The sequence below is a fragment of the Brienomyrus brachyistius genome, chromosome 17 (assembly GCF_023856365.1).
Source record: "Brienomyrus brachyistius isolate T26 chromosome 17, BBRACH_0.4, whole genome shotgun sequence".
NCBI lineage: Eukaryota > Metazoa > Chordata > Actinopteri > Osteoglossiformes > Mormyridae > Brienomyrus > Brienomyrus brachyistius.
This window is the reverse complement of record NC_064549.1, coordinates 7,765,838-7,836,858: the sequence shown is the minus strand read 5'-3', so window position 1 is coordinate 7,836,858 and position 71,021 is coordinate 7,765,838. Positions and strand designations below refer to the sequence as shown.

General features: G+C 40.1%; 5 protein-coding genes, 1 long non-coding RNA gene and 1 pseudogene across 10 annotated transcripts in view; 2 read left to right on the top strand and 5 right to left on the bottom strand.

The window, feature by feature from the left end:
• timm50 (translocase of inner mitochondrial membrane 50 homolog (S. cerevisiae)) overlaps positions 1-21,720 on the bottom strand; it is a 25,003-nt gene extending 3,283 nt beyond the window's left edge. Inside the window, exons 1-8 of the mRNA XM_048981242.1 lie at positions 21,443-21,720; positions 19,850-20,018; positions 18,260-18,291; positions 11,532-11,553; positions 7,772-7,830; positions 6,029-6,148; positions 4,769-4,873; positions 3,733-3,831 (exon numbers count right to left, since the gene is read on the bottom strand). Coding sequence (XP_048837199.1) covers positions 3,733-3,831; positions 4,769-4,873; positions 6,029-6,148; positions 7,772-7,830; positions 11,532-11,553; positions 18,260-18,291; positions 19,850-20,018; positions 21,443-21,655 — 819 coding nt within the window. The 5' untranslated portion in view covers positions 21,656-21,720. The remainder of the gene's footprint in view (positions 1-3,732; positions 3,832-4,768; positions 4,874-6,028; positions 6,149-7,771; positions 7,831-11,531; positions 11,554-18,259; positions 18,292-19,849; positions 20,019-21,442) is intronic.
• On the top strand, positions 14,304-14,403 carry LOC125712437 (U6 spliceosomal RNA; annotated as a pseudogene).
• An 11,393-nt stretch (positions 21,721-33,113) lies between the features above and the next one.
• Positions 33,114-37,004, bottom strand: LOC125711871 (ras-related protein ORAB-1-like). The gene is made up of 7 exons (XM_048981280.1): positions 36,885-37,004; positions 35,620-35,652; positions 35,188-35,260; positions 34,290-34,385; positions 34,017-34,112; positions 33,737-33,868; positions 33,114-33,646 (listed from the first exon to the last, which is right to left on the bottom strand). Exons 2-7 carry the CDS (start codon positions 35,631-35,633, stop codon positions 33,425-33,427), a joined length of 633 nt encoding a protein of 210 aa, XP_048837237.1. The 5' UTR covers positions 35,634-35,652; positions 36,885-37,004; the 3' UTR covers positions 33,114-33,424.
• On the bottom strand, positions 35,882-40,678 carry zgc:113149 (uncharacterized protein LOC541363 homolog). 4 transcript variants are annotated; one of them, XM_048981277.1, is made up of 5 exons: positions 40,547-40,678; positions 39,161-39,381; positions 38,245-38,799; positions 37,848-37,901; positions 35,882-37,373 (listed from the first exon to the last, which is right to left on the bottom strand). In XM_048981277.1, the coding sequence occupies exons 2-5, from the start codon at positions 39,294-39,296 to the stop codon at positions 36,868-36,870; spliced, it is 1,251 nt and encodes a 416-aa protein (XP_048837234.1). In that variant the 5' UTR covers positions 39,297-39,381; positions 40,547-40,678; the 3' UTR covers positions 35,882-36,867. The 4 variants fall into 4 exon arrangements, with proteins under 4 accessions (XP_048837234.1, XP_048837236.1, XP_048837235.1 ...); XM_048981279.1 differs by lacking the exon at positions 40,547-40,678 and adding an exon at positions 40,356-40,470; XM_048981278.1 differs by lacking the exon at positions 40,547-40,678 and adding an exon at positions 40,110-40,464.
• A 1,017-nt stretch (positions 40,679-41,695) lies between these two features.
• On the bottom strand, positions 41,696-56,382 carry zgc:101731 (SNARE_SNAP25N and SNARE_SNAP23C domain-containing protein). 2 transcript variants are annotated; one of them, XM_048982295.1, is made up of 8 exons: positions 55,774-56,382; positions 52,012-52,098; positions 51,275-51,316; positions 50,381-50,429; positions 47,992-48,109; positions 45,341-45,478; positions 44,467-44,611; positions 41,696-43,625 (listed from the first exon to the last, which is right to left on the bottom strand). In XM_048982295.1, the coding sequence occupies exons 2-8, from the start codon at positions 52,081-52,083 to the stop codon at positions 43,560-43,562; spliced, it is 630 nt and encodes a 209-aa protein (XP_048838252.1). In that variant the 5' UTR covers positions 52,084-52,098; positions 55,774-56,382; the 3' UTR covers positions 41,696-43,559. The 2 variants fall into 2 exon arrangements, with proteins under 2 accessions (XP_048838252.1, XP_048838253.1); XM_048982296.1 differs by having other exon boundaries at positions 52,012-52,095.
• On the top strand, positions 49,267-49,882 carry LOC125712351 (uncharacterized). The gene is made up of 3 exons (XR_007383281.1): positions 49,267-49,355; positions 49,496-49,635; positions 49,776-49,882. It is a non-coding gene; the product is annotated as an uncharacterized LOC125712351 (long non-coding RNA).
• Positions 56,383-56,505: 123 nt separating the features above from the next.
• Positions 56,506-65,829, bottom strand: LOC125712348 (calpain small subunit 1-like). Its single transcript, XM_048982292.1, has 11 exons — positions 65,685-65,829; positions 64,823-64,898; positions 64,552-64,588; positions 63,669-63,761; positions 62,591-62,648; positions 62,095-62,159; positions 61,239-61,307; positions 60,084-60,162; positions 57,332-57,448; positions 57,184-57,242; positions 56,506-56,952 (listed from the first exon to the last, which is right to left on the bottom strand). Exons 2-11 carry the CDS (start codon positions 64,873-64,875, stop codon positions 56,926-56,928), a joined length of 657 nt encoding a protein of 218 aa, XP_048838249.1. The 5' UTR covers positions 64,876-64,898; positions 65,685-65,829; the 3' UTR covers positions 56,506-56,925.
• Between the last annotated feature and the right edge of the window lie 5,192 nt (positions 65,830-71,021).

Genomic DNA, 71,021 nt, shown 5'->3' with positions numbered 1-71,021 from the left:
ATATATATATATATATATATATATATATATATATATATATATATATATATATATATATATATATATATATATATATTTATAAAAAAACACTTATTTGTACATTTTCTAGAGGAAATTAATAGCTTAAACTGGAATTTGGGAGAAAAATCACCCTAAAGTACCTTTAAGGAAATGTTTAGCGATGACATCACTGATCGATAAACAAAAGTACATTCACTTTTTTTTTGGTCTGAAAACGTATATTTGTCTTAATCTGACACCATCGAAATTCAGCCTAGAAAGACGGTCCCTTAAGGGACCACCTTTTCAGACTCTTTTCTCTTGCACCCCTCCCATTCTTCCCCCTCAAGCCCCCCTGTTGCTTCAGAAGGCCAGATGGGAGGTGAATGTGGGGGGCGGGGGGGTGAGGGTTTTCATGCAAGGAGGAGGAAAGAAAGGGCTGAGCAGAAGGTCAGCGGGAAGAGTGGGGATGTAGACACACTCGCGCTCTTGTAATTGGGACGGGACTGAGCGCGCACACAGCAGAAGGACGGCAGGGGCCGTGCAGAGGCTCTGGGTGATGGCGTCAACTCTTACAATGGATTATAACTGCGAAAGGGGATTTTTATTAGAGAAACCATCAGCGGACAACAGGAAAGCAAACAAGAAATGCAGACTGCGTGAAAGATTCCTGTACCCATCAAATGCTTTACAGTTTTAGAAAGGACCATGCTCAACAGATGTTCATTTGACTGTTGATGAACCTCATTTTATCAATTATTTCATCTGGATGACCAGCGAGCCTCTGAATGCCATTAAGTATGCTATGAACATTGATATAACTAGATAACAGTAAGAAACTGATTATTTTAAAATGATGAAGAATATACTGAATAGCCAAAAAAACAGCACAGAATTTAAATGAAAAATTCAATAATAAGAACAAATTATTCTATGTACACAATATAATAATGTCATAGAAGGGAAGTTCTTACTTTTTAATTTGGTTAATTTGTTACATTTTAAAAATGTTTCCTACTTCTTCTCTATAGTCTATCCATCATTCAACCGGAGCCCAGAGTCGAGTCGAGTCGAGTCAGGACAGAGGGCACTAGGCTAGGGTACATTCTGGACAGGATGCTAGTTCATCACAGAGAACATGCACACACACTTACACATGAACACTAATTAGATGAACGGTACAGGCATTCGGCAGGTTAAGAACATCTGACTTAGAGGACGACTCGTACTTACGAACAGACTGCCGCAAAGTCTGTCACAGTAGTCCCTCCCCATATCTACGGGTGATACGTTCCAAGACCTACCGCGGAGAGCCAAAACCACGCATAATCGAGAACAACCTGCAGACCCCATCCAACCTCTAATGCGCAGCAAAATATTACCAACATTAAATACACTAATAATAAAGTCCAGTATTATACCCTACTGTTATGTATTCTACTCTCTCAAATGAAAGGGATTCAAATGTTTTAGCCTAACTCCCAAGAAATGACAGAGCAGTGGAAACGATATTTATGAAGGGATGACTCGGCAATGAAAATCATGCTTTTTACACCCCTCAAAGGACGGAAGAACAATGAAAAAACACAGTTACACATTTATAAATACTGTTTACTAAGCCGAACATCTGAGTGATGCTAAATACGACCTGTATGTACCTGTTCGGATTCACCTACAAATTCGACATAAATGACAAACATAGGGAGCGGCTCTTGCTTGTAACTGGGGGACTGCCTGTATGTCTCTGGGTTACAGGAGCAAACTGCAGGACAAGCCCATGTAATATGTGGAGAGTAATTGGGCTTTATCTTTGCTATCATATCCTTTGCAACACTAAACCGACACACAACCATTTCCTAGGTTTGCCTCAATGCATGGCTGCAGGGTGACGCAATCAAGTTGCGCAAGACGAAAAGAAAACAATTCAAATCCAGGAAGTCGTGAGAAACTGTACGGCTCGCTCTCTAAGAAGGCCTCCTTTCAGAGCACTCCCCAAATTGGTGACAATGTACATTTTTTTCAACATTCCTAATCGCTCATCAGTCTGCTGAGTTTTTCGTCTGACACAGATACCAACCAAAACAAGGCATCTATGATGAAATCCTGAAGATTATTCCTACAGCATCCAGTGACAACACATTCCAGAAAGCAGCTAATGTTCATGCCTTGTTTTCATTGGCCAAGCCCCCACCTTCCTGCTCTTCCTCCACATGTTACTTACGAAGGGTCAAACCAAAGTCACAGTACTGGCGTTAGCATGAAGGGATTCTCAGGCAGAACTGCATCTTAGTACTAAACATACATCCTAGTAAATCTTATCACCTGACCATCATATTTTAAGAATCTCTTCCTTATCAAAAAAGCTGAAAAATCTGCTTTGACGTGCGCAAAAACTGGAGACTCGAGTTCTGTCACATTAACGCCACCCTATTAAAAAGACATTTTTGTTTATATCTCTCTCCACCTGAACAACTACTTGGTACAAGCTCTTGCAAACCCAAACCAAATTCCCAATATCAGTTTAGTGGTGTCAAATGTCTCCAATTTCCGTTTCTTTCAATCTGGAACTTTAATTTGAATCAAATCAGATTGATGAAACGTGTGGCAGCAGGGTTGGGGCATTCCGGAATGCATCCATCAATTCCAACCCAAGTCAAGAAATGGAACTGGAGTTGGGATTGGAAAAGAAAAACTACGTGGAACAGAATTAGAATTGAATTTGAATGTTGCGTGCCGTAAGGTTCAGGGGAGGGTTTGCCCTGCAGATCCTGCTCGTCGTCACTCCCGAAGTTTGTTGCACCTCGTGTTTGTAAACGTGTCTGTGAATAAATATTAAAAAAATACAAAAAGAAGATCCCTTTGTTTCCCGTGTTCCTTTTTCCCGGGGGCGTGGCCAAGTCCGGGAGGCGGAGTCAAAGGGAGCAACATGCGAGTGACGACGAGCAGGATCTGCAGGGCAACCCCTCCTCCCCTGAACCTTATGGCACGTAACATCGAATTTTAGGGAGATTTAAATTCCAACTCCAGCTCCATTTCCTGATTTGGACTGGAATTGATGAATGCATTTCGGAATGCCCAAACCATGTGTGCCACATCATATATTTTTTGACATTCTATTCAGCTCTTATCACTAAATAAATCGATTTTCTAAGCCCCATAATTCATATACCTATCCGATTTTTTTGATTTTTAAATGTTTTTTTTTTTTTTTTTTTTTTTTACATAAACTGGTAGCACATATAAATTAAACATTTTGCCATCCAACAGGTTGTAAGATCAAGTATTTTCTTTTAGAAAGTTATATACATACAAGACAGAAGATGACAAAATCATGGAAAATGATAAATGTACAAAACACTGCCAAGTCGGATTTCAGTTCCACTCTCCGTGAAAGACCATTTCTCTGCAGATAACAAGTAAAATCTCTTCTTTTTATTTTCTGAATGCCCCACACAGGTGATATAAATCACTTTTCACTTGTTTATCCAGACAACCAGTTATAGGATATTTTAAGGTCTTCCTTATAAATGTTAATTAAAAAAAAAAAAAAAAGTTCGTAGGTAGATTTTTTATTATCGTAAGCTCAGCCGGTCTATAAACACTCTGACCCGCTGAATTAATGAAAATCCAACTTGGAACAATACTAGCCAAAAAAAAAAATGCAAAAATAAACAGAGTTCTCCCTATAGCAGCTGGGTTCCCTCATGCCAGTGTGAGAATGCCGTTTGGTACCTTAACATGGTGACCGTCCATGTATCGCGTGGCATCTCTGAAGAGGCGATACATCACAAATCCCTGGGGGTCTATGCTGTCGATCAGGGGGTAGGCAGTCTGTAAACACAGGACAGAGAACCTCTGTGGACTTCAAATACATAAGAGAGCACCAAACATATGGACGGCATAAATCCCTCAGCCTCATTATCATACCGTTAAGCTCGCTATTAAAACATTTTGTGACGTCCTTCCTGGAATTAAATTTTCCAACATCTCGTGAAATTCGGGCAGGTCATTCAACAGCTATGCATATGCATCAGAAGACTTCCGACGAATTTCACGCTTAGGCATACCAATCTAAATAAGGAATGCGATCTTAAAATAGCTCCACTACAATAACATGCATTAGAAATGCAAAGGACACATGCCCTTCAACACTGATAGGCCAAGCAATATGCATGTGAATGCATAACAGAGTACTTTACTGTACCCATTATACAAGATGTTAGAAAACAGATGCAGGCCCAATAAATATAAGGCAATAAAGCTTAAGCAGATGCCTGTTTATCTATCAAGCATTTAAGAAAATTATGCTTAGAAAAGCACGGGTCAGACTATTTCATTATATCCACTTGGCTATTTAGGTTTTTTTTTTTGGTCTTTTAAAACTTGTAGAGACAGGATATGAGCTTAAATAAAATGATAAAGCTTCACATTTTACTATAGTTAGAGATATATTAAATTAATAAAATATGCCTAAATAGCTGATATCTGTATCATCATTATTCGGTATAGCTTTACGCTATAGAGGGACAGAAACAAACATTTAATTTAGACTGAAAAATTTCAATGATAAACGCTAATCCTTCTTTGACGAATTACTACACATTACAGAAATTCAGTTAGAAATGCAACAGGAAGTTTCATACCATTCTGTGACATTTCAAAATTGAGCATCAGGGTGCAAGAGAGTTAACGAATCGGCAATTAATACAGAAGTGCAGGAGCGACGTCCGTTACGGCGCTGATGTACCGCGGCTCGTGTGCAACTCACCATGCCGGTCTCAGTTGTGAAAATGACGATCTCATACAAAGGCGACAGCTGCTGAAGCAGGTAGTCGATGCCTGGCCTCTTCTTGAAACGCCAACCTGTTTCCAGCTACAGAGATGAAGAAAAAGAATAGCCATTAAAACGTACATGCTCAGGAAAAAAAACAGAAGCGCGATTGATTGGGAGGGAAAAGAAAGAGGGGATCAAATTTGTTAAGCTGTTATCGATCTGTTGGAGGTTCCAAGCAGTATGATGGAAGACTGGTTCAAGTCCTAGAAGACGATTGATAGGAAGAAAGATCGTTCACCTTGAGCTGGGTACGTAATCAAAATTGCTCCAGTAAAATACACAGTCTGATCCATGTGTTGAAAAAAAAGAGAAAAATGAGGGCCGAAACAGGAAGTGCCTCACATCTCATGCAAGTGTGATTAAACATTTGCATTCATTTCCCAGTTCAGAGGCTTTTCCACAATGAAAGTTAAATAAGCTGTCAAAAGTAGCAAATAGTGGTTTTCTCTTTTTGAAGTGAGTGCAGGGTAACCAGACGCGGAAACTCCCTGCACTTGGAAAAAAAAATCAAAGCTCAGACCCACGCAGAGGAGCCGCAGCTCGTCCTGACAGCAGGTGTCCAGTTACAGCCACAGCCCACCTGTTACCTACGGCTGCATTCACAGTGGGCCTGCACAGCTGGCCAGGTGCGGAAAGGGGCCAGGGGGGGGGCACAGGTGGTTGTGCTCGCCAGCAGTTGTGTCCACCAGATGGCTACTGGACGCATGTGGGAAACGGGATGCGAGGAGGAGGAGGAGGAGGAGGGAGTTATAGGAGAATAGGCTTAGTGACCTTCTGAATGAAACCCTCCCGGAATACTTTAGTACCACCAGTATTGTAAGTAGTCAGGGCTAAAAAGTGAGCAGTAGTCACTACATAAAAAATGCATGTATGTACGAGGCCTTTTGAAAATGAGAGCATCTGATTTCAGTGTAATCAAATACTAATTACAATGCAGGTAAATAAATACAGCAGATTAAAAAATCTAAAACCAATGCAAACCTAACCAGAAAAAAACAGTTACTATTTTTTATCAATGTGGTTTTGCTCCAAATAAAAAACTTACCAGTTGTATTCAAGTATATGTACATTGTCAAGTAGGATGCAGTACAAGCTGTTTATGTAGAGTATTCTGCATTAACACACTCATTCGGAGTCCAGGGCAATTGGCCAGTGGTAGGATATGTTTTCAGACAGAGGACGGGCGGCACATACCGACCACTCTGGGTGCAGCAGGACGTCCGTCAGCTCCAGCACCAGGGTGTACGGTGCCTGGTAGTAGGGCTCCTTCAGGGGGTCAGGCAGGAGTTTGGGGCTCGTGGGCTCAATGATCATCTGAAGAATCAGCGCAAAAGGTGAAACGGGACGAATCTAATAAAACACAACTGAATGTTTCCTAAAATACAGTCATGCGTTGCTTAATGACAGGGATATGTTTGGAGAAATGTGGCTTTAGACAATAGCGTTATTGTGTGAACATCGTAGAGAATGCTTACACAAACCTAGACGGTACAGCTTACTACACGGCTAGGCTACAGTAAACTATTTTTACAAGTAAAAAGAGTACACTAACAACAAACGTACAGTATAGCAAATGCATAAGCCAGTAACAATTGTATATCGTCAAGTACTACGAACAGACGCTGCCCGGGTTACGACGGTCCATGTTACGATATATTGACTTTACGATGTGTAGATGTCTTTCACTTTCAATACATTATTCAGTAAATTACATGAGATATTCAACACTTTATTATAAAATAGGCTTTGTGTTAATGATTTTGCTCAATTGTAGGCTAATGTAAGTGTCCTGAGCATGTTTAAAGGTGGCTAGGCTATAATGTTTGTTAGGGGTACTGTATTAAAATGCATTTTTGTCTCACGATATTTCCGTCTTACGATAAGTTTATCGGTTTGTAACCCCAACGCAACCTAGATAGTGGCTATACTTTATATAATTGTATGTGCTATACTATAAGTGCGGTAGGTTTATTTACATGAGCATCACCACAAACACGTATAATGTGTTGCACTATGACATCACGAGGGATCACCGTGGTATATATGGCCCATCATTGACCGAAATATTTCGATACATCACTGTAGTGTTAAAATAGACTGCTTGTCTCAAGAGGCCAATTTTTGAAATTAGTTTGAAATTGTTTAAACAGAATGAGAGGGTAGTGAGGAGTTTGAGCAGGGTGGGGTACTTCAGCTAAACGGCAGCTGGTCTAATCTGAAGTGGGAGGCTGTGACGCACGTCTCACACCTGCCTAAAACCTCGTTTGCCTGGACAAGTCTGCTTCAGAATGTCAACCGAAATTTATTATAGAAAGATTCAGCAATAAGAAAGAAATGGAAAAAAAAACACACACACACTAAACGGATGTCTACACCTATGGAAAAAATTGAGGCCACAGCAAAATTTCACCTCATTTATGAATTTATGAGTAATGCTTCTGTGTAAAATACACATATTTTTTGCAAACTGCAGCTGGGTTCTTCTCAGTTTCTCATTAGTGAAGGGCTTTTTCCATGCTTTACGAGACTTCAGTCCTGCTTCGAGGAGCCTGTTACAAACTGTCCCCATCACTTCACACCACTAAATGTTTCCATTGAAGGTCACTTAATGTCATCCTCCCATTCAAGAGGCATTGTTGACGGTCACTTCTGGCATTAGGAAGTCGCTTCTGCCCTCTACCTGGCTGGTGTCTGGTTGCTCACAGGGCCTCCTGCTTCACCTTGTTTTTGTGTATTTCCATCTTAGAAATGTTTACCCTGTAAACAACCTGCTGCCCAGTGTAGCCTTCAGCCAGCGAAACAGGCATTAAACCAGGATTCAAAAATGCAGATTTTTAAAAAAATATGTAGTGGTCTCAATTTTTTCCAGAGTTTTTATATGGTATCTCTCATAGCATGTGTGCAAGCTGATCATCCCCTACATTTAAGATCACTAACCTGTCTGTAATCTTTAAAATACTTGAAGGTCCTTTTCAGTTGTTGAATTACTGCAGCATCTACAGAAAAGCAAGAAAGTATTATGAAACGAAAGGTTTAACACAGACAACTATTATAATAGCATTTCCATCCACACAGCACCAAGCAATGATGATTTCATAAAACACACAAAACTATTTAATAAAGCCGACAACAGCTAATCAACTTAATTTAAAATGGTTAAATTTACTGTGAAAACATCAAATGATAAAACCCAGGCAACTCCCATCGATGGGCAGCTACACGCAAGCCTGCTTCAGTTCACGTTGTTTGAACCTGGCAGCCAGCTCTGCAGTCTGCAGAACAATGTGCACTGGTTAAACTCCCCAGAGACTCCCCCGTCCTAGAGTTTGATTATTTTTAATCTATTTCATTCACGGCTAAGCGTGCTAGGGAGCGTGTGACTGTGACCAGGGAGGTAAATACGGCTCCCACGAGATTAGGAAGCGCGGCATCCAGGCCGGCTGCAGCTATTGATGCCTTCAGCTGAAAGGACGATGTCGGGAGACTCGGGGAAAGGTCAAGCTGGGACAGTCTGCGGCAGGCTTTCCCCTTGTTTGTTATGGTAATAGAAGAGAGCCGAGAGCACGAGGAAGGGAGGCAGGCAGCACGAGCGCAGCTGCGGGTCAGGTCGACAAGTAGCCCCCTGTATGTAGGGATCCTTCTTGGGGGGGGGGGGTGCAGGATGATACCCACGGAGACAAAACGTCAATTGGGACGCAAGGAAACTTTCAGGTGCAAAACGTTTTGTTTAAGTTTTCAATATTTTTTTTCCCCCAAGAACATCCGGTCTACATGCTTTATCTGTAACAAACGGACTGCATGTTACCAGATAATTCAGAATAAGGGTTTCTGATATGGGACCTAGCTCATCAGGACCTGGAACTTGCACTGTAAACTCTCGGCCTCTGACTAAGTCAGTGAAAAGTAAACATAAGGTTGAGTGCTTGGTTTTAGAGAAACAGACGAAATGGTTTTTAAAAGTGCAGTACAGGAAGTCGTTCTGCAGTATTCTATTGGAGTAAACATGAAGAAGGAATGGAAAAATCAGGGGCAGAGAGATTTCGTCATAACCTTGTCTGGTCAGTGTACAGAAAATGCCAACCTCTGTTGATTAATTTATGCTGTACTTTGTAATGTCCATCCAGTGCGATAAAATTTTGAGTGCGCATATTTGGACATGGGGGCGGGGCAAGCAGATCGATAGGCAGGGCCTCTGGACACAACAAAGGCACCCCTTTCATCCTCTGCTGGGGTGACATATGCTTGCCTCGTTTGCCAAAGGCCATTATTACTTGCTTGCCTTTCATTCTCCGTTCTTTTAGATTCTTGTCTTTTTGCACCTTGTGAGCCTGTCTCTTCGTAGTAAAACGAGCAATCACCTCCTCAGTCGGTGGACTCTCATCCTTCCGTTATAGTACCGCTTAGGGACAATAGGCAATTTACAGTGCTCGCTTGCCCTGAGGTGCATCAGGGTGGTCCGATTCCCATCTTCACAGAATAAGTCAATGGAAAAAGTGGCTAATTATTTACAACCTGTGCGCGAGATGAACTGTTTAGGTCTTTAAGTATACAAGTGTTGGATCAGTCAGTGATCCAAATGGATTTCAGTAACTAAATGATCCACACACACACAATCCAATTGATTATACCAGAACCAAAAAGTCGGACCCGCAGGACACACGGCTCTGAAACAACTGCAGGGGTAGCGGAACGTACTCTAGGGGTCAAACGACAGAAGGGACGTGGTGGAGCATCTGCCATCTACGCTCAAGCCAGTGCTGGTGCCCTAAATCACTTTAAATGCCATTACTTGGTGTGGGAACACGACAATCTCCTGTTTGCATACTGCGCTCATTAATGGGGCTCCCTAAGGGGATCCACAAACCCCAATCACGCTCGGACGGCCGTCTCACCAGCCGTCTGCTAGCAAATGTGAAAGACAGGAAGGACAGCCCTAAACCGGTCCTCCTTTTCCCACGAGGACTGCAAATTTCAACCCGGTTCCTAAGGTCATTCATATCCTTTATTACAATATTAAACATTGTTAGTCCATTAGTGCTGGACAGCATTACTCTGGCCCCTAAGGTAATAAATCTGAGAGCATCAGGGAAGGGTGGAATTAATTATGATTATCATACAACAGCCAGACTGCTCAGTATTTAGAGGTGACTGCTCCTCCATCTCATTTTAAATAAACTGTAATTAATTGATACAGCTGTCTCTCGCCCGTGCTTTCAAAAGGGGAAGGGGATTAACACTGGTAACCCGCCCCCACCACCATTATTCCCATTGCCCTCCCATTTCACCACTCTTCCTGCTCTCATCAGCTCCACTCACAAAATGCAGCTATAAGTGCTTAAGAACATTCCACAATCTGGCTCATATTTAATAAAAGGCCCGGTGGCCATCTTCATACGGGAAACATGCCCCCCCCCCGAAACACACACACACACACAAAGGGAATTAAAAAAAGTAAAAAGTGACTGTAAGAGGCCTTCAAGAGGAGGTTCCTACTTGTCTTGCAGTGCAACTCCATCCATTATACAGAGCTGGCACTTCTGCAGCCTGTCGCTCATCCTTGGTCGTCCATGATACCTACCGCTGAGGCACCTGCATCCTATCATTAACGTACAGGAATACAGGCTTGTCTGGCTGAGCAGATTATATGCGGAGCTGATAACACGATCTAAAGTAGGAAGGTGCCAGCACTTGCTTTCGTCACCCGACAGCAATGTGCTGTAGGTACGGGAAGACAGAAAGACGGCACATTACCGATACTCACTAAAACGACCTAGAATGTCCTGACCCATGACCTGGAAGCAGACTCAAGGAAGGCGGAGTGGTTCAACCGCGAGTATGATTTGGGGTGCAAGCACGTAAAAAAAAATGTGCGTGATATTATGTATGCTGTTCATGTAATACTTCCACACATAGATACGCAAAACAACCTACTTAAAGTTTATTTTATGTAAGTGGAATATAGCATATTCTTTAACTTCTATGGTTAAACTTCTTTCATCCACATTTTTAGTCACCCAAGATTCTATCATAGAATACCGTCTTCCACCTGTAGACAAAACACCAGTGTTGTCCAAAAATAACATAATCTCATCTGCCTCCATCCACCTTATCTATTCCCCCCCCACCCCCCCAAAAAAAAAAAAAAAAAAAAGAAGAAAACAGACAGGTGACAGTGGAGTTTAGATACACTTGAGGGCAGGGTGAGATTTGGCCATTGATGCAGTAGTTCGCATCTTGTTGGTACGGGCAGAGGATAGGGTACAGGGTGGCAACTCAACAGCTCGATGCATCTTCAGCACCACTGACAAGGCCACAATCACACAGGAAGGACAGAAGGTGGCTCATCTGTGGCCCAGGGGGTGCATATCGGGGTACTATAGACATGGTAATGGGGCGGGTGCACTGGTCAAACACTGCCAGAGCATATTAACATACAGGCGCTGAGTACGAGGCAGAAGTTGCATTATGTAGGTTTTTTTTTTTTTTTAATGTTCTGAATGCCCGCACTGTCAAGCCATGACAAATGAGCAGAGGCATACACAGAAAGTGCTTCCAAACATCAACATGACATCTACTTCACAGATCATCTGATCTGTGCAGCATGGAAATTTAACACGGATGCACAACAGGTAAATCATGCAAAAAAAAAAAAAAATATGTATAAACCATTTAAATCACGTGTAAAAATTGTACTCACCATTGTCAAATTCATCTGGAATCTGCACAAAAAAAAAGAATGTGAGAAATGAACATATTATTTTAATATTCCCAAGTTTGCAAACTGTACTTTTGCACTATAAATTAAGATTTAGCTCAAACACAGTTTTAACTGGCCACTGAAGGAAAATACCTACATCCATTTATGCCAAAACCTTAATGCAAACTGGTGACAGAGAAATGGCATCATAGTTCTAACAATTCTTTTGTAAATGGCAGGCAAAGATCTATTTACAAATGCCGCTGTGTGGAATTTAGACTAGAAAAGGAAGCTGGGATACATAACCCAATTCAGACCACTGCACCAGAGGAACTCTGCAAGAATCCTCTTCAAATAAAGTTAAGCAGTCAAGATATTTTATGGCCGAGACTCTGGCACGCAGTGCTCCTGGGCCCGGTTTTTCATTGCTGGAGTGCATGATGGTTATAGGGCAGAGAGTATTGCCTGGATGGCTGGGGGCGGGGACCGGCCATACGGTGCGCCTTTATGTTCTCATACATTCACGTGCAGACTTCTGCAGCTCCGCCTCCAGTCTGCGCATTCACACGTCTCCATCATCCACAGCATTCTCCCACCAATTACCAGTCAAATTAATCTCTCAGCTGATGAATATTCAGCTACATCTGCCAGCAGGTCTCAAGCCCACCTGGGGATCTGCTGGAAAGATGGGAGGGGGGGGGGGGAGGGGGGGTCAGTGATCCCCCCCCCCACTGAATGCCACATGCTGGAGGGGGGACATTTTTTTGTATGTATGATCAGGACCCCCCCCGCCCCCCAGACACACACTCACTAAACTTATAAAAAATGTATTTCCATCTACAAATGAATAAGTAAAATCAGCAAAACAGGAAAGCATGTTTAAGATACTAAATGATTTTAAATGTCTTGAAAACATGATTTGACTTTCAGATGAGTGAAACAGATGCTGTAATGCCGGTTCAGGTCGCTCATCTTTAAAGACAAAAAAAACTGCCACTCTCCTGGAGTCCCCACAGTCTAAACCATGGTCACACACGCAAGGGGAGAACTGGCTCTATAATAAATGTACTTAAAACTGAAAAACTTATTCTATTTTTCCACTATTAGGTAACTAAGAGGCCCAAACACAATACTGAAATAGGAAATTAAACAAAAAAAATTTAACTACTAGTTATTTCATTCAAAAGTACTTTAATTACTTTGCCAATTACTGCATATATAACTAATCAGTTACAATTACCAAGTAACATTTGATTTAAATTCTCTTATTAATGCATATATACCCAGACAGCACACATATATTGATGGGACATTAGTTTAAAATCAGAACGTCGATCGCATTACATTTAAGTCTATTAATAATATTTAAATTATAACATAAGTTTTAAACTTTAAATTAAAATGACTGAAAACAATCAGTTAAGCATAACTGTTAGGCCTATTGTAACCATTTTTGCCATGTTGCCAATATTTAAAAAAAAAATTAACTTTTAATCAGCTATATTGTTTGTGTGGTAAGCTATATGGTTTTAAACAGTATGCCTACATGCAGGGTATAGTATATAAATATATATAGTATACCCCTATTATGGGCTATATACCCTAATGGGAAAATAACAGTGGGCTAAACGACACATAGTGATGTCATTTACACGGTGTTGCTGATGAAATAGATTGAGCAAACATTGGGGGAATGTTGAATCAATATTTGGTAGCAATGTGCCGGTGATGTTATGCCAGTGAGTAAATGACCTCATGGAATTGCGCTGCTGATGGATTTTAAAGCATCGCGGAGACTCCACGCCTATGCACGTACGCTGTCTGGGTAGCTATATTATTTCAGCGTTGCTGTAGCAGTGTGAAACGATAAAAAAAAAACTGCCAAGTTTTATCCAACGCTGTGCCTAATATCACGCATTCAATGCGTGCCCCCATATAGTCGGATGACGTTAGATCATAAAGAGGAAAATAGGCTGCATTTGTGCACTAACATTTTCACGCAAAGCAAATTTAAATGGGATCGTTACTATAAAGTACTTTTAATCACTTTATTTAAATTTGAAAAGATTAGTTACATTACTCCTTACTGCCAAAAGTAGTGGAATTTCAGTGACACGTTAATACCAACACTGGAAATGAATGATAAGTATACAAACTATGTTTGATCTGTAAGACACTACATGTGTACACTGTCAGTATATAGTTTTACACAGTGTCTGTGTGTGTGTGTGTCTGTACATGAATATACAACTTCTGATCTTGAATGATTAGACCAAAACATACATTATACACAGAACTCCTTGCACAATCCAAAAAAAAAAAAATTCTACAAAGAAGAGCATTTGTGCCAAGTTAAACATCACTCCTACTTAGTAATGGGTTTCTGTAAACAAATTTTTTTAAAGGGAACATATAGAGCTTGGTGCTCCTAAATAAAGGAATCAAAATTGGTCCTTAAAATTTGCGTTCCCATGCAGGAAATTCCATCTGTAATAACATATCAAGAGTTTAAGTCAGATATTTCTCAGCTTTCCTTAAGTAAGTGCACCCAGTCAAGTTTTATCACAATTATATTTTGCAAAGTCACACGTCTACAGGTATGTGCATTTATGTAAGGTACTTGATAAAGGGTGAAACAGCCTACCGCCACTAACTGCTGGCAGATCGGCGGCTAGCCTAGTTCTCCAAATATGGAAATGGAGAGTTTGGAAGCAATTTGGAAGAGAAAAAATAAAAACATATGGAATGCAGATGAAATTACGGGAAACAAAGCAGATGTCGAACAACTTTGCCTCAATTGAAACGGTAAAGAGAGGATAAGTATTGCCCCTACAGAGATGACATACAAATTTGTGAAGCACTGCATGTTTAGGAATTTTTCCCGATATCAACGTAATTCATCTAATCAAACATAAACACGACCTTCTGTCTATTCTCCTTCCCTTAACGTTCATTAAGCAAGCGGAGAATTTTTGGGAAACAATCAGTTTCTGAAGAATATCAGTACAACCGCATTTAAAAATAAACCGTTCATTTACTGAACTGAAAATCTAACATCAGCGCACATCTCAGCAAAACAATAAAGACAAACCTCTTGCATAAAACAAATGCATGCAGATATTAACTCGAAGTCTTTTTCTGGTCTAAGCAAAATGTCCTCTGTAAAAATCCTCTAATATTTGACCATTAATTCCATCCCATGTACGTGATCCAATTATTCATGGCAAACATGGAAGGAAAAAAAAAAAAACATGGGGAGGGCATAGATGTGATTACATCTGCTCATAGTCACATACTTACTAATGTCGCAACAGTATTATAAGAATTAGTTTGTTTCTGGTTCAAAACCCAGGAGTTAAGCAATTCTGATTCAGAGAACCTTGCAATGTTTCAGCAGAATATTAGCTTGCCAACACGAGTGTAGGAGATCCTTTCACAGTTCACTGCAAAAACAGCTCATTACTGTAAACCGAACATGACTGACTTCACTGTTTAAAGCCAACAGGACTACGTAAACAACAGAAGTCACAGGTATTTCCAGGTGGAGCGTCATAAGCACACAAAGCAGAATCCCTACTTAAAATCCATGCCGTTTGCAGGCAGTTTACAGTTTTGCACCAATTCAAAACAGGCTGGAAGCAGAAACCGGATCCTGAACTAAATAAATGGCGCCAGGATTCCTCACGTCACACACAAAAAAAAAGCAAACTACAAGATCCAGCCAAACTAGGAGCAGATACCTGCTAACGTCAATGAAATAACCCCAGCAGAGGTACTACATCTGGACATACACCACCAGATTGCCACTTATATTTTTAAAATTAAATATGCAATGTTTGTATTAGCTTGTTTTTTTATAAAAAAAAATGCAAGAGGAAGGAAGAGTATTACTGTGAAGTTCAAAGCAGAAAACTGGAGGGCAGAATATAAAGATCTGATGGGGAACGGGTCAGTGTGCGCAACATGAACTTATGGAACTGGGAGAATCTTCCCGCCACCTACAAAATGCTAAACTTAGATCAGAATATAGATTTTGTAATGGCTGTGTTGAAATCACATGAATCATGAGGATTCTAAAGCCAATCTTTCAGAAAAGTTAGCACTAGTCTACATTCCCAGTTTTTTTGTTTTTCACGCCATCTACTGGGGAGGATTTGTAACTACATCTGCCCCATAAATTTAAGGGGGAAAAAAAAACAGATTATTACTAAAAACCAAATAGAGCAGCAAATATCATACCAAAGGAAATTAATTTATGCCAGCATCCAAAGGCAGGTTTGGGCGCCACTTACATATAAATTCACTATACAGTCAAATATAAGAAATATATAGCTATAATCATACAACATAAATTAACCCAATAAATCCTACTCATAAAATTTTTTCTTTTTGCTTCATCATCTGCCATGTCAGCACTCAATGGAAAAACAATGCATCCCAGAAATTAATGCTAAGAGGAGGATAGAGTGGGCATTTCTGGTTCCTGTGTGATGCCCCAACAAATCTGTAACAAAGTTTCTGGATCTCAGCTACCAAAGCATCAGGTATCTGATGATGATTAAAATTAGAATTTGGTGATCAGTGGTCATTGTTCACACACCACAGCACACAACGAAATGTGTCCTCTGCATTTAACCAATGTCTGACATGGTGACATAGCAGGGGTGCAGCTAATTCAACTTGGGGGTGGACCCTTGCTCATTCTACCTCAGAAGTGGTCGACGATTCAAACCAGCAATCTTTCAATTACAATTGCGCTTCCCTACCCATTAGGCCACCACTATCACGCACCTACAGTAGTAGTAATAAAACTCAGACATTGTCAGAATCTGATTGACGGATTAATACAAGGTTTCTTATCTCAGATCAAGTTAAATCTACCACAGCACTTTGAGAACCTACCTTAAACCATCATATTTGATACCTTGAGTACCCACCTTAAACCATCATATTTGAATGCATGGAATGAATCACCAAAATAATCGACAAAATTACGATTAAAAAATCCCCTGCAAACCTAGGGTGAAGACCACAGAATATAGCAATTTGTTAGGTATAATAAAAATAACAGGATTTTTGCATGGGCTTTGGCTGGGCCATCATACCAACCTTGTGTTTTAAGTTATTCCTTTTTGGTTGTTGCCATTTAAACCAATGTCTTGCTGGAGCACTGTGCTTAATGCACAACTCCTGCTGACGAGACAGATTCTCTTCCAAAAATTGTCCAGAATGTTCACCTGAACTTCATGTGCATCCAGTTCTTGACAGCAAGAAGCTTCTCAGTCTCTCCTGCTGACAAACACTAAGCTAGCACGACAAGCTTTCAGGATAAGGAGGGTGAAGTTGTACTGGATTTAGCGCTTCACTTCTGCACAAGAGGTTCTTAAAGGTTTCTCATGGCTTTTGGCAATCCCAAGATCTCCTTTAAATGCTGGCTTTTCTCAAAACTGGTTGTATCCAGCCACTTTTCAAGTGTCTAGATGAATATAGTTGCTGACCTCTGGGCAAGTACTCCCCATTCCAGTGGCATCTTTCCATCTCACCCAGTTACTCTGTTCGGGAGCATGCCAGTATCATGCTCGTATCATTTTTCCTTATTTTGCAGAAACTAAGTTGTGCTTCAGGGAACTTCGCCAGTCCTTTTATAATCCTCCACAAATTCTGCCTAAGTTCCACAGGCAGTTCATTAACCCCGACAATGTGACTGACATGATGTCCTGGATCAGTGAGACTTCGCAAAGCCAATATTATTTATTTCTCCACTGCTACTCAAAACAGGTGAATTTCAAATCAAAACAGATAGACCTTGTTTATATTTCTTGATCTCCCAAAAAAAATAAAAAATAAAAAATGGAACAGGCCCAGCCAAAATTTAGTCTTAGACAATACAGAACAGCGATACTTCATTTACCCCCATGGGAAAATTGTCTTTTTGCCGACCCAATCTTGCTCCCCATGAGACACCCAGTTGCATATACAGGTGAGAGCAAGCATTCAAAAGGAGCCGAAGAGCTTTCATTTCTAATAAAATTCGAAAAACGTAAAATACTTTCATTTAGAAACTAGTTACATAAATTCAATTTACATATTTTAAATCTTTCCTTGCAAGGCTGGTAAAAACTCTTCCAAAGTCACTGTATGGATAAACTTTTCATGCATAGCTTGTCTCTTTCCTTTCCCATTGAACTTTCAGAGCAAAGCCGTAACGCAGCAAAGAGCAAAAACGAGAGCGGCACTCCGTGTGTTCTCACAATGACACCTACTGACATCCAATTAGGCTGCATCCTCAATCCAAAGGATGAGCTGTGTGCCTCCACACCACTGACCGGCACATTCCGCACTCGCCGCTCACGCTCTCGCCAGGGCCTGCGGACTCCGTCTTTTGATGTCTCGGCCCATCCACACTACAAAGTGGCTCGGGTAATAAAGTGAGCAAAGTGGCAGCGTGGAAGTATTCAGCGAGGGGACGTGAAGTGTGGAGTGTTCCGCACCTAGGTTACAAAATACCTAGCATGAATGTGTAAAGTGTGGTGAAAATCAGAACGAGAACCCCAGAAGTGTGCCGGCCGTAAAATTGGGGGGGGGACGGGAAAATGAGGATTAGGCTGTACCCATGTTATACGGGGGACTATGTATATTTTACTCTTAGTCTCAAATTAATGATATGTGGATTGAACTGCCAAATACAAGGATCCTACTATATCTGAAACATTTCCTGATAAAGGTACCTTGTTTCCTTGTTCGTCGACTGAATTGCTGCCTGTAAAAAAAAAAAAAAAAAGATGGAAAAGAAAGTCAAAGTGGCAAAAATTCTAGAGATGAAACTTTAAATAACTTTAACTTTAAATTAGCTACATACACTACCAGTCAAAAGTTTTTGCGCACCACATAACCGCTCTGACGAATTAAAAACATGACGTTTTCTTGCTAATGAAGGTACTAAAACGGTGAACATACTATAAATTTGTTAGCAAAGAATATCGAGTCTATTTTTAGTAAATGTTAAGTAACAAATTAAACATGTGTGCAAAAATGTTTGACTAGTAGTAAGTTCTAAATCCATATTAAGCAAGAAAATCGCTTCAATATATATTGAAGCTTTAAGCATTTAACAGTCTATTTTCTGCACCTTCGATGGCCTGTGCCAGGTGGAGAGGATCTGGAACCTGCCCCATAGCCAATGGGAACAAAGATTTGGTCCCTGGACTCCAGAGGTGTAAGGCTACAGTGCTGAACAACGCAGCATCATGCCGTTCCACTATATACATTCATAAAATGGATACATTTACAACTTTAAGCTGCAAAATTTCAGTCATAAATAGTACGTCTAATGCATATTACGGTCTAAATTCAAATTTATGTAGATTTTTACTTCGAGGTGAGAAAACTAACAAATTATAGCTTACAATAACCAAATTTGTGTCACATGTGGAGGTATCTGCCTTCAGTCATAATGCTCGCTGTACATGCGTTTGCGGTCGTCTACACTGCCTGGACCACTTTTAGCTTCGATTACGCCGCACAGTCGTCAATGCATTGTTTACAGGAGCTTATGCAGCATTTTTTTTCCATCCAGATTTGCATTCGTTTCTTATTGAGATCTTGTACTGACGATGGGCGAGTTGAACCACTCTGTAAAGTCTCCTTTGGACTTTCAGTGGGGTTAGGGTCAGGACGCTTTGGTGGCCAAATCATGAGTGAAAATGATTCCTCGTGCTCCCTGAACAACTCTTTGACAAGTCAAGCCGGATTAAACTTGGCTTTTACGTCCTGGAAAATGCCATCAGGAAAGAAAAATCCACTGATGATGGATGGAGGTGTAACCTGGTCATTCAGTAGATTCACGTACTCAGCTGACTTCACTTCATCGCTGCATAACATTGCTGAGCTGTAATAATGATCCAATCATTGGGTCTTAAGTATTTGCTGATTTAAATTCAAATGGTGACTTTATTTTAGCCAGACAGTGTATGCCGAGTGTTTCTTATCATCCTTGTAACTATTACACAGCTTAATTTTCGGTTCTTTTAAATGCTCAGTATAATATTCGCTGCTCCCAACCCGTCCTGAATTCGTGTCCAACCCAAACACACAGCCTAACCTCCATCTGAAAATGAGCCTTTAAATCTCCCACGGCTTCTCCAGAAATTACACAGATGAAACACGGCTTTGAATTCACTTCTCTTTACACCAGGATCAAACACGCAGAATGTATATTCTACGGCATCGAGAAATCAAGAACCGAAGTCACAATTGAATATATAACGTAAATTTACAATATTGTATATTTGAGGAGAAAGAAGAACTGAGATACTTACCGAATATGTACACTACAGTCACCGTGCCACCCAGTCCCATAATACCAGCCAGTCTCAGCAAAATCTTTTTCGTATAAGCTGCCTGTTCCTTTTGCTTCTTTTCGTTGCCTTGGTCCTGTTGGTTCTGGTTGAAGTTCTTGTCTCCATCTGCCTCCTTCAAAGCCTGACCCTGCAGTCCATTCAGATACAAAACTGTTGCGGTAAGACCTTTACATCTATATTACTTCAGATGCAATAACAAGTTCATGTTAATATTATAATATGATCCAGGGAACCGTATGTTTTCCGATTTCTGCCTGCAGTCCTAAGACATGCAGTTATGCTACCTGACATCCCTGCACCACCCATTTTACGCAATTGTGCAGGCATGAGCCCTATGATGGGCCTGACGTTCGGCCAAGTTGTACCCCTGCCTTGTGTCCTGTAGACTACATGGCTCCCGCCCACCAACACAAGATCCTGCTTTAGAAGACTGTTGGATGTACTCTAAATAAGGGCTGGTCAATTATGGGAGAAGAAAAAAAAAATCATAATCACGATTATTTTGGTCAACACTGAGATCATGATTATTTAACACAATTATTCACTGACTTTGGAAAAATCATACACTTGTCTTTTAAACAGGGTATTTAAGTTGAGAAACAACTGAGAAACAAACAAACAGGTACTGGAAAGGGGTGGTATAACACCAGACAAAATGGGAGCATCATTATGAAACGGAATGCGGAATAATAGTCATTTGTCTTGATTATTTTGTTCTGATAATCATTTAATAATTCGATAATCTTATTTGAAATTAAAATCTGATTGCCCAGCCCGACTGTAAATCATTTTTTTTCTGTACTTCCTGCCACAGAGCTACATTCACCTATTAATGCAGTAGTGTTTGTCTAGTGTCATGAAATAAACACAGACTGTAGGCACAGATATTAAAGTTTTTAGATATTCTTAATCAGGTATCACGACAAAAACAAAAACAGAACGTCAAGAATATCTGAAAACTTTAACATCTGTATTTATTAATTAACATATACAGTATGCCATAGGACTGAGCAAGAAATAATTGCAAATTAAACTGTTAAGTAACAATTTCAACCCACGTTATTCAAATAAGCAATAATGTCAAACAGTCCCACATGTGTCTTAAATAATAAAATTCTTTGCTATGCAACTGTTAAAGAAAAACTACAAGAAATATATTTAGCATGTATTACTGTTTAAGGAATCATTATTCTCCCTGATTTTGAGTTATAATGAAAATACACATTTACACGCATATCATTCCATAAAACATTGCCGTTATAAATAAAGTATATTTTGATATTCGACACTGCAACTCCTAAGCCAGCCGATAGATAACGCGCAAATCAATGTACAGAACAGCCGTACCAGCGAATTTTATCAGTTATGTCAGTCATGTTATGTCAGTGGATAGTTACTGCCAACAGCACGCAACATCCTGATATGATACATTGTTACTATTTGTAACAAAATGACCACTTACTGTTATTAAAGTTTCCCCTAGATAATAGAAACAGACAAAACGATTGCATATGAAACAGAAGGTTCGATAGCTGTTAGCTAGGCATTTACCAGACTTTTCTGCTGTTGCAGAAGCCTATCCTGTAATATGGCTTGCGTCAGTCCTTCAGCAGCATTGTTCTGTTCTCCAGTCGAACGGTCCGAGGATAAGGCTCTTGTCAGGACTGACACCGCAAGACTACGGCCGGCTCTAATGTCGGTCCTCAACCTGAGGAGGCCCCGAGTCGCTCGCACACACATGGGAAACACTGACACCGCCGACATCTTGAACCTACTGGAGCCGGAACCAGCAATGCGAGTGAAAAGGACAAACGGTGCTGATTGGATAGCGCCGCTTTGACAGACTGTTCACGTGAGGAATGAGCGTACTATGGTGAAGCAATTACGCCATTTGGGGCGGGCTTCACATAATTCTCTCCAATGACGTCTAAGATACCGTCGACCTTCGAAAGCAAGCTGAAGATGCCGTAGCATGTAAGGTCAATTGCCTAAAATATTTAAAGATACAACCCCTATTTAAAATAACCAGATAGAAACCTACAGGTATACTACATTGTTTATAATTTGATATGTGCTGCGGCTAGATACTGGGATCCTATTACAATCTACAATTTAATTGAATCCTAATTCGTTACAATTTAAAGATCTTTCACAAATAAAAACTTTTTCCACATTGAAACTCATTTTGCTAGGGTGATTCAGGTGCTCTTGATGTAGGCCTTCTCAGTAGGCCTACATTATTTTTACATTCCATCCATCTTCCAAACCGCTTATCCTACTGGGTCGCGGGGAGTCTGGAGCCCATCCCGGAAGCAATGGGCACGAGGAAGGGAACAACCCAGGATGGGGTGCCAGCCCATCGCAGGGCACATTCACACAACATTCACGCACACATGCGGGCAATTTAGTAACTACAATTAGCCTCAGCATGTTTTTTGGACTGTGGGGGGAAACCGGAGGAAACCCCACGACGACATGGGGAGAACATGCAAACTCCACACACATGTGACCCAGGCGGAGACTCGAACCCGGGTCCCAGAGGTGTGAGGCAACAGTGCTAACCACTGCACCACCATGCCACCCCCTGAAACATAACCAAAAGTGTTAATTCTTTAGTAATTTGATGAAAGTGAAATATTCATATTAAAGTAAAATTTTACAATAAAATATTTTCTATTGATAAGCTTTTTGCAAAATGGCAAAGCAGTTTATATTAAAAGCGAAGTGTCAAAAGTCAGGGGCAAATAAACAGAACCAAACTTACGTGAGTATTTGCCTGAGTAATTTTATAAACTCAGTTTTCCGTAGCCTCCATTTCAGTAAAGCGTGATGGAGAGCCTGGAGCAGGTCCCAGGACGCACAAGGCCGGGACATCCTGGGTGGAATGCCATGGCAGACACCAATCTACCCAGGCACGGACTGGCCATCTGGAAGTTTGTAAGTTTTCCCGGTGGGCCAGTCTTATGAGAGCCAGTCTTTCTTCCCCAGTCCCGGCATTATTCTAGTCTGCCCCTCAATTGACCAAAACATATATTTTTCGCACTGTGGGAAGAATTAAGAGTCATTGGAGAAAAGAGGGAGAAGAGGGAGAAGATCCCAACTCCACACATACCAAGGTGGGACTCAAAGGACAAAGTGTGGGCTACCTGTCATTCCTTAATTTAATAAATTCCGCAAGTATAAAACTATTAGCCTGAACATGAAGGAATTATTGTCAGTTGCAACCCAATATGTTGACAAAGCATTCACATTTGCAGACTTAAATGTACATCCTTACATTTAACATGTCGTGTAGCTGCTGAAGATGCTGACCATGCATGCAACATACGATGATTTCTAGGTAAGAAAGGTATTCAGTCAGCTGACACAAGAAACAGGTTCATATAAATTTCTGATAGACACTTGAATTCACCATCATCGTGGAAGGAAACTGAATTATCAAGCAAAACTCATAGGAACACATATGTGCACAGCGCTGTTTAAATCATGCCTCTGTCTCTCTCCATCAATATCTCTGTTTGTCTCTTTATCTCTCTCCAGAATAATCACATCCTAAGGTAGCTTTCCATCATGAAGAATTGGATATCAAACAGAGGTCACAGGGAACCCCAATATTATACATACAGGCATCCACCTATCCACCTATTGTCTGTACTACTTGTCCGATGCAGGATCACAGGGGCCCAGAGCCTGTCCTGGAAAGTATAGATGCAAGGCAGCCCCCACTCCCCAGCTCCAGCCCCCCAGCAACCTTCAAACCCAGATAATACAAGGCCTTGGTGAACTTCTCATATCGCTGTAAGGAAAAAATAATAATTTCAAGACTATACTAATATGCTAATAAGTACCCCCAAGATCAACAGGCCACAAAGTTATATACTCGGGGGTGATGTGTGGGTAAGCAGTCATTGGTTCAAGCCCCAACCTCGAATTGGTTCGAACCCAAAATAGTTACACGTCTGGGGGGCCTTGAGGGAGGCCCTTAAGCTGCGTCGAAGGTTCAGACCGCTCGGCCATGGGGCAGTTTCCAGTTGAACCCTAAGGAGTAGGTTAAGTCCAGCCTTGGCTTCCAAGCTGACGTTTTTCTACATATGTGCTCGTGTATCATGGACAGTAAGAGGGGGCAGGCAAGGAGAGAATTTCTCTCTCTTTGGGGATCAATAGAGTGTTGTTATTATAACGTCTAAAACGTATGATGGTCTGTCGATAAATCAATAACAATATCAATGAAGTCAATGTTTATCTAAAGAAACCAGAATTCAGGAAAAGCCAGGGGCCGGACCGAGTGTAGGGGGCGTGGCCAGAGACAGCCTGCTGACTGTTCCAAATCATGGGTGCATGTTACAAGTCCGGAACATATTTTAACTTAGTACTTAATTAGCATCATATTTGATCTGATTCGACTGAATATCCCAGGTTTCCATCTCTCATGCATCTGGTGTGACGTGTTTTCAGACTCTCAGGCTGGCGCAAAGAAATCTTACGGGAATTGAACGTCTCACTCCGGTCAGCTGAGCAAAGTTGGTAACCTTGGTATTGTGTGTAGGAGATTCGGTATAACTATAATTTCGTTCTCCTTTTACATGCCGGAAGTGTCTTTAAGTGTTATGTAGTTTTGCCTGAAACGCAAAAATAAAACAAAGCAATTAAAGCCAAGCAGTTGCTCAAATTCTGCTGTAGCGATTGAAGAACTTTTGTCGGAAGTTGGATTCGAACCCACGCCTTACTTCGGAGAACAGAATACACCTTACTTTGAAATGCCATTTACGCTGCGTGGGAGGCTTGAGACCGCTCGGCCATGGGGCAGTTTCCAGTTGAGCCCTAAGTAGTAGGTTAAGTCCAGCCTTGGCTTCCAAGCTGACGTTTTTCTACATATGTGCTTGTGTATCATGGACAGTAAGAGGGGGCAGGCAAGGAGAGAATTTCTCTCTTTGGGGATCAATAGAGTGTTGTTATTATAACGTCTAAAACGTATGATGGTCTGTCGATAAATCAATAACAATATCAATGAAGTCAATGTTTATCTAAAGAAATCAGAATTCAGGAAAAGCCAGGGGCCGGACCGAGTGTAGGGGGCGTGGCCAGAGACAGCCTGCTGTCTGTTCCAAATCATGGGTGCATGTTACAAGTCCGGAACATATTTTAACTTAGTACTAACTTAGCATCATATTTGCTCTGATTCGACTGAATATCCCAGGTTTCCATCTCTCATGCATCTGGTGTGACGTGTTTTCAGACTCTCAGGCTGGCGCAAAGAAATCTTACGGGAATTGAACGTCTCACTCCGGTCAGCTGAGCAAAGTTGGTAACCTTGGTATTGTGTGTAGGAGATTCGGTATAACTATAATTTCGTTCTCCATTTACATGCCGGAAGTGTCTTTAAGTGTTATGTAGTTTTGCCTGAAACGCAAAAATAAAACAAAGCAATTAAAGCCAGATAGTTGCTCAAATTCTGCTGTAGCGATTGAAGAACATTTGTCGGAAGTTGGATTCGAACCCACGCCTTACTTCGGAGAACAGAATACCCCTTACTTTGAAAGGCCATTTTCGCTGCGCAGGAGGCTTTAGACCGCTCGGCCATGGGGCAGTTTCTAGTTGAACCCTAAGGAGTAGGTTAAGTCCAGCCTTGGCTTCCAAGCTGACGTTTTTCTACATATGTGCTTGTGTATCATGGACAGTAAGAGGGGGCAGGCAAGGAGAGAATTTCTCTCTCTTTGGGGATCAATAGAGTGTTGTTGTTATAACGTCTAAAACGTATGATGGTCTGTCGATAAATCAATAACAATATCAATGAAGTCAATGTTTATCTAAAGAAATCAGAATTCAGGAAAAGCCAGGGGCCGGACCGAGTGTAGGGGGCGTGGCCAGAGACAGCCTGCTGTCTGTTCCAAATCATGGGTGCATGTTACAAGTCCGGAACATATTTTAACTTAGTACTAACTTAGCATCATATCCGGTCAGCTGAGCAAAGTTGGTAACCTTGGTATTGTGTGTAGGAGATTCGGTATAACTATAATTTCGTTCTCCATTTACATGCCGGAAGTGTCTTTAAGTGTTATGTAGTTTTGCCTGAAACGCAAAAATAAAACAAAGCAATTAAAGCCAAGGAGTTGCTCAAATTCTGCTGTTATGATTGAAGAACTTTTGTCGGAAGTTGGATTCGAACCCACGCCTTACTTCGGAGAACAGAATACCCCTTACGTTGAAAGGCCATTTTCGCTGCGCAGGAGGCTTTAGACCGCTCGGCCATGGGGCAGTTCCCAGTTGAACCCTAAGGAGTAGGTTAAGTCCAGCCTTGGCTTCCAAGCTGACGTTTTTCTACATATGTGCTTGTGTATCATGGACAGTAAGAGGGGGCAGGCAAGGAGAGAATTTCTCTCTTTGGGGATCAATAGAGTGTTGTTATTATAACGTCTAAAACGTATGATGGTCTGTCGATAAATCAATAACAATATCAATGAAGTCAATGTTTATCTAAAGAAATCAGAATTCAGGAAAAGCCAGGGGCCGGACCGAGTGTAGGGGGCGTGGCCAGAGACAGCCTGCTGTCTGTTCCAAATCATGGGTGCATGTTACAAGTCCGGAACATATTTTAACTTAGTACTAACTTAGCATCATATCCGGTCAGCTGAGCAAAGTTGGTAACCTTGGTATTGTGTGTAGGAGATTCGGTATAACTATAATTTCGTTCTCCATTTACATGCCGGAAGTGTCTTTAAGTGTTATGTAGTTTTGCCTGAAACGCAAAAATAAAACAAAGCAATTAAAGCCAAGGAGTTGCTCAAATTCTGCTGTTATGATTGAAGAACTTTTGTCGGAAGTTGGATTCGAACCCACGCCTTACTTCGGAGAACAGAATACCCCTTACTTTGAAAGGCCATTTTCGCTGCGCAGGAGGCTTTAGACCGCTCGGCCATGGGGCAGTTCCCAGTTGAACCCTAAGGAGTAGGTTAAGTCCAGCCTTGGCTTCCAAGCTGACGTTTTTCTACATATGTGCTTGTGTATCATGGACAGTAAGAGGGGGCAGGCAAGGAGAGAATTTCTCTCTCTTTGGGGATCAATAGAGTGTTGTTGTTATAACGTCTAAAACGTATGATGGTCTGTCGATAAATCAATAACAATATCAATGAAGTCAATGTTTATCTAAAGAAATCAGAATTCAGGAAAAGCCAGGGGCCGGACCGAGTGTAGGGGGCGTGGCCAGAGACAGCCTGCTGTCTGTTCCAAATCATGGGTGCATGTTACAAGTCCGGAACATATTTTAACTTAGTACTAACTTAGCATCATATCCGGTCAGCTGAGCAAAGTTGGTAACCTTCGTATTGTGTGTAGGAGATTCGGTATAACTATAATTTCGTTCTCCATTTACATGCCGGAAGTGTCTTTAAGTGTTATGTAGTTTTGCCTGAAACGCAAAAATAAAACAAAGCAATTAAAGCCAAGGAGTTGCTCAAATTCTGCTGTTATGATTGAAGAACTTTTGTCGGAAGTTGGATTCGAACCCACGCCTTACTTCGGAGAACAGAATACCCCTTACGTTGAAAGGCCATTTTCGCTGCGCAGGAGGCTTTAGACCGCTCGGCCATGGGGCAGTTCCCAGTTGAACCCTAAGGAGTAGGTTAAGTCCAGCCTTGGCTTCCAAGCTGACGTTTTTCTACATATGTGCTTGTGTATCATGGACAGTAAGAGGGGGCAGGCAAGGAGAGAATTTCTCTCTTTGGGGATCAATAGAGTGTTGTTGTTATAACGTCTAAAACGTATGATGGTCTGTCGATAAATCAATAACAATATCAATGAAGTCAATGTTTATCTAAAGAAATCAGAATTCAGGAAAAGCCAGGGGCCGGACCGAGTGTAGGGGGCGTGGCCAGAGACAGCCTGCTGTCTGTTCCAAATCATGGGTGCATGTTACAAGTCCGGAACATATTTTAACTTAGTACTAACTTAGCATCATATTTGCTCTGATTCGACTGAATATCCCAGGTTTCCATCTCTCATGCATCTGGTGTGACGTGTTTTCAGACTCTCAGGCTGGCGCAAAGAAATCTTACGGGAATTGAACGTCTCACTCCGGTCAGCTGAGCAAAGTTGGTAACCTTGGTATTGTGTGTAGGAGATTCGGTATAACTATAATTTCGTTCTCCATTTACATGCCGGAAGTGTCTTTAAGTGTTATGTAGTTTTGCCTGAAACGCAAAAATAAAACAAAGCAATTAAAGCCAGATAGTTGCTCAAATTCTGCTGTAGCGATTGAAGAACTTTTGTCGGAAGTTGGATTCGAACCCACGCCTTACTTCGGAGAACAGAATACCCCTTACTTTGAAAGGCCATTTTCGCTGCGCAGGAGGCTTTAGACCGCTCGGCCATGGGGCAGTTCCCAGTTGAACCCTAAGGAGTAGGTTAAGTCCAGCCTTGGCTTCCAAGCTGACGTTTTTCTACATATGTGCTTGTGTATCATGGACAGTAAGAGGGGGCAGGCAAGGAGAGAATTTCTCTCTTTGGGGATCAATAGAGTGTTGTTATTATAACGTCTAAAACGTATGATGGTCTGTCGATAAATCAATAACAATATCAATGAAGTCAATGTTTATCTAAAGAAATCAGAATTCAGGAAAAGCCAGGGGCCGGACCGAGTGTAGGGGGCGTGGCCAGAGACAGCCTGCTGTCTGTTCCAAATCATGGGTGCATGTTACAAGTCCGGAACATATTTTAACTTAGTACTAACTTAGCATCATATTTGCTCTGATTCGACTGAATATCCCAGGTTTCCATCTCTCATGCATCTGGTGTGACGTGTTTTCAGACTCTCAGGCTGGCGCAAAGAAATCTTAAGGGAATTGAACGTCTCACTCCGGTCAGCTGAGCAAAGTTGGTAACCTTGGTATTGTGTGTAGGAGATTCGGTATAACTATAATTTCGTTCTCCATTTACATGCCCGTAGTGTCTTTAAGTGTTATGTAGTTTTGCCTGAAACGCAAAAATAAAACAAAGCAATTGCTCAAATTCTGCTGTAGCGATTGAAGAACTTTTGTCGGAAGTTGGATTCGAACCCACGCCTTACTTCGGAGAACAGAATACCCCTTACTTTGAAAGGCCATTTTCGCTGCGCAGGAGGCTTTAGACCGCTCGGCCATGGGGCAGTTTCTAGTTGAACCCTAAGGAGTAGGTTAAGTCCAGCCTTGGCTTCCAAGCTGACGTTTTTCTACATATGTGCTTGTGTATCATGGACAGTAAGAGGGGGCAGGCAAGGAGAGAATTTCTCTCTCTTTGGGGATCAATAGAGTGTTGTTGTTATAACGTCTAAAACGTATGATGGTCTGTCGATAAATCAATAACAATATCAATGAAGTCAATGTTTATCTAAAGAAATCAGAATTCAGGAAAAGCCAGGGGCCGGACCGAGTGTAGGGGGCGTGGCCAGAGACAGCCTGCTGTCTGTTCCAAATCATGGGTGCATGTTACAAGTCCGGAACATATTTTAACTTAGTACTAACTTAGCATCATATTTGCTCTGATTCGACTGAATATCCCAGGTTTCCATCTCTCATGCATCTGGTGTGACGTGTTTTCAGACTCTCAGGCTGGCGCAAAGAAATCTTACGGGAATTGAACGTCTCACTCCGGTCAGCTGAGCAAAGTTGGTAACCTTGGTATTGTGTGTAGGAGATTCGGTATAACTATAATTTCGTTCTCCATTTACATGCCGGAAGTGTCTTTAAGTGTTATGTAGTTTTGCCTGAAACGCAAAAATAAAACAAAGCAATTAAAGCCAGATAGTTGCTCAAATTCTGCTGTAGCGATTGAAGAACTTTTGTCGGAAGTTGGATTCGAACCTACGCCTTACTTCGGAGAACAGAATACCCCTTACTTTGAAAGGCCATTTTCGCTGCGCAGGAGGCTTTAGACCGCTCGGCCATGGGGCAGTTCCCAGTTGAACCCTAAGGAGTAGGTTAAGTCCAGCCTTGGCTTCCAAGCTGACGTTTTTCTACATATGTGCTTGTGTATCATGGACAGTAAGAGGGGGCAGGCAAGGAGAGAATTTCTCTCTTTGGGGATCAATAGAGTGTTGTTATTATAACGTCTAAAACGTATGATGGTCTGTCGATAAATCAATAACAATATCAATGAAGTCAATGTTTATCTAAAGAAATCAGAATTCAGGAAAAGCCAGGGGCCGGACCGAGTGTAGGGGGCGTGGCCAGAGACAGCCTGCTGTCTGTTCCAAATCATGGGTGCATGTTACAAGTCCGGAACATATTTTAACTTAGTACTAACTTAGCATCATATTTGATCTGATTCGACTGAATATCCCAGGTTTCCATCTCTCATGCATCTGGTGTGACGTGTTTTCAGACTCTCAGGCTGGCGCAAAGAAATCTTAAGGGAATTGAACGTCTCACTCCGGTCAGCTGAGCAAAGTTGGTAACCTTGGTATTGTGTGTAGGAGATTCGGTATAACTATAATTTCGTTCTCCATTTACATGCCCGTAGTGTCTTTAAGTGTTATGTAGTTTTGCCTGAAACGCAAAAATAAAACAAAGCAATTAAAGCCAAGCAGTTGCTCAAATTCTGCTGTAGCGATTGAAGAACTTTTGTCGGAAGTTGGATTCGAACCCACGCCTTACTTCGGAGAACAGAATACCCCTTACTTTGAAAGGCCATTTTCGCTGCGCAGGAGGCTTTAGACCGCTCGGCCATGGGGCAGTTTCTAGTTGAACCCTAAGGAGTAGGTTAAGTCCAGCCTTGGCTTCCAAGCTGACGTTTTTCTACATATGTGCTTGTGTATCATGGACAGTAAGAGGGGGCAGGCAAGGAGAGAATTTCTCTCTCTTTGGGGATCAATAGAGTGTTGTTGTTATAACGTCTAAAACGTATGATGGTCTGTCGATAAATCAATAACAATATCAATGAAGTCAATGTTTATCTAAAGAAATCAGAATTCAGGAAAAGCCAGGGGCCGGACCGAGTGTAGGGGGCGTGGCCAGAGACAGCCTGCTGTCTGTTCCAAATCATGGGTGCATGTTACAAGTCCGGAACATATTTTAACTTAGTACTAACTTAGCATCATATCCGGTCAGCTGAGCAAAGTTGGTAACCTTGGTATTGTGTGTAGGAGATTCGGTATAACTATAATTTCGTTCTCCATTTACATGCCGGAAGTGTCTTTAAGTGTTATGTAGTTTTGCCTGAAACGCAAAAATAAAACAAAGCAATTAAAGCCAAGGAGTTGCTCAAATTCTGCTGTTATGATTGAAGAACTTTTGTCGGAAGTTGGATTCGAACCCACGCCTTACTTCGGAGAACAGAATACCCCTTACGTTGAAAGGCCATTTTCGCTGCGCAGGAGGCTTTAGACCGCTCGGCCATGGGGCAGTTCCCAGTTGAACCCTAAGGAGTAGGTTAAGTCCAGCCTTGGCTTCCAAGCTGACGTTTTTCTACATATGTGCTTGTGTATCATGGACAGTAAGAGGGGGCAGGCAAGGAGAGAATTTCTCTCTTTGGGGATCAATAGAGTGTTGTTATTATAACGTCTAAAACGTATGATGGTCTGTCGATAAATCAATAACAATATCAATGAAGTCAATGTTTATCTAAAGAAATCAGAATTCAGGAAAAGCCAGGGGCCGGACCGAGTGTAGGGGGCGTGGCCAGAGACAGCCTGCTGTCTGTTCCAAATCATGGGTGCATGTTACAAGTCCGGAACATATTTTAACTTAGTACTAACTTAGCATCATATTTGCTCTGATTCGACTGAATATCCCAGGTTTCCATCTCTCATGCATCTGGTGTGACGTGTTTTCAGACTCTCAGGCTGGCGCAAAGAAATCTTACGGGAATTGAACGTCTCACTCCGGTCAGCTGAGCAAAGTTGGTAACCTTGGTATTGTGTGTAGGAGATTCGGTATAACTATAATTTCGTTCTCCATTTACATGCCGGAAGTGTCTTTAAGTGTTATGTAGTTTTGCCTGAAACGCAAAAATAAAACAAAGCAATTAAAGCCAGATAGTTGCTCAAATTCTGCTGTAGCGATTGAAGAACATTTGTCGGAAGTTGGATTCGAACCCACGCCTTACTTCGGAGAACAGAATACCCCTTACTTTGAAAGGCCATTTTCGCTGCGCAGGAGGCTTTAGACCGCTCGGCCATGGGGCAGTTTCTAGTTGAACCCTAAGGAGTAGGTTAAGTCCAGCCTTGGCTTCCAAGCTGACGTTTTTCTACATATGTGCTTGTGTATCATGGACAGTAAGAGGGGGCAGGCAAGGAGAGAATTTCTCTCTCTTTGGGGATCAATAGAGTGTTGTTGTTATAACGTCTAAAACGTATGATGGTCTGTCGATAAATCAATAACAATATCAATGAAGTCAATGTTTATCTAAAGAAATCAGAATTCAGGAAAAGCCAGGGGCCGGACCGAGTGTAGGGGGCGTGGCCAGAGACAGCCTGCTGTCTGTTCCAAATCATGGGTGCATGTTACAAGTCCGGAACATATTTTAACTTAGTACTAACTTAGCATCATATCCGGTCAGCTGAGCAAAGTTGGTAACCTTGGTATTGTGTGTAGGAGATTCGGTATAACTATAATTTCGTTCTCCATTTACATGCCGGAAGTGTCTTTAAGTGTTATGTAGTTTTGCCTGAAACGCAAAAATAAAACAAAGCAATTAAAGCCAAGCAGTTGCTGAAATTCTGCTGTAGCGATTGAAGAACTTTTGTCGGAAGTTGGATTCGAACCCACGCCTTACTTCGGAGAACAGAATACACCTTACTTTGAACGGCCATTTAACCCCCTACTCTTTCTGGACCTGAAATGTCCACCTCTGCTGTCCAGGGACCCTGCATTTTGGCTGCCCCCCCCACCCCTGCCCAAGCTTACTCACACCTGTCTACGTGTCCCTGTGTCTCATGGAGAGCAAGATGGAGTAGGCAAAGAGAGAAATTCCGCATGGAGGTTAATAGAGCATCTCTGTTCTATACCACTAGCTGCTAATATTTCTGAAAATATCCATCAATGCAAAAATCCAGTTGATACAATATAAGAAAAGAATTGTGAAAGTGAGACACTTCCTTCAGTATTCTATGGACATTTTGTCTTTTTCATAATGTCTTATGTTTCTGGGATATTGGAGCTGGAACAGATAATTGGCAACAGATCAATAAAATAATGATGATTTAGTTAGAGGAAAGCTTTATTTCCAGAGTTGAATACAATATATTACATTTAATGCATGCACAAAATGCACGTTACACAACGATAGAGTTCTTTCATTAATAACCTGTTTAAAAAATAAAATTCTAGAGGAAAAGTTAGAATGGGGCGCAATATTGGCATTGATAAAACATTTATTTTTAAGCGGCATTGAATGTAGAAGATGGACATGAAGTGTAAGTTTGATATACTTGCATGGTTAGAATTCATTTCATTAATATCATTATATTGTTTCTACAAAACTGCCACAAAACTGCCACAAAACTGGCCAGGATAAGAAGTTAGAAGACAGACCGATGAATTACAAAGCTTTCTGCCTTTATCGTTAACAACAAGAGCGGGATTCTTCGGTTTTTGTCTTTCCCCCTGCGTTCCACAAGGGGGCACTGTCGATTTTTGCGCCAACTTTGCTTGCTTCGTTTTCCACAGTGTCACTGGCAACGCGCTTCTGAATTTCAGCAGCCATGGTAAGGAAGGCTTTTTCCACATTGTTTGCAGTTTTTGCACTGGTTTCCAGGAATGGGATCTGAAGGGACGTGGCAAACTCCTGAAACGAACGTGAAAGAGAGAGCAAAAAGAATAGGTGACTGCATAATGCACAGAATGAAATAGATTCAATAGCAGATCATCTTAGTACCTTTCCAGTGGTGAAGTCCACGACTTTTTTAGAAGCTAAGTCACATTTGTTCCCCACCAGCAACTTGGAGACATTCTCACAGGCATAGCGATCAATCTCCTGCAACCATTGCTTTATATTGTTGAAGGACTCCTACAAAAAAGCATTCATTAGTAACATTCTCCGATATGATATCGCAAAACAAATCTACTGTATTGTCCTTATGAAAAGCCTAACATGTCCCTGTGCATGCATCGATGCGTTGATTATCTCCATCTGTATAGCAAGGCAAGCATATGACCTGGTCCGTGACATCATAAACGATGATGATCCCATGGGCCCCTCTGTAATAGCTTGATGTGATAGTTCGAAATCTCTCTTGCCCGGCCGTATCCCACTACAGAAAGACAGAAAATCTCTCCTGTGTTGTTTTATGGACTTTGCAGACATTTGGAAAATCATATTCAAAAGGATATTAAATATTTGCTCTGACACACATTTCTCATTCCTAATTCTCATTCCTGCACATTAGTGTTAATATCGGCTCATCTGAATAATTCCAATGTGCCCTTACTATCTGTAACTTGACAGTCTTTCCTTCCAGTTCAATTGTCCTGATTTTGAAGTCCACTCCAATAGTGCTGATGTAGCTTTCTGTGTAGGTATCATCCTGAAACAAAACATACAAATGATATATCTCTTTGAGCAGTGTTTCTGAACCCGGTCCTTGGGGACCCCCAGACGGTCCACATTTTTGCTCCCTCCCAGCTCTGTCTGGGGGGGGGGGGGTCCTTGTGGCCCGGGTTGAGAAGCACAGTCTTTGGGCATACATGTCTAATTTTGCTTAGCATAACCTATAAGAGAGCTAAACCTAAAGCTTATAAAAAACTAAATATTTTTTTTCTTTTACATTCTTTCAGGGGGCGGTATGGTGGTGCAGTGGTTAGGACTGTTGCCTCACACCTCTGGGACCCGGGTTTGAGTCTCCGCCTGGGTTACATGTGTGTGGAGTTTGCATGTTCTCCCCATGCCGTCATTGGAGTTACTAAATTGCTGACCCCCCATCTTGGGTTGTTCCCTGCCTCGTGCCCATAGCTTCCGGGATAGGCTCCTGGGGGTCCCATGACCCAGTTGGATAAGTGGTTTGGAAAATGCATGGATTGATGGATATTCTTTCAGCTTTGTAAAAAATTGAGAGTTAAAGTGTGCATATATATTTCATAAAGAGGAAAAAACCTACATGGAACATGCCCCAGAACAAGTGATATCCGAAACAAATTTATTTATCGATTTTACCATGTGTAATGATTGTGATGTAAATACAGTTCTTCAGAATACATTCTTAAACCTATTATTTTTAAAATAATTGACAGACACAATTTACTGCCCAGACATGAGGAAAAATCAGGCATTAGAAAATCAGTTTTGGTTTATTCCATGGTTTGAATGATAAAAATAAGTGGCTAGCCTACCGCAAAGCGCAGGAGCAGACATGATTTGCCCACACCAGAGTCACCGATCAACAGCAACTTGAACAGGTAGTCACTGGGGACAATATGATGTCATTTCAGTACTGCTATTTCAAGTACAATTAAGTTCAAAAGGTACATTTTGACGTTCCACTTAATTACAAATCAACCAAACTTCATACAAATAACTTAATACCAATAAAATTCAGTTATGCTTGAAACATTTGATCACAATCAAATTGAAGTCATTACTGTTAAATAACTTAGAGTATACTATAATTTTATCTAAATTCAAAATGCTTACAGCAATAATAAACGAGTTTACCACAGTAATATGCATTATTGTTCTGTACAGACATAGTCAAATAAAACAGACCTTGACTTTAACGTTTCAAAAATCGAAGACTGTCGCATTGCCAGATGTTGAATACTTACTACTCAGGATTCATATTCAGGAAGATGAGAGACCTGCAAACAAGAAAATAGGTGGGATTGTGTCCCAAGTTTTCCTTGTCCTTTGCTTTTTAGGGCCCGTGTGTTCCTGCCTCTGTCTAAGCAGACCAGCAAGTCAATATGCCTTGCCTATTATTTATTGAAGACTAAGATTATCTTACAATGTCCTGCATTACCTGTACTTTAAAGGAAGTTTGGCCAATGGGGGATTAGAAGGCGTGGCCTCTTTGTAGAGGATGATGTGAGACCAAAGGACCATTAAATATGGAAAATTAAAAAGAGGTTTGTTATCTGTATTGGGTCTTGCATGTGTTTGAATGACCACATCCATGTCTGGGTTTTTAATGCATATGAACCCTTAAGTAATGCAATTAACAATTCAAGCCATATCAGACTAGAAAAACCAGCTTGCTCGTCTATGTATCATATTAAGATCTTTGAGGTAGTAACAAAATGTCTGAAAATCAAGCGACTCATTTGAACTAAATGGAAAATAACTGCATTTTCCCATTTCATTCCCTGTGCAAAATATTTTCATTTATTTCTGCAGGAAAAAAAAAAAACATTATTTTGCACTCGTACCAGTAATTTTTTTACAACCATATAGGAAAGCCAAAGTGCTACCAAACGTCAAACCTGTACAGTATTGCAAAATAACATACAATTATATTTTAAATAAAATTGGACAATTAAGTTATGTGACTTACAATTATTTTTACATCTCTGAGGGCTGTAAATGAAATTACAAAATAATTTAACTTATATGTGCATACATATAATGCAAATGGTGATTTTGCTACTAGTATTTTTTACTAATATTACAACAATAAAACATACTAAAGTTCTATTGCCTGTTGTTTCTCCAAAGCTTTGGATATTTTGTCTAGTGCAAGTGCCAGACAGCATGTAAAAAAAAATCCAATTTACACTTCATTCTTTTCAGCGTTATCCAGTAACACTGACTAATTAGGGAATACATCTGCCTAAGAGAAGCGACTCAAGTAGTCTTTCATATATAAAACCCTGACTTGTGACCCTATAGCCAATTCCTCAAACAACTTAACATGCTCTCAACAGAACTGGTCATCACTGGTTCTCACTTTTTTCTTTTTTGCAAGTTGACACCTTGACGGATCACCTCAACGTTCAAATAGTTTTGGCGTATTAGAAACCTTCTGAACCTTGTGAAGCAGTTGAACTTCTGAAAAACTCATTGCAAGGTATTGCGCATCACGGTGCTGGCCTACCATTCAGCTTGTCACGCATGACCGCCAAGACACTGGTGGAGAAATCCCTAAGGATATACACTGTCTCGCGCTGTAGCCGCAAGGAGTCGCGGACGAACTCCTGCTGCGTCTCCACCAACTGTTGCACCGATTCAGAGAGCATCTCCAATGAGCGAGACACCGTCTCCATCAAAAGGTTTGTGTTGCGCTGCTCCTGAACACTGAGGGAGGCGTGCTGGGCCAGTCTGTCCCGAGCATTCATAGGAGCCGGAGAGGACATTGGGAAAGACTCAGTTGGAGTCGGTGGTACAGGTGCTAGTACAGGCCCTGGTCCTGAGGAGGGGGCAGTAGTGACGGATAACGATGAAGAGGTAGATGCAACAGTGGTAGCATGGCGGAAGCTGCTCAGGAGCTGTTCGTCCTCAACGGGAACGGGAGCTGGTCTAAATGCAGCAGGCCGCACACTCTCTTGGTGCTCTTCATCAGAGTTATCCAGCTCCACAACCTGGTCTTGGGCAAGAATGAGAGACAGGGATATGCAAATGTATACTGCTCACATTTACACATCATTACACACATACACAGATGTATGCATGTGTGCGTGCGTTTATACCGAGCCACCACTTTCCATATCGTCGTTTCAGCATAAGAAATATTTTTTTCTGTTATAGTTCTGCGAAAGCTACAGACGACACAAAACGTTTAGTAACTCAAGCGTACAGCGTGTTTACAGCAGCCTCTCCCATGATATCTCGCAGTGATCACTGTTGTATTTCGCGTTTCTCGTACCGTTTTGCTTTGCTTCGCTCGCCATGGTGACCAGAACGTTTTACGCAGTTTTACCAGATTGCGGGGGTCCAGCTCCCCTAACTCCCACAATGCGGAAGGGTCAACTGTATTTTCAATTATTCTCTTAATCTTACTATATAAACACTAATGATACATAGTTTCAAGTAAAAAAATACACTGTGAAGAGGGTGTTACCTTCAGCTGCTGGTATTTCATATTGAAAATCATAGGCTGTCTGTGGATGGTCTCCTATAGAAATAAATCAAAGATTAAGAGAAAAGAATCAGTAAATATCCCTTCAGTATATTTCAACATTTCAGAGCAAATGTCAATTATGGTGACAGTACAATGGTCAAAAACCATTGCAATTGTAACAAATAAGGAATTAATATTCTCAAAAAAAGTTACATTTGGCTACACTCTTCTAGACCTGGGTTCCCCTATGCAGAAATTTTCAGCCTCTTGTCTCTGATAAGTACACAAAAAGAGTGGCTAACGCTTGAAAATTAACGATAAATTAACAATATTTAGCAGGCTGTAACACTGGGATCTCTAGATCATTTATGCCAAAAAATTAAGAATGCTGACTCACGGGATGTGACGTACATTGGCGCGGACACACCAACCTCCCTTTTTTGGGACATGGACATGGGCATTGGCATGGAGGCAGGTAAGGCCATAGACACAGTTAAACCCAGAGAATTGGGAATTAGTGAAGGACCGGCCAGCCTGCTATTTGGTGAACCACTGGCAGAAGCGGATGGTTGGTGCATTCCCAGCACGATGTCATCTTCCTCCTCATCATCCTCACCGCCTCCACTACCGATAACCCCCTTCATGCCCGCTAGATTGGCCCGGCCACCAGAAAAGACCCTCTTGTCTGGGGGAGGCATCTGAAGGATCTGGTAAACCATGTTTTCTACTGGTGAGAGGTCCCGTGCGATGCGCGAGTTGCCAGTCCGTAGTGGGCCTTCTCCGCCAGCACGCATGGCTGCAACCTTGCGTTTGGTGTCACATTTGAGGTCTGACCACTTCTTGATTATCTCAATGACCTCACGTGGACACTCGCTGATCTCATTGATGCGTGCTGTGATCGCTGCCCAAGTTCGCTTCTTCACATCTGATGAGACGCCCCTGTTGAACTTGCCTACAGGTTTACACAAACACATGTTACGTGACTATAATCACCAACACACAAATAATATATCATTAACAGAATGCTGGGAGACAACGAAAATCCTTGAAACAAGGATGTTTCAGCTGGAATATTTTGTATTAGACTCTTAAAAATGTATTAAACTGTCTAAAATATCATTGGACACAAGCAATAATCCATTGGACTGACTCTTTCATTGGCTGGCACCTAATTTATGCCTTAATGACATTGCCATGGTAATACGTCCACGCCAATACTAATTCTAGTATGTTCCCCAAACCTCCCAGCCCAAAGATGACTCCTGTTTCAGACTAACAGGCTCGGCCAGAGAGAGGACTGGAAGGTTTCTTGCCTATAACAATGTGGCGGTTGTTCTTCACTTCATTCAATAGGAGCTGCACTTCAGCAAAAGTGAAGCGCGACTTCCTCTTCCTGAAGCGCATGGCACTGCCCCCGCGGCCAGCGGGGTTATAATAGAAGCCGGACATCTGTCCGGTGCTGGACACCCCGTCTCTCTCCACCTGCGTCCTGCCTTGTCCAGTTCTTGAAGAATCAACCCTCCTCACTGAACACCTGACAGTGAACATATTCACCCATTTATTTGCAATTTAATCCATAATCTGAAAGACCCTTAGAAAACTGCAGCATTGTGTTTGCAGATTTCTTATTTACACCAAATATAAGCACATATTATAATATATGCATGTACCATCAACTGAAGATAACATTCCCTTGTGATTTTCATCTTAAAATATACACATTTTTATTGCTTAATGGCTTTATTCATTGTGATGCTCATTTTCTTTTTCTGCCAGTTTGTGGAACTACTTACAGCTCTACATCTGAACTACCTTTTAATTAAAACACAAAAATAAATTTTACTAATCAAAAAGCAAGCAAAAAAACATGCCATTTTTGTGAAGATTTTCATAACCATGCAAGGATTTAAAACAATACTTCTTAGACATGAAAAAGACAAACATGAAAACAAAATAAAATTTTGTTCACACATGGGAATTCATTAAACACGAAGGTTATTGTTTTTCAATTTAAAAAATCCTGTTATTATACAATATTTTGCTCGGGTGATTAACGGGTGACAGGTCAAAGTTTAATTTTGCTATCAAATCACGGGTGTTTGCAGTAGCTAAGTGCTTCCCCGCAGGAATAACCTTTATCCTTTTGGGTGCTCTATCGTTCTTTAGGAACCATAGACGCAAGATTTTCGGGCCGAACTGCCTTAAAATCATCGCACAGAATTTCTGATAAAATTCTTTGTGGTCTTTTTAAAATCCACGTACGCTTCTTCTTTATATGTCCATTCAATACGCTTTTTCTTCGTTGTTCTTTGTTGACAGGCACTAGCTAGGAAGCTAGCTAGCGTCGGTCAGACTACGTCGGCTATTAACGTTAAAAATAAATGTCAAGAGGTTACGCGGTCTTTCAGCTGCACGGCATCGCAGGTTGCGATCTGATGAAGATAACTGCGAATGTCCTCAACGAAAAACGAAAAAAATAATGTGGGTAATATTCTATATCTACTGTACCCAGCGCTCGGGTTCAGCTGCCATTTTGACAACGACGTATTTCGGTGACGATTCCTCGCGAGCCAGCTAGCTATGACTGATTTTCACGTTAAGCTACGTGGCGGATCCCCTCCCATGCACGCGCGTCTAGGATACAGCCGCTCCCACATGCACGCCGTGACAGTTTTAGGATTAAGATGATATGAAATTACCAGTTAAAGGTTGAGCTATTCTTTCTTGAACTGCAGAAGCAAACGCAGAAACTTCGTACAGTCGGGGACCCCTGCGTTGCGCAGACTCAGATAATAAGCCCTGTACGCAAGAACAACGGCGCCTATCTACGAAGTCGTATCAGAGCACTCCTTTGGCTTAATGCCCGGTTTCCTGCTTACGTTATTTGCTTAGCTGAGCAGAATAACGACTTTTTAAGCCCAGTACAGTACGTTTGCGTTCAACAAATAGTTTCAAGTGAGAAAAAGTATATTTTAATAAATAATATCTGAATAATTCCAAATTAAATGCGATACACAAAATGTATAAGATGACATGTTAAATATCATTTCTATTTTTAATGTAATATTTTTTATTGTTATTGTAGGTATTCCGATAATTAGCTAAAACTTCATCAGACGTATACAGTAACTTAACTGCAATTCTTTTTTGAACCACTGGGTGGTTTTATCGCTACGGAACACGCTGCGTGGCAGATTATATCTAACGCTTCTATGAACTAGTTCATGTTAAAGTTAAGCATGTTAACTAGCCATGACACTGTTTTAACCTACATTAAATTGGAATTGTTAATATTATAACATTCGCCAAGCTAATGGCACTGAAAGAAGAATATAATCAGCACAACTCTAATAATTTGCTGGCTCACTCACCAATGGTGTGTTTAAACTTTACCCCCACAAGTAACTATTAACAGATGCGACTTCACTACAAGCGCTCAACAGGCAAGACAAATACAACAAAGCAAGAAAGCAACGAGAATCAGAATGTTCTTTGTTTGGCAAATATGTTAAACATAAAAGGAATTTGTCTTGGTGGATGTGCTGTTTTAACATAAAACATTAGAATGTCTACCTACAGTCAGTAGCCAGTACGTGGTTGAATAAAGGGTGAATTAAATAATTAATAAACAAACAAATAAGCAAGCAAGCTGAGTAAATGATACAGCGCCAGACCAGCGACTGTGACCAGGAAACTGCATCCATACAGCGATAGTGCTGCAGCAGTGTTGCAGTGGATTATATTTTCCGTATAAGCCACATTACTCATTATTTGATAGTAAGATAATTACAAAGTAATTTGTCAGCAATTTAGCATGCATTTTATGAATACATAATCATAACCAGGCATTTCTTCAATATAAATCACTTTATTAGCTTAATCTTACAACAAAACAAAATCTTACAACAACAAAAGTCAACCAGCTGACAGGTTGTCAATCAATGGTTACAATGAGAACAGCAGTACAATATAAGTGGCAAATCCTACACTTTCTACATTGAAACAGAAATTCACAAAGCAGAAGAACCCATTGATGAAAACACATTTCACCAGCATATATTTCACAGACAGTAATATTTCTCATCAATTTCGGGGCTTCTTTGTGCGAAGTGTAAATCTTTTCAGATTATAAATATATACAGACATAGAATACAGTTTTTAAAGCATTATTTTAACTTTAAATGTTCAGTAATGTAGCAAGTCTTCCAACTACCTTCCAATTGCTCATCCAGTAGATGGTTGGGGGATTTTACAAAATCATTTGTTTGATACTTATTTATAAAACACCAAAAACCCATAAGGGTTTTTATCAGATATTTTCGCATAAACTAGACTGGCCAACTGCTCAGTTCATACATTCGATGTGTATAACCCGACCTGAGTCGAATCTATAATGGTGTCACCTACAACTGTATAGAGTACCGGCTAGCATGAGATGATGCTACAGCAATGAACAGCACTCAGGCCCTTCAACAGGGGCGCCAAGTTACCTAATATTCCACCAAAACAAGAAAAACTTTGTGTTCATTCTAATTTTAGTTACAGATAATAATAATAATTATATCCCATATGATTTTTTAAAAAACTATTCTACACAGGTGTGATATATTTAGAAGTCTATCTAAACTTCCTTAAAATTGACCATTTGCACATGAAAAGCACACATTCTGCCCACAAAGGCTTATTATTTTTTTCACCATCTTGCGCTTATTTTACTGTAACGTAGCTTTGTGGGTTTTAAAATGTAACATTATGGGTTCAACAGCATAATATATAATATGACTTTATAATCTACAAAAAGCCAGGTTAATTACACAGCCACAACATGTAGTTAAGCTTGTATCGGCTGATCAATGCTGCTCCTTTATGATAATGTAATAGATGTTATACGCAAGAGAGATATCTGGATAAATCAGTCATTCTGTGCCGCTTTCGCTTGAACCCCTTTATTGGGTTTATCGGCTGGCTTCATCAGGTTATTAGAAAACACTGATAAATCCGACATCTAACGATATATACAAATTAGAAGTGGCGCATTTATGGTCAAGAAAAGCATCAAATAAATCGTTACAAATCAACATTACACTTAATCAATTATTAAAGTTAATTGACTATAATAATGTCTAATACCAGCGCAAGAAAATCCTGTCTCTAATTAATTAATAATAAATAAATTATGATCAGAACCAGGGGCGGTAGGATGTGACCTTTAGGACTCCCCAGAGATGTGTGCAAAAATACTAGACAAATCGTTAAATGGATATAGAAAAAGACTTTTTCAGGGGGGATAAAACAAAAAAGGTTGACTGAACCCCCTCTGAACAGGACTTAGAGTCACCTATGATTAGAACTCAACCACCTTTGCAATGCTTACATACATTACAGACGGGAGTCCCCAGGAATAGTGAATTAAGGGTTAGACGATATAAAATCTGACCACCAGAGGGAGCTTCAACCTTTGCTGTTTACAGACTGTGTTATAGCCCAAAGAAAATTACATTTTTATTTTCTATCGTAATACACTCATTTATTGTTTTAGAACTATGTTGTAATCCTGCGTGTAACCCTAGCAAGCTCACATGTGTGTGAGTGAGGAAATAAGGAGGAAGAAAACCGGAATATGAATGTACAGACATTTAGCTGTGTGTGAATGACAGGAAAAGTGTATGAGCCGGTATGTGTTGGATTAGATAAATATTCTCTTCCCCCGATTTATCTAGCTATGAGCTTGTGAGCCCTCTGGTTGGCTTCACTGATGCGGGATTGGTTGACAATAGCCTGCAAAAAAGACCAAAAAAAACATTAAGGCATTAAATGCAGCAGAAAATCAGTAATGACGTATTATGACTAAATATCACGTGACCTTTAAAAGGCTGCAGTTATTGTGATATTTTTTCAAGTTATCTCTATCCATCCATCCATTTTCCAAACCGCTTATCCTACTGGGTAGTCTGGAGCCTATCCCGGAAGCAATGGGCACGAGGCAGGGAACAACCCAGGATGGGGGGCCAGCCCATCGCAGGGCACATTTACACACCATTCACTCACATATGCACTCCTACGGGCAATTTAGCAACTCCAATTAGCCTCAGCATGTTTTTGGACTGTGGGGGGAAACCGGAGTACCCAGAGGAAACCCCATGACGACATGGGGAGAACATGCAAACTCCACACACATGTGACACAGGCGGAGACTTGAACCCGGGTCCCAGAGGTGTGAGGCAACAGTGCTAACCACTGCACCACCATGCCACCCCTTCAAGTTATCTCTTTTTGACAAAATAATATATTCATTTATTGCTGAGACCATATAATATAACTTGTAAAACATGAAAATCCATTTAAATGACACTGTAGAAATACCACGAAATGTGAAGTGATTCACATATTTCACAGATGTGTGAGAAGTATTTGCTAAATACTGAAAATGCATTCGACCTCAGTGCTTAATACCCAGTATGTATATTTTTGAATGCGATATCAGTTCTGTCTTGTGCATTGATATCTATAATGGTCCAGAGAGAAAATATATTGTGATATGTAGATGTTGCTTGATAGAGAAAGAATGTTTTAAATTTGGTTATTATTCCTATCTGCTGGGTCGACGTGTAGCCCTGACCTTTCCTTGGATGCGGTCGATCTGAATGTTTTGGGTGTCGATTTCGTTTCCCATATCCAGAGCCATGCTTCGCAAATTGCCCAGGATGCTGCCCACTTGCGTTAGATTCTCCTCCATCTCATCCTCTCGTGCATCATTTGTCACCCTGGGACACATTGAATAGTGAAATTCAGACAAGCGACACTCTTCCAATTTCATTCAAGAGCAGAAATCTACCTGAAATACCACGGACTTTCAAAAAAATATAATATGATTAAATGCTAATTAAATGTGATTCCCACATAAAAACACACATACAAAAAATTGCCGTCCACTAAAACCTATGAGTCTGACATTGCAGATTTGAATGTTTCTACCTATATGATCTTTTAAATTAAGATAATGTGATATATGGCAACACATAATTGTCTGACATCATACTTTAAATGAGCTGAGCTCTTCATTGGGAATGCCAATACATTGATTTAAATGTGGTACCAAACCTTATCGAAGCATTAGAGAAAATTGTGTAATTTTAACGCGCTCATCATAGGCACGTTGGATTTTCCATCATGCATTTCTTATCCTTGATATCATTGTTTTGTACATAACAGCTACAGTCGCCTAAAGAGTAAATTGACCTGAAGGATATTTGTGCAGTACTCACAGAAAGTCTTGGGATGCATTAATTCAATAAAAATACTATAAATGTATTGCTGCTCTGACAAAGATAATTGTTTTATTGATTTGTTTCCAAAATAATAAAAATCACATCGGAAACAACCAGTAGCTTTAAATAACTTTACATATGGGGTCCTCACTCAAATTCTTTTGGCTGTATTTAGCAGTTTCAAGATTTCTCACAACTTTTAGAAGACACGGAACTCCAGGTTACCTGTTAATATAACCACCGCTCATTGTCATCTTCTCTCGCTCATCCACCACACGTGAGGAAGGCTGGCTGGACACAACCCCGTCCTGGTTGCTTCCCCATACCTTTTTGTAGGCCCCACTCATCTCAAAGTCCTTCAGTCTGCCATCATCACAGGACAGGAACATACACATTACTGCCAGTTCTCCCCATTCTCAATATAAACTTCTTCACTGCCTTTCCGCTGCCGGCAGGGCATTAATGCAGCCATCTACATTATATGTTTTTATGCTGGTAAAGATGATGAATCCTGCAATGTTTTCAGAATTTAAAAAGGAAACACAAATCTCTACAAAATTCTAAATGTGCAAATGTAAGGAAATAACTTATTGCAATTTTAAATTTCATAGATTAAATCTTGTGTGATTCGTCTGGATTAATATAGGACCCTGCATGACAATATTTTTCAGTCATTGCATTGCTTATTACTATGGAAATTTGTGAGCTGAGAAATTTGAACCAGTGGATATATTTTCATTACTGTTTCTGTTGAGTTAGTAGTGTATTCTGCTTGCAGAAGAAAACTGGATTAGACTTCGGCATAGACAAACAATCAACTATCAATTAAAGGAATATGCCAGGTGTTCAGTTGTTCTCATTTTACCCAGCATGCTTGGGTAACCATGTTAGATATTTTGGTTGTACGTAGCAGTGCAGTGTATTCCTGTCCATGTTTTTGCTCCCTGCCACCTCCCCCAGACAGAGCTGGGAGGGAGCTAAAATGAGCACTGTCTGGTAGGGAGCTGGGAGGGAACAGAAACGTGGACCGTCTGCGGGTCCCTGAGACCCGGGTTGGGAAACACTGTGACATAGCATGGCGTTTATTCTGACTTGTATGGCCTGGTGATGAGTTCAGAGCCCTTTTCTTTTTGTATTTGTCTATAATAAATGCAAAGCACTTGCTTTAAGTAAAACATATAATGTTATGCTTTAAAGTTGGATGAATTCTGGGTAATCTTACAGAAAGCAAACAAGCATGCAGATCACCAGTCAGCATGATATGTAAGCATTGCGATTGGCACACAGACATGTGCGGAAAAGGGAGGGCACCATCCCTAACCCCCCACACCTGCTTATTGCAGGAAAATAGATCACAGCATTTGGTCATGTCTGTGAGGTTATTTTTGGCATCCTCCATATCCTGATTTATCTGGTCCAAGCATTCTTCAATTCGCTCCAGTTGCTCTAGACAACAGGGGTGGGAACAAAGGAGGGAATCTCGGTGGAAATTAAGTTGGTAGAGACTGAGTGTGTGGGTACTGGTAGGTGGGGGAGGCTGGACCAAGTAAAACAACAGTTCTGTCAATAAAGCACCAAAATGTTATAAGAAAATAACCGTACAGGGCTCACAGTAAGTCTCAGGATGAGTCCTTATTACAACAAAAATATAGCAAATTTATTGGTTTTTTGACAAAAATCATTACTTTATCATTTTTCCAAAAATATATACATCACATTAGAAACAACCAGAAACTTTAAATAAAATAGTAATAAATTGAAACTCACATTATAGTTCTAAGAGAGCTGTTAGTGAGTTAAAAGGTTCATTGATAAGCATCATTGGATGCTTTTCATTTAGTAACACCTATAATAATATAAACCACCAAACATTTGTGTGTAGTATCCCTTTGGTAGCCAGTGACTACAGTTACAATTAATACTGAATGAGTCAGTCAAAAAATTATGACAATAATAAAAAGAAAGTGTCTGTATGGAAGATTCGTGTGGATATGTTAAACATTGCTTGTCAATGCACTTTTGTTATGAAACCAAAAAATTTACAGTTTTTACAGAATTAAGCAAACGTCCCAAGACTTTCTGTGAGCTCTGTATAATCAAATAAAAATTAACAACACAACAAAAGAAAACAATGGATGGACCATATAAGAAGCAACATTGTGTGTGAGTAGAAGAGATTAACATACTCCCATCTTGATATTCTTCATGGAAATCTTCCCCAGCTCCACTTTACTATTATAAAGTATATGTGATGTACTGCATATGTCCTTCACCATATTCTATGTACATGCAAGAACAATTTTTACCATAATGCCAAAATGACCCAGGAGACATCACAATGACGGTCACTTACTTTTGCTCACTAATGATCATGTAATTCTTGAATTCCCTGTAAAGCAATTCTACACGCTCAGTCTACCTACATTGCATGAGTGGCTTGAACATGCAAATTTCTCTTATTCAAGGTTCTAAATTGATATGTAACTCTGAAGTTGACTAGATTCATGTTTCTTGCAGTTGCAGGTTGATGCCAAACATCCCGAAAAACATACTTCTTTTTGAACAGATAAAATTAGTCTTTTTGTTTTCTGTTAGTTTAATTGTAAAAGTTTGAATAAGCTGAATGAACATAAATCTGGATAAACCTACTGATAGCTGCAAATCCCCATGTCTCCATGACGACATACCCTGGAGATGTATGGTGTCTTTAACCAGATAACTTCTAATCACACAACCGCCGCACTAAGCCACGATCACAAAGTCACAAAGCACGGTTACGAGGATGGTTATGAATGGTTGAATGACCACCGAGCTGATCAACATGTGGGAGATTCATCGTGCCCGATGCCTGCGAATGCTTTGGGGTTTAGACCTACTTGGCACATGGACAGACGCACAGACCACAGCACATGGCCATATCAGTAAGGTTTTTCTCAGCCTCCTTCATGTCCTGGTTGATCTGATCCATGCCCTCTTCGATGCGATCCAGTTGTCCTATCCGCATGCAGCAAGTGGGCACGAGGCCAGGAGGAAGCAATGCAGGAGGGACCACATGCATCCACACGCAAAACGCAGGCATTCATAAACACACATGCACATTCACACACAAACCACACATTAGATACACGCTGGAGCCGGTTACAGGCTGAGGAAATGACCTCAAAAGTCTGCCTCTTTGGTGTGACTGTTACATGATGTCATACTGTGCTTATATGACCATAAGGTTACACAACATTGCCTTGTACTGTATATCTCAGAATATTTACAAAGGACAATTTTATAATTATTTCCCAAACAAACAAAACGTTGCAGGATAAAATTTGTATGTTAAAATAATATTTTATACTACGTAGACATACACATGTATTATTTAATATTTAGTGTTATATATTTAGATATTTGTGATATATTTATGATATATTTATTTATCATATATGAAACACTTTTTCACAACTTGCTTTTTTAACTTTTTCATTAAAGACTATGAGCCAGAAATAATAACAGCAACTTCTGAAAATTTTGTGGAAATAAAGTATTCATAGAATAATATTTTTCATCTGGTTCTGCCCCAGTCGAAAATTTCAATGACCATAATTTTATATAATTATAAGTTACTGCACAGCATTATAATAATCTCAGTAGGATTAATTCATGTGGCTGCACACCTGCACTTGGGCACTCGTCCACAGATATCAAATATCTTCTTCCATCATAACTGAAAGTTCAACTAATCTGAATTTCTATCCTAATCTTTTTCAAGCACTACAAACTGAAAAAAAGACAAGCCATCATATCCTGAAAACACACAGCACTGCAGAGAGAAAGAAAATCTTATTTTTTCATTTTCCAAAGTGAGTAACCTTGTTATACTGTATTTTTTCACGTTACTCCGATGTCTTCAGTCGATTTCAGTTGACATAACAAACTACCATTCATTCTGAATTAGATACATTTTCCTTGATTACTGTATAATTCATTTAATAAAATCTCGTGGAAGCTATTGTGAACCAATATCACGTGACATCATTGCTACTTTATTGTGAAAACATCAGATTCCGAAACACAGGACGAGATGTTACTATCCTTTGTGCAATGATGAGGTGTTACTATCCTTTGTGCAATGATGGGGTGTTACTATCCTTTATACAATGATGCAATGTTACTATCCTTTATACAATGATGCAATGTTACTATCCTTTATACAATGATGCAATGTTACTATCCTTTGTGCTATGGTGAGGTGTTACTATCCTTTGTACAATGATGCAATGTTACTATCCTTTGTGCAATGATGGGGTGTTACTATCCTTTATACAATGATGCAGTGTTACTATCCTTTATACAATGATGCAATGTTACTATCCTTTGTGCTATGGTGAGGTGTTACTATCCTTTGTACAATGATGCAATGTTACTATCCTTTGTGCTATGGTGAGGTGTTACTATCCTTTATACAATGATGCAATGTTACTATCCTTTATACAATGATGCAATGTTACTATCCTTTGTGCTATGGTGAGGTGTTACTATCCTTCGTACAATGATGCAATGTTACTATCCTTTGTGCAATGATGAGGTGTTACTATCCTTTATACAATGATGCAATGTTACTATCCTTTATACAATGATGCAGTGTTACTATCCTTTGTGCTATGGTGAGGTGTTACTATCCTTTGTACAATGATGCAATGTTACTATCCTTTGTACAATGATGCAATGTTACTATCCTTTGTGCAATGTTGAGGTGTTACTACTGTATCCTTTGTGCAATGATGAGGTGTTACTATCTTTTATACAATGATGCAATGTCACTATCCTTTGTGCAATGGTAAGGTGTTACTATCCTTTGTACAATGATGCAATGTTACTATCCTTTGTGCAAGCATATACAATAGGTTCACTTTTAAGCTTATCGGTGAATGGTGAATGTTGGGCTTGGAGAAGTTTGGTGTAGGTTGAAAAATTTGGGATGCATCATCAGTAGTGATCCTCTGGCTCTTGGGGTGTTTCGGCCTTTCACACTATACACCCTCACCAGCGGCGGCCAGCTATAGGGTGATCAGCCCTAAGCTTGCATCCCATGCCCAATTAGTCTTGAGAGTCGCCTTGGTGTCAAATGACGGACATCTCATGAAACTATATATGACAGCTTAAGCTTGTTACTTAGGGGCCCAGCAGGGGGCACTCCTCTTCAACCAGAGCCACTGGCTACTATCAAAATTTAGTGGAGACAAATACAGGTGACATACATTCTGACTTCAGTACCTCCTTGCTCATCCAGCATGACCAAAGCTCGAACCCCCGCGTCTTTACTCTGTTAAAGACAGACCAAAAATTACACAGTTAAGATTACAGTCATTTTTGTTTAGTCACTAAATTATTTAAAACAGCAATTACACTATGTGCTATAGCATTAAGAATCGTTATGGGCCAATATCACCCTTCCCTGTAAGAATTCAGTTTTACATGATTGACATGCCTTACAGGGTTGTGTTCATGGAGCAGTTAACTTGATCTGTATGACTAATTTGTACGGGATGATGAAAAACGGGACACATTTTTTAGAGATGCAGGGCTATGTATGTGTCCAGGGGCAAAGAGACTCGTAGTATGACAGCATTTCTTTCTAATGAATGACAGAAGCCCTTCACATCACAGATGTCACGCTGTTACAGATCCACCGTTCCTTTATTTAAGATATTGTACTATGTATTCCAACTAAATGCAAATGACGTTTGTGAACTTTATCTTCTTTCTGTTGCTCATTTCTGATTCAAATACTCCAGCTACTGTAAACAAAAATTTCCATCAACCATAAATTACGGACTACTAAATGCATATTGTTTCATATTCAAAATACACAAATCCACTGCATTATTGCTCTAGACCAGATGTGAGCAATTAGTGGGCTTGTAAATTTTTTATATATTTTATCCCCTTCACACTCATTTTTAACCCTTTCCTTTCATATCTGCAGATCACTTGTCCACGTGAAAGTTGGAGCTAAATTTGTTTGTTGATTCCTAATATAAAAATAAAACGTCATGTATGTATTGTATTTTTTTTATGTTTATTTGATGAGATATTAATAAGTGGTGGAGGATGGATGGATGGATGGATGGATGGAATATAAAAAGGAAATAGCAGAGGCATCTTTACCTCTTCAACAAGCTGAATCATGCGGCGTGTACTCTCCAGGGACTGAGAAGAAATTTTGAAGAGTGAACACACTTATAAACGGCTAGTCATATATAAAAGGCTTGGTAATATTACTTGGGTATTTATGTATAAATACTTAGGTATTTATTTATGACTTTCACACTCAAGTTATCTTCAGTTTAGTAAATCCTGAGTTGTTTGTATACAGCATATTTATTAAACCTGGAAAAGGCTGTTAGATAAATATCATGCAAGTGCATTTGATTCATAGCACGCTCAGTTATCAATACAATGTGGTACAATGATGCATTTCCCCAAGTATGTGCTCTGGAATTATGACTTAGAAGTATTATTAGTTTAATTGACAAGCTGTTTGTTGTGCCAGCGGGAAAAGACAGTGAGCGTGCTCAGAACTGAGATGAGGCTGGCGGGAAGCGTGACCAGCAGTCACCCATAACAGCAGGGAAAACAGCAGGGAACAGGGGAGGGCTGACGTCATCTCTGGCACAGCACAATGCTATCAAACCAGAACTGGGCAATGCAGACATGCCGTATACCTCTCACAATCAATGCCTAGTTCACAATTTAAAGTAAGAGATATGAAAAACAACAGTAGATTTGATAACAAGTACAATTTAAATGTTTAAATAAACCGACTGAAGTAGCGTTAATGATTAGTGTGTGCGCAACAACGTAATAATAAATTAATAGCAACCCAAGGCGACCATTTCGATTACCTCGTCTGTAACCTGATTGGCCCGTCTTTGCAGCTCTTCCATCTCTGTCTTTATTGCCGTGTCATCAGACATCTTGCATAAGCTCTACTGTCACGGACAGTGGGAGAGAATCACTGATTTAGAGCAAGAATAACATGTTGCTGGGTGGATATCTGGTAGTTCAACAACCGAAGAGCAGAATGGGGATAGAGACTGTAGCTTCATACATTCATAACTGCAGAATAACAGATACAATTTCCCATCCCAGCCATTTAATACCCGAATTACCTGTGGGGGTACTGGTTTCCTTTGGCCATCCAAACACATGTTACTGGGTAACACAGAGTCTTTAAATTGCCCACACTCTATGACTGTGTATGTCTGTACCCTGTGGGGGTGTCTCCCCTCACTGCGGAAGCTCTGATTGTACCCGTGGTCTGATCTATAGGAGCAATTACTGGCCGAGCCCCCACAGGTTAAGGGAGTAACAAACTGTACTTATTTAGACCAAAATATAACTTCTGAACCAGGCATATTTCCCTGAACTTTGCCTTTTCTTTCTTGCCACCTTGAAACTTCTATCTTATATTAGTACGGACTTTACATAAGGTAACAGACAGAGGTGGAAGGTTCAGGTCCAGATAGTACAAATCCAGACCAAGATTTTGTTTCAACCAACCAGCTGAGTATAAAGAGCCACATGCACAGAGTACTCAGCTCTCAGGACCTGAGCTTTCCTCTTCTGGTAACAGGTCCCACTGTAACAGGGCTATAATTACAAAGTAAGTATTGTTTTATTTCCGCGTCAATACAGAAAAACAAAAAAGAAAAACATCTTCAATAGTTTATAGATTTTATATAAAAATGTGATGCGATGATTTCGGCTATATTACTAAGTGGAAAATGGTGGCTGACTTTGTTTAGTATTAAAGAGACTCGCTGCTTCAACTCTGCCCCATACTTGCAGTTAGCACTTTGGGGACAACAGACAGGAATATCCAAAAAATAATTTATCAAAAATAACTTAGATATTTAATTCCCTCTTTTGCATTTCTTCCCTTCTTTAAACTTCAGACAAATACAGTTCTACTTAACACCACAATGAATTACTAGACATCTTTGGATAAGAGCAATTACACATTATATACATATGAAAATAATTACACATAAATAAATACACATTGCACCTGGAACTTTGTATCCCACCAATGTCTTTGGTAATTGTTGTAAGGAAACAATGACAAATACATTTTACTTATGAAACTGCATCTGAGCATTAATTAAGTTAATGACTATTCAACCTGCGGTGTTGTTTCCACTAACTTCGACGTTGTAACTTTTCAATCTCATGTGCTTCCCAGTAGTTCATTCATGCTTAGTCTGTGTAACTGTAAATGATTTCGAGTAAAGCATCACAAATGTCACTGGAGCAGCTGTCTTGGCAAAAGAAAAAACAAACAGGAGATGACTTCCTTTCAAAAGCGCTGTACAGTAAGAGCGTGCATATAGCATTCGGACCATTTTCGTGTGCAGGAAAACGGAGTGGAATTCAAATGAGAGCACAGTGAGTCACAGCTCAGCAGCTGTGGAAATTGGCACCTGAGGGAGTACTTGCTTTGAAGTTTTGAAAATGGCTGATTAAGTGGAGTCACCGATGTATAATTAATACCGATAACACCGATGTATAATAATCTATTAGAAGGTTATCTTTGAACCCCGGAATGGTTCTTCGACGTCGTTTTTTTCCAGAGATTTTGTTTCAACCAACCAGTTGAGTACTCTGTGACTGTGACTCTTTATGCTCAGCTGGTTGGTTGGTCTGGATTTGTACTCTCTGGACCTGAAATCTGAGACCTGAAAGCTAGCCTAGGGTATGCAAATAAATAAATAAATAAATAAATCCATAAATAATAGATATTTTAATTATTGTTGACCAGTTCTATTTCACTTTATTTTCTATGTAGTTATTATTTAAGAAAACCTACCTACTTATCCACATGTTTATAAGCACCGAATGATGACCATAATTATAAAATGACTATTGCTGTAGTTATAAATAAGATATGTATTTCCCAGAGCATTATTTTCATCGTTTGGTTACGTTAGTGTTTTCTTCCTTTTCGGTATCGTCTCCGCTGTGTTTTCTGATCCCTGGGGGGGGGGAGGGGGGGGCAGGGTTGCTGTAGAGGTGGGGGTACCGTACATCTCAGGAGAGTGAGTCAGGTGACATTCCCTGTTTGTCTTAAATCCTCCCACCTGACACTTAGCGTGCTGTTTCTATGACGGTGTGTTTTCTTTCAGCAGGAAATGTTTTACCTTATGAGGATAATCCAGGCTGGACAGAAAACTGCTACACATCTTTTGAAAACTGAAGAATCATCAATAACTGAGCCTTGACATTTTTTGGGGGGAAGATTACAAACCATTCTCTGCTGTTCTGATGCATATCGGCTCTGATTCCTTTGAGTCTGTTGCTTAATTGACCAGAATTAGAATCACTGAATATGCGCCAGACTTAGTTGTACATTTTGCATGTCGTCATTCATTATTTGCTGAGTAGGGTAGCATAGGAGCAGTAACGGCAAACTAGCCTATAGCTGTTAGCCCATGTCGATTTAAAGACACTTCAGAGATTCCTAAGTGAAATCTGGGACCCACTAAGATAGAATCCAGTGTGAAGGGCTAGGTTAGGCTTTTCCATACTTCGTGATGGCACAAGTCCACAAGGTCTCTGCCTTTATCATTTAGAAATAATATATATCTCCACACTTCACAATACACTACATAATATGCAAATAGTATATTAGATAGGAAGCTTCTCACTATGCTGTTTCTTGCAGAATCCCCTTAAAAGTCATTATAAATGCGGAAAGTGGGGTTCAAGGAAAAATACTTTATATTGGTTTTATTTCAGAACCAATTTAGAAATCGTAAATCAGAATAATAAATACATTGCTTGAGGTATTAGGGGCTATGAGCTTTATTCTGTTAATAAACTGTTTGTTTTGTTTATGTATTCATTAATCACTACGCGTATTTAATTTTAGAAATAAATAATGCCGTGTTGAAATGTACCCATTTTCAGTAACGGCTGGTCCATATGGGCCGGAGTGTTCATAGGAAGCATACAGCAGAAATATCAGCTACTAACCCGCTTTTCCAGCGCTCAGTACGTCATGGGCACCACCCCGCCCCCGCCCCGCGCCCCCCGCCCCCAAGCTGTACCTGGCTGTCAGTTTAGATGTGATGGGTGTCGTTAGGTCAGATCATTAGGGGCTGAAGCCCAAAGTATTTTAAGTCGATCCCCGAGTATTTTAGTCCCGATGCCAATCGTCCTTCGAAAACAAACAAAGCTCAAGCCCCATGTGAACCTGACTTAGTCCCTGGTCTTTCTTTTTGTTTTTTTAAAACGCAGGGTTATGCTACCGTAGAAAAAAGGGACTTACCAGTGGGGGTTTGAGGTTTACTGCATAAAAAAGGCAGCAGGCGCTTATTTCAATTAAGGAAGTTCAGAAAAAAATAATATGAAAAGATCGAAAGAAAGCAAATGAGAAAGACTAATTCTTGCACACTTAATACTACAGGAGACGGTCTCATTTTCTTAATGCATGTAATAGTAATAAACATACAAGCGGCAGCAATGGGGATCCTATGGAAAACTTTGAGTATTCATTTAATATTTCATTTCTCAATTACGTGAGATTAACTGACCAATCTTTTGAAAATATAACCATACTATATACCCACAGCCAAACTTCTAAGAACCTGCTTTTTGCTACTTACCTGATGCGTAGGATAACTTGGGTCCCGATTATCTGCGATAATGAATATAGCCAAGGTGTTGGTTTATTTTATAATAAGTTTCCAGTTTCCAGTTTCATCTTCCGAGCGCTATTTCCGAAAGTTCTGCCTCCTGGCAGATTAGAAGGCACCGTCAGACAGCTGTTGATTCTGGCAAACCGGTTTTTGCGATCCCAGTCCGTGGAGCGTAGAGATCCAGTTGCTCTGGTAACTGGTACCTGCGCACGTCATGATCGGCTGTGAGTCTCCGTCAGTGTAAATAAAGTTTATTGCGTTCAGGCTCACAAGCCGCCACTGGTGGATGTAATTAAAACATTCAGGCTGAGTATACATTCAACATTAGATATTTTAAATAAACAAACTTTGTTTCATAATACAAGTTAAACCTAGTCTATATTTTCATATCATGCACTTTTAAAGAAATATATGTATTTCACCAGTATGGTTAGCAAATGTACTTGTATTTTTATAACAGCCAGATATAGAAAGTAAAATGTATTTGTTGTTCTAATGTAAATATTTCTAAATGCATATTATAATCAATGTTTTAAATAATCCAGAACAGGTACAACTATGTAGTATAGTGTTTCATTTTTTCAAATTTATTTTAACAATATAAAAATCCGTACTTGTTTATCTAGGTGTGTTATATAAAGTATATTATAAGTATATAAGGATTTGAAAATTTATTGACAAAAACACATAACTGATAAGTGATAGATAATCATTCTTTTATTCAAATGTCCTTTATTCGGCTGCCAAAAAGTAAACATCTTTATCTAGGTCTTATTTGGAATTATACTAGTATGCCATCTAGTGGTTGTGTTGTATACTGAAACCAGCCTGTGCACAGAGTAACGCACCTACAGTGTTTTTACATACAACAGAAACGAAGTTTCAAGGTATCAAAATCCAGAATATTATTTAGTTTGTGCCTGTGAACAGTGTAACATAACTTTAATGTAAATATCAATAAAATGTTTTAGAAGTTCCTTTCGACAAATTGTTTCCCCAGCACTATAAACTAGAAGAAGCTCATTCAGAGGAGTCAAGCATAGTACAAAGGAAGGGAGCAAAGCAGTCAAGTGTGGAAACAGGGATAAGGATGAAGAGGCAGTCCCATAGCTCCATGTCTCAGGAGTACATGGTTAACTGCAACCACTGAAAAGGGAGAAAAAAGTCCCATTAGACATCATGCCATTTAAAACTACTACCTTATCAAGGGAAGTCCGGCTGACAGCAGTAGATTTATAAGAATACTTCATAATGGGTTAATAGTTTCAGGTTGAATTAACAAACACATCTAACTGAATGAGCCATATGACATTGTTGGGAAGTCATAGAAATTTTTAAATTTAAAACTTTACTTTCTTATGAATACAGCATTTTTACCTCCTGAATATTGACATTGACAGTTCCATTGTTATCCTTGTCAAGGGTCTTGAAAGCACCTGAAAGTTTATAGAAAAAAAACTGTGAATAAATGTTGCCCATTTGAAAGAAATGGTTACAGTTCTTCAGAGGATAAATCTGTACTTACGGCACATGGCATCCAGCCTCACCAGGCAGCCAATGTAATTATCAAAGTCCATGCTCCCACTTTCATCAGAATACCGGCGAACGATCATCTGGAACAGCTGATCGTTGAGGGGGAAGCCTGTTTGGCAGGGTTAGAAACATTTTAAGATTATGCATGAATATTATTTACATGAACCAGCCCCATGGGACACAAAACAAGTGATTCTGTTTTAGAAATTAAGAATTAGTATTGCAAATTTTTACTTAAAATATAATTGAAATATTTCAATTTAGACTTCAAGTTAGAGCTGCTACTAACTTAAACTTGATAAAAAAAAAAAAAAAAAACAATAAAAATTTGCCATCTCAATTACGCATGCAGCAATATGGCTAAAGTGGATGAAAGTCCAATAGAGAGAGAGTGAAATCTTCATTTGTGTGGGAGCACTTCACATTAATTAATGAATGATAAAGCATTGGAGAACATATATTGCAATGGGGGGGCAGCATGGTGGTGCAGTGGTTAGCACTGTTGCCTCACACCTCTGGGACCCGGGTTTGAGTCTCCACCTTATGTGTGCAGAGTTTGCATGTTCTCCCCATGTCGTTGTGGGTACTCCAGTTCCCCCCCCCCCCCCCCCCCCCCCCAGTCCAAAAACATGCTGAGGCTAATTGGACTTGCTAAATTGCCCATCGGTGTGAATGGTGTGTGAGTGTGCCCTGCCATCCTGGGTTGTTCCCTGCCTCGTGCCCATTGCTTCCGGGATAGGCTCCGGACCCCCCATAACCCAGCAGGATAAACGGTTTGGAAAATGGATGGATGGAGATTGCAATGGAACAACATCATACAGGAAGACATTCACAGACTCACCCAATAATAAAGTTCAGTAACCAATAACTATAAGCTATAAACTGTTCCATTTAGCCTCTTGGAGTAGCCTAACCCAGTGTTTCCCAACCCAGTCCACATTTTGCTTCCTCTCAGCTCCCAACACACCTGTACCAGGTATTTTGTGTTCCTGATTGGTTGGGAGCTGGGAGGGAGCAAAAACGTGGACTGTTCAGGGTTCCCCCGAGGACTGGGTTGGGACACAATGGCCTAGCATATGTTTGTCTGTACTTTGTGTCCTGTCCTTACTAAGCACAGCTCCTTGTGTTGCGTACCCAGATAGACAGGCAGCTAAACACTTCCGCACTGTCCTCCAAAGAAACCAACTGTTTGTTGTAGTGGGCAGGTTTAATTAGGAAAAAGTGTGAGCCTGGAAATCCAAGGAAGGATGTACGCTAACAACTATACTAAAATACACAAGGTAAATATTTTAATGTTGGTATGCATCATTAACATACTAACATACAATAATAACATATTATAATAAATCTAAATCTACACTAATTATAGTAATAGAATGAAAGGAACATTTTTTTTACTTACAGATTACGCCAAATTGTAGGATCTACAAATCTACAAAACAATGTTCTGGACAAAAACTACTTCCCTTTCAATACAAATACAACTTTCAGTCACTAGGCGGCAGCAATTCACTATTTTTTTTTATGGTCCCGCAACCCTTCCACTTAAACTGTTTACCTTAATTTACTTTCTACAATATCTGTATCTCAAGATACTTACTGCTAAAACAAAGGCTAACCCCATCGCTTAGCTGCGTCAGCTTATGTAACACAGTACAGAAAAGCTTGGTTGATTTCTGGTCATTCCCAGTGTCTGCTGATATAAAGCAAAACCATAGCCAAACAGAACGCATCTACCAGTCGAGTCTGTCATATAAGTTGATGGTTTAGCTGCAAGTTAACAGACACAAAGCCAACAATTCACTCGACTTTGCTCAATATCGTCTATCTGGAATCCAAAATATTTTCATAGAGGGTAGGGCAAATGTCTTTTGGTGACCAGTTCTTGTTTGCTTTTGTCTTCTTTACTCATTTTTGTTAAAATTTCTCACAGATGCACCACCCTGTCTATGAGTCCACAGCAAAGGTAATGATTATGATTAGCTCTGAGAGCACATGCAGAGCTCATGCAAAACCAACGGAGGTAAACCACTGATATTAAATAATATTCAAAAGAAGAAGGTTTTGCTTCCTATGACAGAGTAAAAATGTTTCAGCATAACTTAGCTGACCTTCGCAGTTCTTCTGCCACAACAACTGCCACAACACACACACACGCATGCTCATGTAGGGTATACCTATCCTTATGGGGCCTGCTCATTCACTTCTATGGGAAAAATGCTAACGCTAACTATGACAACCTTAGCCTCCACCATAATCATAAGTAACCAAGCAAAATACAAGAGTTTTTGCATTTTTAGTTTTTTCATAGCAGTCACTGATTTTTGTAAAATAGAGTTTTCCCTTATGGGGACCAGGAAACCGGTCCCCATAAGGGAAAAAATGGATATTTATCATGTTATGGGGACATTGTGTCCCCATAAGGATAGGTATACCCGCTCACACACACACACACACACACACTCAAATAATTGCCAAATTTCATCAGCAGATTACTAGAATACTAAAATACTAAAATAGAATACTAAAGTAGACAGATCTACTTCAGTTTTAAAAACCTACATTTTTACCATACCACTGCATAACTATTGAACTTATGTACTTTATTACATTTCTTTACACATTCTATGTGTGAATCAACCTCATACTAGTGTAACCACATCTACACAATGCCAATAAACAATATTGCAATTAAATGTTTAAAGAGAAAGCAATGAAAAAAAAGAGAGATTTTCTGTACTCACCTGCAGCTCTGAAAGCTTTGGGCAACTCATTTCCATCAATGGTACCTGAACGGTCTGCATCAAACGCCTTGTATATACCCTGAGGAGAAATTCAACCCGACATATTTATACTTTACACACACACATTTATAATTTTACACACACACATGCACACACACACACACACACACACACACACACACACACACACACACACACACACACACACACACAAGTTGGTCTTCCTATCTAAATGGGGACCGTCCATTCATTTCTAAAACCCTAATCCCAATCACAACACCCTTAACCCCCACCCACCACTAACCTTAACCATAAGTATTCAACCTATCATCCAACCACAAGACGTTTGGCACTTTTATTTTTTTGTTCGCATTCACAGATGGGGACCTGAAGAGGTGACCCCAAAAGAAAGGAAGTTTCAGGTTTTACCGCACTTTGGGGACATTTTGGTCCTTAAATGTGATCTATGCAAACCCACACACACACAGCTCTGGAAAAAAATGAGAGACCACTCTATATTTTTAAACAAATCTACCTTTTTACATTCTGGTTTTATTGTGATTCTGCTGGCTGAAGGCTACACTGAGCAGCAGGCTGCTTCCAGCCTCAAAGTTTCTAAGACAGCAGTACACAAAAATAAGGTGAAGCAGGAGACACTGGGAACGACCAGGAACCAGACAGGTAGAGGGCAGAAGTGACTTTCTAATGCCAGAGATGGTTGTTAACTTATCTGACAGTGTCTCATGAATCAGACAATGACATCAAGTGACCTTCAAAAAGAATGGGAAACATTAAGTGCAGGTGTGAGGTGCACTGATAGGACAGATCGTATCAGGCTCCTAGAAGCAGGACTGAAGTCCCAAAAGGCAAGGAAGAAGCTCTTCATTAATGTATATATTACTCACAGAAGCACACCCATAAATTGAGAAATGAGTGAAAAAAAATTGCCGTGGTTTCCTGATATGTTCCAGAGCTGTGTGTGTGTGTGTGTGTGTGTGCGTGCGTGTGTCATATAAATTCTTGTATTTATTTTTATGGTTTCACCAGTACAGTTCAAAGGAGACTAGATATTTAATTTCTCATGCTGGTTTGGATATGATATAATGTTGGTATACAAATTAAGTTTATAATTAAGAATTAAACCCGAATCAATACCTGCCACTTCTTGATGTTGTTCCATAAATACTTGAATTCATGGAATCCCAACTTGCCACTGCTGTCACCCTGGTTGCTAGAGTGAATGGAAAACTTGCACATAATTGAAAGGTTTATTCTGCTACTATTAGTAATAAAATGTTGTAAATATTGTAGTACTTGTATTTGTTTTACTGTCATGCACATATTTTACTCATCCATAACTCTCCATTGCTTATGTATTCAATAACACTAATTAGGGTGAATATTTTAATATGATGATATGTTACTAATCATTTAGGCTCTCTGTCCACTGTCACTTATCAGATTATCACAGTAACAAATTAACTTAAATAATGACACTTTGAGTAGGATGTTATTTGAAAAGACAGATCCTACTCATAAAGATACAGCATTCTTAAAAAAGCACAACTTACTTCTCACAGTATAACAGAAATAAAATCAGAGGTGTGGAACTGCAAGGAGTAATTTGACAAGCGATAGTGTGCCTAAGTAATACGGTTTGTCAAAAAATAAAACATGAAATAAATGACTTCCTTTTGTATTTGTCAGTTCATCAAAGTTGCTTTTGATGTTTTCGTAATTCTATGACTTAATTATTTGTCATCTTCTGTAAATGGTCAAAATATGTATGAAAAAATTAATTTACACTTAGAAAATTTACCTGTGGCTTATTTTTTAAATCTGTCATTTAGCAGCCTAATCACAGGTTTGGTAATGCTCTGCTGATAACCAATAACCATTATGCTCTGCTGATAACCAATAACCATTATGCTCTGCTGATAACCAATAACCATTATGCTCTGCTGATAACCAATAAGCTATCATTAATCACTTTCATCTTCTGGAAGGATACATCCATGACCGCCACCATGCTCCGGCAAGATTCAAGGCTGAAGCCGTCAGTTTTCAGGTCGGAATCTGAAACACAGAAACCCCCCCAATCCTGGTTACAAAAACTAATTGAAGAGAGACCACAGGAGTGCAAATACTGTTTAAAAGCAGACAACAAAAAATCTAAATCAAATTCTCATGCAAAAAAATAGTATGAAAAAGAAGCGTAATTAATAAAATACAAAAGCGAGTATAGAAAATGGATGGATGGATAGTTTAATTAAAGCAATATGTAAACGCATAATAAAATGGATAGAACAATGCAGGGCTTATGCACAGTACATGCATGATTTAAGCAGAAAAAGCTGTAAAATGATATAAAAGTGACTGAACCACGATTGTATTTCCAGTTTAATTATCCACAGACTTGGCAATGAAAGATGCATTATTAGAAGTCAATAAAAGATGCATTAAAGATGCATTAACGCAACGTATGTATATCTGGTAATACAGCTCACGTTTGCTGATGATTTTGTTGAGAATCCCCATCAGTTCATTAGGGCTCACCTCCATGTCCTGAGGACAAAGAGAAATATATTAATGAATAGATCATCATCGACATGATGGTTAACTCGAAAGAGGAGTATATGACTCTTGTTCCTTCTAGATTCAATTTTAAATAAAATGAACATGCAAAGTTAGGATCCTTACATTTTGTTTTTTGGTGAAACGTGGATATAAGCTCACTTTCAAAAATAAAACACCAATGACACTGTATACTGCAAAAGACTGGGTATGAATTATGAAATTAACATTTTTGGAGGCCATAGTTAAACAAAAATCAGTATAGACATCTCTAAATGTAACTAACCCCATATACATTTAGTAATCCCAATTTGCCTAGGAAACCTGCACAACATACAAACTCATACAGACACAGGAAAAGGGGGCAGAATTTAAACCCCTAAACCTGGAGATGTGAGGATGTGAGATGTGGGTAGTGTGGCTTGATGATTAGGGAAGCCCACTTGTAATTGAAAGATTGTAGGTTTGAATCCCCAACCAGCAAGGTACCATCCCTGGGCGCTGAATTAGCTGCCCCCCTGCTATGTCACATATGGGTTACATGCAGAGAACACATTTTGTTGTTGTGTGGTGTGCCAAAAATGACAATTAATCACAAAATTCTAATTATGGGTCGACAGTAAAGAAAAAGCCTACAACAGAAAGCACATCAATAGATAGTAAATAACAACGCTCTCCACCACAAATCGTTCACAGCCAGATAAATATTTTGGGTGTGTCTCAGTACAAGGCTGAATTCAGCTTCTGTAATGACAGGAATGAGGAAACAGACAGGAATCTGTCTTGCTTTCTATCAAAAAATGGGCAAATCTTGTGTTTACCCCGACCTGTTGGACTCTCGCTCCTGTTTCCCTGCCCTGCGTACCAGTCGTCCCATGATACTAGCCCCAGATTTGGAGGTATCAAAATTTCAGGATCATAAAGAAGAATTAATGAGTTTAGATGTGACAAAATATAGCTGAAAGTTTTCATTTGGAGGAACAAGATGGAACTTTCACAAATGGTACACACCTCCCCGGCCAGCTGCTGGAAGACCCTGCGGAACTGCTTCTCTTCAGCGCTCTCATTCAGCTCAGCATGTGTCTGATGCATTTGTGGTGGAGGCTAAGGCACAGAGACACATCTATTACCCAGAGCCCTGCATATCTGCATTACCGTAATACACAGAATAAAACATACATGATATAGAAAATCGTTTTGCAAGTAATCCTCTAACACAGGCAAGTCACTTATAACACATTAAATAATCACACTTCTGAAAGCAAAATCACTTCATTATTTATCCATCCATCCATCCATTTTCCAAACCGCTTATCCTACTGGGTCGCGGGGGGTCCGGAGCCTATCCTGGAAGCAATGGGCACGAGGCAGGGAACAACCCAGGATGGGGGGCTGGCCCATCACAGGGAACACTCACACACCATTCACTCTCACATGCATTCCTATGGCCAATTTAGCAAGTCCAATTAGCCTCAGCATATTTTTGGACTGTGGGAGGAAACCGGAGTACCCGGAGGAAACCCCACGACAACATGGGGAGAACATGCAAACTCCGCACACATGTGACCCAGGCGGAGACTTGAACCCGGGTGCCAGAGGTGTGAGGCAACAGTGCTAACCACTGCACCACCATGCCACCCCACTTCATTATTCAATCTACAATAAATATAAAAATGAACTTTTCCCCCCTTGTTAATAACTGGGTTATTAACAACATTGTATACAAAATCTACACATCACTTTATGAAGAAATAGCAAAATTAATGCACCAGTGGTGACCCTGTATAGTTACTACACGACATATATATCTATATAATTATTCACTTCCCATAACCCAGGCTATGTACAATATACAAGTAATAAAGAAAATAGCAAAAATATTCTCTCAACTTACAGGTTCTGAAGGTGCAAACTGGCTGGAATCGATGTTACTGTCAGTGAATGAGGTGACATGTGTGTCATTCAATTCATAATTAAACTACTGTAAATTGTACAGTTAATACAAGTAAACTATGACTTTATATAATTTTCTTAGTGTTTATATACCAAATTTTGCTATGTGTTCATTTTTTACTTGTAATTTTAAATCATCAGGCAACTTTTTAAGGTCTGTGCATATATTCATGTCAGACTAAATCGTATCAGAGGATGTTTTAAATACTCACCTCATAGCGTAGTCGATAAGACCACCAACCATTTTTTTTAATAAAAATGACATCTTGAAATTTATTCGGAGGGTTGCTTTGAAAAGGAAAACATGACACTTTAGTGACTGCGAAAAACTTATTATTCATTCTGTATATGTTGGACATGTGCCTTTAATAATTAATTGATGAATATATGAAAGAATGTGCAGGAAATTACTTCAAAATATGTCGTTGACATATAACGCTCCTGTAAAAACTAGTTTTAGTCACGATTATATTGCAGTAAATGCATGAGACTTGTAAAATACTGTATCATTAACTGTAACTTAAAAACATTAAATACAACCTCAAAGTACTTCAGTCATAAGAAAACAACGATGTAATGCAATGGCATGTTCTGTAGTGCAAAAGTCATTTACATTTATCTACACAGGAAGTGCGCTCCGAGTCGTAATTGCAGACAAAAGTGATCGAACTAAAGCAAATACAAATGAATTCCACGCTTAATTAGGTTAAACTCAGTGCAAAAACAAAACACCGTACATTTGTGAAAACGTTTAGCAATTTAATTCCGGATACAGACCAGGCCAAACTGCACCACAATACAGTAATCCTAAAATACAAGTAGCGTGTATCTGATGAAATAATACAGTCAGCATTACCTAATACAAACAAATTTATACTGCAATAAAAAAGAAATGCTAATTTTATAGTTATAGTCGATTTACTGTACTGCTCACCCAAAACATACGTTTATGCATTGGAACCTGCATTGGACCCCTCCCCTACAGCGTATTACTTTTAACAGAAGAAAAAGGTCAGCTTAACAAAACTGCGTAAAAGAAATTGTAATAAAAATTAGATTTTATTAAATCTATACCTTAAGAGGAAAACTCTGCCGAATCCACCGACTGCTCCAGTGGCTGTAAAAAACCTGTTCAGGCATCGAGTCATTCCTGTTTTAGCCTGAAACGCCCCTACAGCCAAACACACCCAGACTGAGGATAACCGGAAGGGAAACACGTCTTTGGGTCCTAAAACCAACTGCAATTAAAGACTTATTGGATAAAATATATAAGTTAAAAGGGCGTAGCGAATTGTCGTGTTTGGGGCAGTTTTGAGCCAGACTCACATCTAATGTCGGAGGCCCAGCGACAGGACAGGCAATGACCTGAGGCCCCGACCTGGGAGGGGCCCCTAGTGCAGCCGACCACATAGTACACTGCGGAAAATCTGCTTTATTCGTGTATTCCGTTTTTCACAAAAAAGTGAAAATAAAAGCCTTGTGTTTTTTAGTTCTCTTTGTTGATGTTATAGATTTACACTTGACAGTAAAATAAAGGTAATTGATTTTACCATGCCGGGAGAAGGGTTAGTTGGGTCCGTTTTAGTATAATCACGAATACTTGTCCCAGTCACATGACTACTTGTTTTTTTTATCCTAAAAACGTTGATTTTGTTATTTGGTCTTAGACAAATAATGCAAACTCTTAAGCCTTTTCAAATCAGTCTTGAAATGTCTACGTAAGCTGTACATAGGTGGAGAGGCCATATTGTACACACAACAGGCCTGCCAACGCTCCTGCAAGAAATATCATCTATGTTAGTCCATTATAAACCTGAAGTCAGCTACATCAAACGCGTTTGATGTACATGTACATACATGTAAATGCGTGTGCAGACTTGTCTCAAATTGTAAAATCTCACTCCAGCCAGCTGACATAAGTTGGCAGCCCTGACGCCAGCAGGTGAATCTGGGGGAAAAAAAACAATTGAAAATTTTGATGTTGAACTAAGTATTTGAAAGTCTTTTGAAAGTTTAAATATAATTTTGATTCAGTTCCTTTCAAACACCTATTTTTAGTTTGAATACATTGTTGTGTTTAAACATCAAAACTTGTACTTTCAGTTTCAATTCCCTTTTGTCCAACTTAACAAAATTGTTGGTCCTGATTTAACACCATACCTCACCTTGTTGGCAAATTATACTGATGAGACCACAACCCCCCCCCCCCCCCCCCCACGCCCATCCAGTTATAACCTATGCCGGTGTCTAATTTTTATTGCCGTCCAGTCATTTACCGCATTATACGGTATTTTACAAGGTGATGCTATTCTGATATTTCCAGATATGCTGAGCGAGGGGGGAATTTTCGAACGTAATACCCATATTACCGCCCAAGACTAACCAGCACTATCCCTCCTCCCGGTTGTCCCTCATCCGCCCCCACGAAATCACGTTTGTACTTGGTCGCGGTTTGTTTCGACAGAGCCTTACAACACCACCTTAACTATCCTGCTTAAGTTAAATTGGCGGCGCACCACTCCATAATTCCAGAAGATCTGCTGTAGCGATTAAATTCACTGTAGCTAAAATAAATTTAATCATGTTGAATTAAACATCTAAACGTATTAAATACATACGCGATTAGGCACGAACCATAAAGTAATGAATTCATACACCAACCCAAACTAACCAGCCTGAAATTTGGACAGTGTTTCGTCTGTAACAATATGCGCTGTTTCTTAGCGCTTCTACCGTGAATCACGCTGATTTCACACCAGAGCAAAACATGAATTGAATAACTACGTGCCTCACCACTTACGGCTTTGCTGGTGTTTGATTTGTAAGTTAATGTACATTTACATTACTGTGTTTGATCATTAACAGTCATGAAGGATAACGAATGGTGCCCTTTACCACACTATCCTTGCAGTCATACAAAGTGCCGTTTTCCTTTCATGTTTTCAGCCTTACTGAGAGGGTAGTTTGCACAGCTTGCAGCCTTTTTAGCTCACTTCTTGTTTCACTAGTAACCGCAGTGTCTGCCACAATCTGTGAAGAACACAATAATATATACTCTTCGACTCTATAAACATGTTTCTGATGCATATGAATTAGGCTTTGACTGACGTTTGAACTCCTCAATAGGTTTTATTTTTTTTAGCTGATCATTTTCTTAACAAGACGTTAACAATTTTTATGACAGTTTTACAAAAGGCGACTAGCTCCTCACAGCCTTGCAAAGCTGTCATTTTAACTAGTTGAGCAGGTATGACAAGTATTCATTCGAAATAGTTCATGTCTGACTCTACCTCCCTCAATTCAGATGCTAGTCAAGTGATTTGTATTGTGTAAAACTTTAGGAGGAAGAAAATCAAGCATAACTAGAATCGGTGTTGTCGGAAACAACAGCATTGTACTCCCAGGACAGCTCTGTGACTTGTTCTGCCCATCTGTCACTAGATTTCACCCAGTGGATTCTAGTTATTATGTAAATCACCGGAGAAGCAGTGTCTCTGAGGATCCTCATTTCAGATGACAGCTTCTCAAAAATGTGGAGATACAGATATTGAAGAATGAAAACTTAGGTGTGCCAGGTAACATACAAGATAAACTAATACAAAGAGGTTGAGAGGCATGTTGTCATGCCCTGCCCAACTGACCCTCCTGTTTCCTCCCTAGTGTGGCCCTAGCAAGCCACACCTCTTTCTCGTTTGTCATACCTCCCATTCCTGTTCTTCAGTTACTCACTCCAGCTGTCTGTTGCTCAGCTCCTCCTCAGTCTTGTCCTTCCCAGTGCTGGGTTCCCCAGTCCTGCCATTGCCATCAGACCAATGTGTTGCCTGTGCCTTCCCTTGTTCCTGTCCTCCTGTTTTTGGTTCTGTTGTCATCCCATTTGTTTCTCGCATTAGTCCTTAGTTCAATAAAAAAGTTTTTGTTTCATTAACACACCTGCTCCTGAGTCCTTCATCCGTCACCTTGCGACACATAACCATTCTCTGAGATCACCATGCTTAAAGTAATCTGCATGAGTCTTCCCAAGCAGAATAGCTTTGGACTCTGTTGCTTCCCAAAATAGACAAGGTTCCCCCTCCACCATATAACATTATGATGGCATAATAATGAATAAAGTAATCCCACAAAGAAAATTCTCACTCTGAAATGAGCAGGGTTTTAGCAGGACGGCACACCATAAAACAACTCTTCTGTGTAAACAATATCTTTAACAGGAGCAAAATATACAGTCAGTGGCCAATTTCTTAATTAAGTACATGGGTTGGACAATGAAACCGAAGTACCTGCTTTTAGACCATAATGATTTATTGGTGTGGTGTAGGGCCTCCTCTTGTGGCCAGTACAACATCAATTCATTTTGGGAATGACAGGCACAAGTCCTGCACAGGGGTCAGAGGGATTTTGAGCTATTCCTCTTGCAGAACAGTGGCCAGGTCACTGTGTGATGCTGGTGGAGCAAAAGGTTCCCTGACTGACTCCTCCAAAACACCCCAAAGTGGCTCAACAATCAGATCTGGTGACTGTGCAGGCCATGGGAGATGTTCAGCTTCACTTTCATGCTTATCAAACCACTATGTAACCAGTCTGTGTGTATTTGTGCATCATCATCCTGATATGTGGCACCACCTTCAGGGTACAATGTTTAAACCACTGGGCGGACACGGTCCTCCAAAATGGTTCAGTAGTCCTTGGGACTGACGCACCCATCTAGAACAAGTACTGGACCTAGGGAATGCTATGATATTGCAGCCCAAATCATCACTGATCCACCTTGTGCTCCCTTCTGGGTACACAACAGTCTGGGTGGTGAACCTCTTTGGGTCTTCTCCATACCAGGTCCTATGGGGGCTCCCAGATGTGGGAAGGACAGTGAAGGTGGATTCCTCAGAGAACAATTCATGTTTCACATTGACCACAGCCAAATGATTTATGCTACTGGCACCAATGAAATCAACGTCTGGCACTGACATGGGTGACCAAAGGTTTCATTATAGCAGCCCGACTATGAATATTGACCCTGCGGAGCTTCAAGATGTGCATTTATGCTGCAGTGAGTTGGGCAGCTGTGGTATTGTGTTTTTTGGATACCGCCTGCATTTATGAATAGCAGAGGAGATGGATTTGATAAACATAGTTGGAAGGAACAAAAACAAATCTGGCTTTGTCTACAAAAAAACACCTTGGTGTGCAGTTACAGAAGGTCCTATAAGATGTGCTAGATGTGCACTTGGGCATTAGACCAAAGTTGTTCAGGAACCTGATAAAACATCCCAGAATTTATAACTGACTGAACGGATAATATCAAGACTGAATACAGCGAACTGACAACAGAAATAGGAACATTCTCAGATAAGTCAAGTTATGACCTGTAGAAGAGGGCGAAGATTACATTAAGAAAAATGTCGCAGCATGGTGGTGCGGTGGTTAGCAACGTCGTCTCACACTTCTAGGACTGAATTTTGAGTCTCTGTCTTGGTTCCGTGTGTGTGTGGAGTTTGCATGTTCTCCCCGTGTCGTCAGAGGATTTTCTCCAAGTTTTCAGGTCACTGCCCACAGGAGCCCCACAGGCTAAGGTGATTTGAAGTTACTAAATTGCTCATAGGTGTGCATGTGAGTGAATGTTCTGTCTGCTTGTCCTGTGACGGGCTGCCCCACCCCCTTCTTTGGTTAATCCCTGCCTTATTCCTGTAATGTTCTGGATGGGACAAGCATGTGGGAAAAATGGATGGACAGGATTCCTAAAATAATCAGAATCAATCCAAGAATACAAAGTCTTCTTAATGCCATAACGATCAGTAAAATGTCATTAAATTGAAGCTTTATTCAAGATTTAAAGAAGCAACACTACAGTATTACATAGTGGGACAAAGCAGTGGGGGTGGATATGGGCGGTCTCCTCCCCATCACCATTTAAAGTTCATGCACAAATTCATATTAAATAAGCAAATCAGGCAGGTGCTCTTGCTCCCCCAGCTCCACCCTCCACCCACATTCCTGGGGTTCATCATGAATGTTAAAAGTACTTAAATGAAAACCAACGTGATTAGAAAAAATACTCAGAATCAACAGATCCTGGTGAGATTTTTTTTTAAGTCAGCAGGCCTATTATTTCTATAGGCCTATTTTTTCTCGCTTTGAGAAATTCTCGTTTGAATGCTTCATGAACCAGATGAGACCATGCAATTCTTATTTGATTATCATTTCATGATAATTCTTCAAATATCTCATTCACCATTTCCAAACAAACTCATAAAGCATCAACAGTTTTACAACAATTGTAATTTGTGGGAGAAAATGTGGGAAGTGAGGTAACCAGTAAACACGCACAATACGTCATACAACACCTTACTGGTACATGCGCGGGCGGGAGAACGTGTGCGCCGAGTTAACCAGCTCTTCTAACAAAATTCAAGTATC

Excerpts from the sequence above, each read along its gene's own strand:
- LOC125711871 (XM_048981280.1), bottom strand. Across the intron at positions 34,113-34,289 it reads AGACTGTCAAGTTACAGATA|TGGGATACGGCCGGGCAAGA; the intron begins GTAAGGGCACAT and ends GTCTTTCTGTAG. Across the intron at positions 33,869-34,016 it reads TTTATGATGTCACGGACCAG|GAGTCCTTCAACAATATAAA; the intron begins GTCATATGCTTG and ends GCTTTTTTGTAG.
- zgc:113149 (XM_048981276.1), bottom strand. The coding sequence starts at position 39,395 with ATGTTCACTGTCAGGTGTTCAGTGAGGAGGGTTGATTCTTCAAGAACT. Across the intron at positions 37,902-38,244 it reads GCCAATGTACGTCACATCCC|GAGACCATCCACAGACAGCC; the intron begins GTGAGTCAGCAT and ends TTATTTCTATAG. Across the intron at positions 37,374-37,847 it reads TGAAATACCAGCAGCTGAAG|ACCAGGTTGTGGAGCTGGAT; the intron begins GTAACACCCTCT and ends TTCTTGCCCAAG.
- zgc:101731 (XM_048982295.1), bottom strand. The coding sequence starts at position 52,083 with ATGTCTGATGACACGGCAATAAAGACAGAGATGGAAGAGCTGCAAAGA. Across the intron at positions 44,612-45,340 it reads AGCGGTGGTTATATTAACAG|GGTGACAAATGATGCACGAG; the intron begins GTAACCTGGAGT and ends AATGTGTCCCAG. Across the intron at positions 43,626-44,466 it reads TCGACCGCATCCAAGGAAAG|GCTATTGTCAACCAATCCCG; the intron begins GTCAGGGCTACA and ends TCTTTTTTGCAG.
- LOC125712348 (XM_048982292.1), bottom strand. The coding sequence starts at position 64,875 with ATGTCATTTTTATTAAAAAAAATGGTTGGTGGTCTTATCGACTACGCT. Across the intron at positions 62,160-62,590 it reads CAACAAAATCATCAGCAAAC|ATTCCGACCTGAAAACTGAC; the intron begins GTGAGCTGTATT and ends TCTGTGTTTCAG. Across the intron at positions 61,308-62,094 it reads GCATGGTGGCGGTCATGGAT|GGTGACAGCAGTGGCAAGTT; the intron begins GTATCCTTCCAG and ends TCTAGCAACCAG.